The sequence below is a fragment of the Copadichromis virginalis genome, linkage group LG14 (genome assembly GCF_057382275.1).
Source record: "Copadichromis virginalis isolate Kocher_CV1m ecotype Utaka linkage group LG14, C_Virginalis_male_GT1.1, whole genome shotgun sequence".
NCBI classification, from domain to species: Eukaryota; Metazoa; Chordata; class Actinopteri; order Cichliformes; family Cichlidae; genus Copadichromis; species Copadichromis virginalis.
In genome coordinates, this window is record NC_140631.1 from 36282102 (window position 1) to 36354190 (window position 72089).

Below are 72089 nucleotides of genomic sequence, written 5' to 3' on the forward strand. Positions count from 1 at the left end.
ATTGTTTGGATGTGTTTTATGAGAGAAAAACCTCAAGTCTGACATATGTTGTGTCAAATGGTTTGTAAAGGTTTTCTTTGGACAATAGCCTGTTGTTTTGTTTTTGTTTCTCTTGAGTGCATTGCTGCTTTGCTTTTGAATTATTTTAACCTTTTGTCCAAGATTTCTATTAATAACAGCATAAAGTTGGACTCCCTCTGTGATAACATAGAAGTCTATTTGTCATTGGTATTGTTTTGGAGGCTGTAGTTGATTTTTCTTTTTTTGAAGTTCATCCAGGCAGTGTCAATTACTCAAAGAGCACATACTCTGACACTGTTATTTCTCCTCTTGTCTGCAGAGAAGCCAATGGCGCAGGGTCCCCCAGGTGGTGTTATCGGGATCCTTGGAGGTGTTGTTGCCATTGGACTCATCATTGGCGTAGCTGTTACTGTTGTCATGGTCCATCGGCGGCAGCAGAAGACCCGCACTGAGACAGATAATGACCTGTGAGTATCAAGCCTCTCCCAGAGAATATTGCAGGGGGATGGACAGGTGGTAAGATTAGGTGTGCACTCTTTGTCACTCCACGAGAGAAAAAACACTTCGAAAAGGACGAAACTCTTTTTTAGGGGAGTAAATGTGTTTGGAGACGGAGGAACATGCTGCAGACATGTCACTGTCTCATTCTCATTTACTCTGGGAGCCAGCAGTCTCCTTTCATAAAGGTCACGGTATGAAAATGAATTTAATTGCACTAAAAAAAAGAGAATGTCTATCTTCATTTACCAAAGCAGATAGAATCAATGATTTTTATTAAAGCAGCTATTAAGTGGTTGCTTGATTGTAATGTGGGCTGCAATGAGCCCATTTCCCATTAAAACACTATTGTTTTAATCACGGCTGATTGCAGGAGTATGTACTGCAGAGTCTTCTCAGGAAACATTTGCTTCTGTTGGATGGTCACAATATTGTCGAGAAGTTAAAGGAGATTACTTTGAGATTTTAAAGTATGCAGGAGGTCCAGAGGTCGGGTCAGCCGATTGTAGAATTATGCAAATTCATTTTAATTTAAACAGTAATTAGAGTATGAACGACTTCTTTTCCATCGCTGCTTTTGCAAATAGATATACCTCAAATCAAGCACAATTTAGCAAGGCCTGTGATGCAGATCTAATGGTGAGGTATCCTACAAATGTAAACTTTGTAATGTATTCTTAAATAGATGGTGTAAGACTTCTTCTTGCATCCATTAAGACATTCAAACTGCTGAAGACACATTAAGGGGCCTTGTAACTCTGATGTTATTTACTCTGCAACACCTCCTCCGGCCAACCAGCGCCTATGACAATTTGCAGCGTTGCCAGCTGCTGCCCATACACAAAGGAGAAAACAGAAGTAGCAGAGGGTGCAGCTGAGAGAACAATAAGCAACAGAGCTGTGAAAATCTAAAATAGCTTTTCGCGTTATTTCGAGGTACTAAAAGTCTCTGCCATCTGGTTTGGAGCAATTGTCAGAAATCTGTTTTCAATGAAGAAGGAAACACGCATTCAAGTTACGTCCTGCTAATTCCCTTCATCTAAAACACCTGGCCAGGACAGATAGCTCAGTGGTTGCCAAGGGTTTTCATGATGCTCTTGGCTATTCTGAATATACAAGATTCAAACCACATTCCCATGGGAATGATGCTGCTGTGAGCATGAGCTGGCTATCTCTCTCCCTGGGATTATTACCAAAACAACTGAGGTTGGGGGAGGGTGTGCAGAATCTGGCTCAGGGTGCACATGAGCCTTTAATCAATTCAGATGATGAGATTACAATGCTTATTTTAGAGGTCCCCCTCCAGAATCTTCTAGCTTATTTGATTATTCAAAGCGGTGATGCTAACATCAGACGAGGCGTTCTGCCAGGTTTTTGGTCTCCGCCGGCTGCACATTGTGGTGCTCTGTGGTGGCAGCAGGTCCACCAAGTCTGAGGCCACGCAGACGCAGAAACCACACTGTTTTTAGCTCTCTGCATTGTCTTTCAAGATAAATGAAGCACACAAACTCTTACCGCTCCCATTGCTTTCTGTCTCTTTCTCCCGCCTTGCTAATCTATCTTTCTTTCTCACTCTGATGCCAAAGTAACTGCTCTCTGTTTCCCACTCCACTCCCTCAGCATTGCTGTTGCTGCTGTTGCTGATAGTTGTGTGACACAGGGTCCTGAGAAGCCAGAGTCCCCCACAAGGAAAGTAGAGGCTCCTGACCCCAGTCTATCCCCTGCTGATCCCTGTACTCCTGGATCCTCTATTCTGTTGCCTGCATGTAATGGTGGCCTGCAAGTGACATACTTGAGCACACCATTGTGAGTGCTGAAAGCAGCAAATGATCAATAATCATTCACTAACGAGTCACACTGCACTTGATGCCTAAAATCTGAGCAATTTCTCTGCTTGCTTTGACAGCATACAGCAAATAAATACTTTGGAGTGAAATTTAGGCTTTACATGTCAATCTGATGAATGGCAAAAATAAACTCTTACATCAAATAACGACAATGATGTTTGGAAAAAAGAAAGAATGAAAATAAAGCTTGATGAAAACAGTTCCACGACCAATTAAACCTTATCAGAATTCTTTAGATGGAAAATCCAGCTCCACTTAGAGTTTATCCGATTCAGGGAGCTTGGACAGAACAGAATTACAAGGCGAGATGAGAGTTAACATACATATCAAATTGTTAATCAAACAGAAATCCGCAAGCTTATACAGGCTTTGTTTTACATAAGCTGATGCTGAGTGATAATGTCTTTGACAGACCACACTGTCCAACCTCTCTCCTCCACTTCTTGCTCTTTTCCCTCCTTTTGTTTGCATGACTCTCATCAAATATGCATGACAACAGTTGTGCCAGTGCTGTAAATGTTGTTGTTTCCCACTAGTTTGGCATGTAATGCTTAATGTAGTGAAATGTGATTCAAAGCTTTAATTGTTCATATGAATTTTTGTCATTTTTCTGTGGCTTGTCATCAAATATGTTCAGTGTCTTACTCAGAAACTGTTTACTTGTTCTCATTTAACCGTCTATGTGGATGCAGAAAAGTTGCAAAAGAATGTGTGGGGCATATTTCAATGTAGGGGGATATTCATAGTTGTATATGAGTGTCTAATGTCAGAGTAAAGGGGAAGCATTTAGCCAGACTGTTTAATTCTGCATGTTGATGAGCTGTTAATCAAGCCTGGGCATTTGATAACATGCCTGACTGCACTGCCTGTCACGCCTCTGTTTGCCCTAACAAAGCAGCACATGATGTGACTCAAAATTGGTCAATCCTAATAAATCACTGGCCCTTTAGAGGCTGCACTGGCAAATAGTCAACTGATTATCAAAATAGATGGGCATTGTCAAAGGCGATGTTCTCAGAATAATATGTTCATCGTCTTTTGCCCGGGTGTGATGTATGACCTCCAAAATGCAGAAGAGCACTGCCAATTGTGGCCAAACCCCCCCCCCCAATCTTTTGAGTGTTCCTGACATACAGCTGGTGTTGACACAGTTGTAAATACTTGCTTGCATAAATCACTTTGTTGCCAATTTTCCAGTCATATTTACAAAAGTATCTGAAAAGTATTGCATGCAGAATGTAAAACGGATGTTTAACCATGAGCCGAGAGCCCATGTCACGACACAACCATGATTAATTTGAACTGAGCACAGGTTTCAAACTTGTTCTGAGACTGAAATGTAGCATAACTGGAGGACATTTGGACAAACAAGGAGTACGCAGTACTACTAAGTCAATGAAGTTAGATTTCATTTTGAGATGTAACGTTAGCAGAAGTGATTTGTGGAGACGTGATTTGTTTTTGTGTACCCTTTGGTCTATAAACTGGTCACCAGTGCTTTTCACTTTTGCTGTGTGGAGACCTTTTAAATGTGATAAATGGTAATTTCTTAATGGACACCTTCTTGCTTTAAGCTGTAACCAAAGTAGAACTGTCTTGTCTTTCTGAGTCGCTCAACATGGACTGTGTTGTACTCGGTGTGATTTCAAATTATTTGCTATTGTTATTTATGCATAAAATGGTGCTTGGTTTCTCTGCACAGAAAGTTATACATGCAGTACAAATGTTTATAACAATCACCTTATATCTATGTTTTTGCATAGTAGTGTATGTACACTAGTAGCATTGCCTGAGGTGTTGAAAAAGGTTTGGAAAGTGACTGTTTGTGTACAACTGTAAAGTTAAGTGTTCTAAAGAGCAAAATTTTCCCCCAGCAACAGAAGTAGTTTTTGATAAACTTGTCAAAGAACAAAAACACCATTTTGCTTCATTCTTGTTTTTTCCTTTCTTCTCTTGTGAGAGGAGAAAAAAAAGCTGAGCTTTGCAGAGTAATTGTTGTCCGCCTTTTGAAAAGATCGGAGCTAGACAAAGCATGAAAGTAATTGCCTCCTAAAGATCAAATCACATTTATCCCGTCTTGCAATTAAAAGTATCATTAGCATTTAAATTGCCAAATAAGATTGTGATCAACAGAAATCAATGAGAGCACCGAGGATCGGCTCAAACACTCCACGTTTTTTCCACGAGCAGGGCTGCAGGCATACGGTGGCTCTCTAATCCAAACGCTTGTGGGAATGCGACACTTCACTTTCTCTCACATGAAGTGGACGGAAAGAGGGTTTTCTGTCACCTTCGAGAACATCTTAATTCTGAGTGTGAGCTTGAAGACTTCCTCAATGGTGCGAAAATTTCAGATAGGAAAGTCACTTTTTTGTGAGTGCATTGTAAAAGTCATTTTCTTTGCTGTAAATCTTCCCTCACAGACTACTCTTCTCAGTTTAAGGATTAGTTATGTTTTCTCCTTGCTATCCCCTTTAAATCTCCCCCTAAGCTGCCCTGAGCTTTTTGTAGCCAACAGAGCGAGGAGGAGCAAGGTCTTCAAGGTGGATGTCTGAGTAGGAAACACTGCAAACTTGAATGTAGCTTATGGTTCCCTGCCCAGTGCTTTCTGCTCCCCACGGGCTTGTGTTGCTTGTCAGCTTTCATTAGTGTCTGCGTTTTCACAGATCCAACGCCCCCATGCTGCCTGCATCACATTCAGCACTAAGGAAGTACGAGATGCACATGTGGTGGTCAAGCTGTGCGGGACTGCAATGTAGCTTATTAATGACTGATTGAGATTGCATCATCTGCATTCCTGAAGAGCGCACAGATCTGTAGCAGTGAATATTTCGCTCATTTTTACATGTTGACGTACAAATATTAGCAGAAAACATCTCCAATATTCAGTCTTTTTCAGGGGGTTGATATATTATGCATTACACCTTTACAAATTCCAAAATTGCAGTTTGAACAAAAAGCTTCTCCTTCCAGGAATTTTAAACCGAGAGCATGTGCACATATTAAAACATATTTTTTAGTTTAAAACTAACCCAACTTACTTGCCGTGAGAATAATAATGGATTTTCTGTGTGAATAAATGTGAGCTTGATATCAATATTTCAGGTATGTTCATTCTGCTTCTACTTCCCAATAATGTGGTTTAGATGGCCACGCATAACAGCTGGCTAATTTAAAATCTGTCTGATCCTCTGACCACTTCTTTTGGCACAACACAGAGTGTTGCTGTGGAAGATCTGAGCAATTACTTGGAGTTCCAAATTATTTTTGCTAAAGGAAATTATGGACCTCAACTAAGACATTCAAACCCAAACTAGAATAAACAGTAATCTGCAAGATAATGATTGCTTATTTTCCTTGATTTTTGATTGTGGTGCTAATGGACACTGGTTTGACTCACAGTAAAACACAGAGATGGTGGATAGAGTTGTTTTTGGATATTTTTCAAAAGTGGCTGCTACATCATAACATGCAACCATTAAATCTTAAAAATACATTTTACTTTTGACCTTTTCTTGTTTTGTTTTGTTTTTACTTCCTCTCCTACAAGTATACTTCATTAATAATATACTATACATGTCAAGTTCTTTATATTATTAATATCAAATATGGAATTGATATGCCGACTGAATGACCGGCAACACACATGCTGTATATCTATCTTGGTATATCTATCTTGCGTGAGCTGTAGCTGTGCTATACGTTTTCCCTCTCTGCACACACAGCACTTCATGAAACGCTTGTGCTACTTTTTGGTCTGTTTTCCCACCCTTGTGTCAAACAGTAGTGACAGTCTATGCACTGATGTTCTCCTGAGACTGCTTCTTGTGTGTAATGTGATTACAAAAGTAGCTGGATGACAGGGAGAAAGTTGTTGCCGTGGGGTGGTAGTCATGAGACGAGGGAATTTCTTCATGTTTGGTCAGATTTAATAAACTCACTCCGCATAAGGGGCCCCAGCACACTACCTATTTGAACAAGCTCCTTTGCAATAAAATGCAATCATTGGAGGTCCTATGGGATCAAACGTAAGTTCAAACGAATTCAGCAAATCATACATAAAAAAAAATCAGATTTCATCTTACTTGAATAAACCTGTCGAATCCCGATGGTGCATAACTGATTTATCTCAAACTACAGTAAAATCAAAATCCAGTCAGGCATAATGTTGTAATGCTGCATGTCCTTTTATAAAATTCCAGTTAGGTCATTGCATGATGTTCATTAGTGTTATGTTTCAGCAAACTAAAAAAACACCGTTATCTGTTGTCTCACATACACGAGACAGACAGAAGCAAAAAATGACACTTAGTATCACACATTTCATGGATACAAATGATCTTGTCTTGTCTTAAGTTCTCACCTGTATCAGAATCCAGTCAGTCATAAGCAGTGAATTATAATACTTTATAATGAGCACACTGCTGTACCTGTGAAAACCGCATTCCCACAAGACTCATAATTATCTGTCTCAGGAAAAAATGGATGTTTCTCCTCTCAAAGCTCTGCAGCGGAAGGCGTTATTGTTGAAGAGCTAGTGTGCTGCACGCTGCTTCTCTGTACATTTGCTGTGCCTCTGTGCTGCAGGCAGGCTGAGGAGGGTGCCACATGAATCTGGCAGTGGTACGGCAGCCCTGTCTGGAGACAAGGTGATACGGACTGGAAATAATGAGCGTGAAAGAAAGAGTTAAGAGGTGCACTCATGCACAAATTTTCTGCACATTAAAACGGCAGCATGGCCTTGCGGAAAGGTCATGTTATTCAATAAGGACGTGAACCAGTGCGAATGGGAGGCGGGAGGAGCTGGAGATAATGCATGTAGGTACACAGCTCAGTGTCTGTGCTCCACTTCATTATCTTTGATCACTCCTGATATCATGTCAGAATACGACAGATGACATCTGACTGCCAGCGTGTTTGAGGCAAGGGGTTTTCTTTATAACGATTCCGTAGCAACAACCCTTCTGCTTCCTTGTCTGAAATAATTATACAGATACACATCAAACTATTTCAACAGAATGCTTTCAGTTACCGCTGTCTTTCCTGATCACATTTTATTTCAGTAATTTTCTATAATAACTCAGAATGACTCTGTACAGAGTGGCTTTTACCTCCATCGAAATTTGATTGTTGGTGATTTACAGAAAACGGTTGCTTACTCCATTGTTAATAGCGGCGTATAAACTAGCACAGGTGTTCAGTTTTTGAGGCTTTGTTTTTACCCAGGTGTGCCAACAGAGGGGTGGGGTGAGTGCCTTGGGATTAGAGGATGTTAGTACCAGGGATCCTGAAAAAGGTGGAGAGCTGAAGCCGCCTGCCGAGCTCTCCGTGTCACAGCTCAGGACTATATGTCAAACAAACAGTCGCTGCACAGTAGGCAGGGTGTTTGTCCGCGTGGCACTCTGGATGAGGCTCAAACCACCCTTGACTCACACATGCCCTTCTCCCTGCCCCCTATACCCCCTCCATTCCTATCTCCTCACTTCAGTCCAATTACAGCCTACTCTCATTAGCACAGTGTCTCTCCAGCGAGAGCCTTTGAAAGGGCAGGGATGGCTGCTGCTGCAACAAAGCCACCAACACGAGATCTATCAAAATCCAAGGAAAGAGTGAAAAAGGCAAGTGCAGGCAGGACTTCTCATTATAGAGTGGTGTAGAAGGTGAGGGACGTAAAGAGTGGTGATCCCTTACTGTGCTGAGTGTCATGTTATCTTTTTACTCTCTTAACAGGACTGACCTCCCACCTGCGCACAAACCAGCCCCTCCTCCACCCAAAAAGAAGAACAGTGACATGAAGGGACACTTGACATCTGATGACATCCAGGTAAGCTCCTCCCCCTACTTCTTTTCCTTGCTTATTCTCCTGATCCAACACAAGGTATGACAACTTTGGCAGTATCTGTCTCTTTCATATGAAATCCAAGCCCAAATATATTTTTAACAAAAGAGTGATGTGATGTTTTTTACCTCCATATATCTTTAAGAGCAGCGAACCAGCTTAGGTCTCTTTTTGTTTTTGGAAAGTTATTTTCATTTATTGGATTTTCAGGTGAATTTTTAAATCGCAAAAATGTCAGTTTAGTGCCGTGAGCCTTTTGTGTGTGTGTGTGTGTGTGTGTGTGTGTGTGTGTAGGTGTGTGTGTGTGTGTGTGTTCCTCGTCTTACACAGCTGTCCAAAGCAACTGTCACAAAGACGGTGAATAAAGTTAGCTGAATATAGAAATGTCACATTCTCCAAGTGAAGCCAATGACATGTAACATAATTATCCATGTGTGTAATTAATTTCCCTCTTAATAAATAAAGTAATTGTCAGTGGGCAATTTTTGACATATAAATAAACGACCATATCCCTGCTTGCACTGCAGCAGAGATATGAAAAAGAACTTTGTTGCTTATAAAAGTATTGTCAGAGATTTTTATCTGTACTTTGAATATGCTGTGCAGAGAGTCTTTGACATTGTCCATTTTATTATTTAATCACTGCACACAGTACAAGTGCAGTATGTTAAATGAAGCTGTTTATAGCTTAGTAAATGAGTGCTGAAGATTTCAAAGTGTGACTCGAGTTTGATAAACAGCTTAATTTCTCACAGACTTTTAACCTCAAGACATGTTTTCATCATTTTAACAAGCAGTGTTTTTTATGTTAATCAGTGACAAACTTACTTGTCACTGATGGGAATCTAGTGATTCTCATCAGTGATAATTTGTTCATCCCAACTTTGAAGACTGCTGCTGAATCCATGGAAGTTGTACTGTCTGAATGTACGATAACAAACATGCAGAGCCTGGAGTGGTTGCACGGGAACCGCTTTTTACAGTGCTCCCTCCCGCTGAAGTTACTTCCTGGCAACATTAAAGAAATTTGCAATTTTCTCAAGTCCCCAAATTTTACTGTCTCTAATTCTAAGCAGATTTGAGTATACTCCATTCAGACCTCATTTATATTGTCAGTACTGGAATGTGCTGTCATCTGGAAAAGATTAAAATAATAATTGATGGTGAAATAGTGCCAATAGCATCTTTAAAAGCAAGAAAAAAATCACAGCAGTCAATCACTGGTTGTGTTAATGGCAAAAAAATTGAATACAAGTCACATGCTCTTATATTAATATATCGGGTGTATTATATGCAGCCAGTATAAAGTAAGATGGCCACTCATGTGCTCTTCCACGTTATGAAAGTGCAGTTAAACCTCAAACTTCCTTTGGTGAAAAAGTATTCTGAACATGCCCTTGGAATTTGAAACCTCGTTTTCCATGGTCACACTGATTCTGCATAGCCTCCCTATTCATGTTTGGCTCCTGGTCTGTGTGGCCACTAGAACATTTTTTTCTAATTTCTTGTCGAGCTTCCATGAGAACACAATCCTTATATTGCATTAGGCTGTTTAAATAGCACAGAACCAGTACTATGTAATTGTATTCCTGGATGTTCTGCCTCAACCAGCCCGATAGCTTTCCAATCTGCTTATTGCAAACGTTACTGTAGCACAAGCTGTAGTTTAGGAAAACAAAAGTTACTCTCATAAGATTGAATGTGCAGCACTATTTACATGTGAAGTGTCATCAGGAGTGTGCAGAGGTTGCAGTGACTTTTACTGTTGTCAAGGACTACAGTATGTGAGAAACTGAGGAGCTAAAGAAGTAAAAAAAAATGGCGCTATTAGGCTCTGAATAATTAAAGATTCACGTAACTGTCAAGTTGGTCACCACCTATCAGCACCGCTGAGAATTTAAATCAAACTTTGATACTTGTCATAAGCCCAAGGTCAAACTGCTAGGCATCTGGGCAGAGAAAGTCATGGAGAGAGGGGAAATAATGCGCTCTTCTTCCTGCACAACTACTGCAGAAGATTACTTGAGCAAGGCATCGTAACCCTGACTGGTGATTAGTATAAAAATGAGGCTTTAATGGTCACATTACAGGATTTAATGTGTTTGGTTTTATGGCTGCCATTGCTTTAAAAGAAGGTGCACGTTCAGCAAACTTACATCTGGATAGATAAAAGTAACAAAAAACCCCCCAAAACAAAACAAGAAAACATCACGGCAGGTTTATTACACAGTGAGTAGAGAATGCATAGATAAGCAATCCTTCCCCCCCACCCCAACTCCCCAATAAAAAGTTAAAATGCCCAAGCAGATCCTGGTGTATAGATAGCTTCTTTATAAACATGCTTTTATGAACTACATTTTTTAAAATGTCCATAAATACAAACAAGTTGTTAAGAAATAATCTTATCTACAACTTTTAATCATATCGTATACCAGAAAAAAAAGTCTCTTGGTGGTGCCGTCATCAGTTCAGCTGGACAAGTTCGTGCCCCAAAGCCTGTCAATCATCATGATTAGCTGTTTCTTTAAATTATACTGATCAGCATCTGCAGAGCCACCAGGCAATTTGTAATGACATAGTTCTAATTATTGTTCGCTGCTATTTTTTGCTCCGGGTTTAGCTTTTCAAGGGTTTCCTTTTGAGAATGAACTCGATGAAAAGCTACGAAATGGACTATTTGAACGAGAAATGAGATCAGGGATAATTTTTCACCTTCAAATGTAGTGAAAAGATTTTGTGGGTTATGCAGCATATCTGAATGTTACAACTGGTCTTAAACAGCTTGGTATTCGGGCAGAGGTTGCTTGGCCACTTCATTGGGCGACAGAGCCAAAGTATCAGTGTGTGCTTCTTATAATTAAATGTTGTGTATTGCTGTGAATTAGACTTTGACAGCCAAACTCACTATCAGGGAGTTCAGCGTCTTTATAGCTTGAACAAACGTTCCCCCCCCCCCAAGTAATTGCATATGAAGTCTGGCACTCAGCTCACTGTTTGACCACTCAACCATTAAATGCTTCACCTTTTGATGTAACGTGAGTAGAAAAGTTCACATCACCCAGATACATATTGTCATTCAAAAGCTTTTTGAAAAGTGGATGAAAAAAGTGGATGAAAAAAACAGATTAAACAGAATTTGCAGGTATGAAGAGGGAAAACCATTGTTCAGCAACCATTATGAGTCTCACATTTTCATTGATGACCTCATTGTTCCGAGTGACTTTAATTTCTTTCATTAACTCTTATTTCTTTTCATTGCAAAATGTGCAGGTCTGACAAACGTTCTATGAAGGTTTCGCCTTCATTTGTCATTAAAATATTAATTAATTCCTTTATGCCAGTAAGCTTCTCTATAGACTGTTTTGAGTACCCCACCTAAGAAACACTTTCAAGGTACTTTGATGTCAGAAGCATCAAATTTTGCTTTTGTGATTATGACAGGTTTTGACAGATCAATTAGAAGTACTCTGTGGGAAAAGTCTAAGACAGACAACCTGGTGAAAAGGAAAACTATAGGAGTGGCCCCCTTTCCTCACACAAACCCACCCTTCAAAACACTGTGCCTATTATGCCACAGAAAACTTGTGAAACAGCCAAATCTTGATTTTTAAAGTGAGAATCTTAACCCTCACCCCTTGTAGATTTACAGTCATCATCATACAGTCATTACCCAATCTGAATATTTATCAGCGCCTAAGCGAATTATGTACGGAAATTATAGTGCAACTCAAGTTGTTTTGGAATTTACATATACATTGAGAGAAACCTGCAATTAATATGAACCTCAAGAAGCTTCTTCACTGACAAGATTTCCATATAACTAAGTCTTTCAGGCATCACATGAAGATACAGAACCAACCGAGACAGTATAGCTCTTCAGAAGAAATAGGTCAAGTTTTCTAGGATGATTATACAACCTACCTGTTAACCTACCTTGCCAAGTGTGCATGTGGAAGACCACTGGAGGTGTTTAATGTCTCATTCTCACTACCCTTTTTAATTAAACAAAACCATAAATAATGTGACACCACCTGTTGTTTATTAAGACTTTTATGTTGCATGTAATAGGTTCTAGATTACAATTGAGTTGGCCTGAATTGACTTGACATTATTGGTTTTCGATCTTTTCCTCTGGTTCACATTGAGTTCATTGATGTTTTCCCCCTGAGCAACCATGATTTACTCTGTACGGTCATGCTAGTGCCCTTTTCTGATTTCTGAGGCAAAATGTTGTTGAATTTCCAGCACTGAAAGGAACTGTTGTCCAGCGACAAAGCCACCTGCTTTGGTGTGATCAGCTGGTCATAGACGTGCTAGACAGATTTCTTAGAGTGATTTGACAAGCTGAAGCTACAGTGTAAAATCATGCAAACCAACATACTGATCGGATCGTTGTCTGTCTACAGAAAGATTTTGGTGTTAACCAAAAAGATATTCATCTACAATCTCAATGTAACTGTAATTCCCCAGAAATTATGATGGATTACAATGTAATTTATTTTATAATATAGTATCATACTCCATTAAAGGTAATTAGTCAGAAACTGACATATGTTGAATGGTCACCACAGAACATCATGCTCTGCAAGTCCACTGATTAAGGATGTAGGTTAATTTTGAATTTAATTCACAAGGTTTCTGAATCTAGCTAAACCCCCTCTTTATTTATGCAACACTTTGAAACATGTTTTTGTCTTTTTGAACCATATTGCTCTTTTATTTGCATAAATAAAATAACATCTGACTTAATAGAGACTTAAAGAGCTTGCACCCAAAGCAAAAAATAAATAAAGAAAACATGTGAAATGAAAATTTAGCATTTGTACCTAAACCATAATCCTTCAAACACAGTGAAAATGTTTACGTTCTACCTTTTAAAATATCTATACAAAGGGATTTAAAAAAACATTTAAGAATCAAAACAGATCACCACTATAACTTAAAAATAAAACACAGTTTAAACCTTTTTGAAAACAAAAGTAGAAAATGTAAAAGCAGAATTTGTGTTATGTTGTGCTGGACTACATACATTTTCCTAGATGTACCTAATGAAATGTCTGTACCATATTAAAATGGTTTCAGTGAGCCTTGTCTACATAGGCAAACTATTCTTTTCAAATAGTTTATTTATGTCAGGTTCATGTAAGAAATGAAATCCCTCTGTAATATAGTGGCTATGAATCTCAGCTAGCTCTTGCAGCTTTACAGTTACTTTAGCATTTCAGCTCAGATGTTTCAAAAGTTTGCATCATATATTTATGTGATCTGGAAGTGATTCATTTGACAAAATTACTTTGATGCACATAATAACTTTAGGTTCAACTGAGCTGCTGAAGTTCAAACTGCTGTCAAGCTGTATTCTCTGTCGGATGCGAGATTAACGTTGCCGATTTCTGTTCATTACCACAGACACACAAAAAAAATGTGAGCAACAACTGTCAACATAATGTTTTGCTGCTGATGTGTTTTAATCAATGCGGATGCAATAAGAGGTAGCAGTTCACACTCATAGACTAATTGCAAAGTTAACCTTGGTGAGGACTAGAGCTGGCTGATCTATCCCGGTTTCGAGCTCATTATAAGTCACGCTGAGCTCTTGGTGTTTCCCGTAGGTGGTTCATCTCGACAAGGAGGAAGAAATGCAGAAGCTTCCTCTTCAGCCTCCTTATTACGACATGGCACCCTCTGAGTCGACCCCCTTCACCGATAAGCCGGTGAGTACTGATGCCATGAGCGGAGTCACGTGAGCTTCACTATGGAGGGGTCATCCACAGCTGCTGCCTTTGGTCAGTAGTAACTGCTGCTGAAAGGGTGAATATTTGGTGAGGTTCTGCTTGGTGGTATTGTAGAACTGATTTACAATGAACGGTGCTTCTGTACAGTCACTGAGGAGCTTTCATTTTTGCTTGTCTGGTGTTATGAGTAGATGCTGACCAGCAAATCCACTGGGCGGTTTGACTAAGCTTCTTATCTCATCATCAAAATCAGCACCTCTCATCTTCTATGTAAACCTGGCCAGCCGCCATCCTCTCTCTTTCTCTCTCTGTGGACGATTTCATGTTCTGACCCCGACGGCCTGCCCTCTGCCTCACCTCCCCTACTCTTCCTCTAATCCATCGTAATTACTTGTGGGTTTGCCAGGCAACCGTCTGCAGATACGTTACAGTGTGGTGCTCCACAGTACATCATCACCCCTGAGTCTTAACTGTTGACTATGAAATGTTTGACTTGTTGTATCAGATGCCTCTGCTAACTGTGGGGAAACCTCCCTCAGTGGCACAGATGCTTGAGAGCACTGAGGGCTTTATTTGCTTTGGCAGCATTTCTTTCTGAGATGAATTTAAAAAACAACAACAACCAGGATTTTAGACAATTTGTGTGGATGTGCAAGCTTCTGCATGTTGTGTGTGCTGGCTGAAAACAAAATCATTTTCAGTGTGTCTCTTGGTAATGTGACAATTTGTAACCACACAATTGCTAAGTTTCTTTCTTTCTTCAGTCTCAGTTTTACTTATTTGGTAAGCAGTGTCGTGCAAAATGCAACTTGCTCAAATGCGTAACAACACGTGGGTATCAACTGGATCTTAATGAGATCCACTTTTAGCTCCTTAGATTTATGCCAGTATTCCTTCACAAATCCAGAACCATTTGGAAAGTTATTTAAAATTTTGATAATTAAAGGTTAAGCTGATATGTTGACTTAAGTCAGGTTGTATGTGTTACCCTTGTGCATGATGGAACTTCACAATTCAAATTAAAAGCCACATCAGTGTGACACAACTGCTGACATGCTATTCTCTATTGTTTCTATGCTACCCATTTTCTGGCTACTTGAAATCATGACAAGATATCAGTGTACAGGGCCTGCGTCCTTACAGCCTACAGACATGTTTTAAGTAGTGCTGCCAGCGTTAATCTCGTTAAAATGGCATTAACGCTATAACCGCATTAACATGCCAAATCTCTGTTAGTGAGTTAGCGCGTATCGCCCTGTGCGTGGGGCCGCATGGCTTCAACGCATTAGCGTGGTTAGCTCGTTAACGTGTTAGCGCCGTGCAGCCCCATGCACGGGGCGATCTGCACTAACTCGCTAATGGAGATTTGCCGTGTTAATGCGGTTATGGCGTTAACGTCATTTCAACAAGATTAACGCTGACAGCACTAGTTTTAAGATAAAAGTTCCTGTGTTGAATATTTATTAATTTATTGATGTCTGACATTTTGTTAAAAAAATTATTCAGAACTTTTGAAATTGCATCTTATACATTCTCACTTATTGAGGACAGCAATTCTAAAAGCCTATTTACAAAGTTTAACTATTAAATGCAAGACTTGTTTTTATACAAAAACTCTATTCATAACGTAGAGTGACTGTAGCTTTCCAGACTTATTTACTTATTTAAGTTGGGCACTAGTCTTGCAATTCCTATTGCGGGTACTTTTCAGACTTTTAACCTAGAGAAACAACCTTGCAGCAAATAAATCAGAAAACTTCACTGCATTGTCAAACTCTGAATATACATCATCTAAGCAGTGAAGGTCAAAGTAACTCAAAGGCATTTTTAAATGGAAGGAGGCTTTAAATCTATAGTGTTCAACTGTTTCAGAGGATTAATTAACCTTTTTTAACAATTTAAATGTGGTCTGCATTTGCTTTCAGTAAGAACCAATGAACTTAGAGCTGGGTGTCACTGACAAGGTCAGTAATTCAGAAATTAATCGAGCACGCCAGTAAAAATCTGGAATCCTTGAAGTATGGTTTTAGAGTAAACTAGATATTAAATATACATTTTTTCTTTCTCTAAAGTGGATATCTTTTGAAGGACTTAAATCATCGTAATTTAATTTAGAGTGTTAAAGTAAAGAGCCTGTTCTATTCACATTTACAGGTCCGTAGTTTTGTTTCAGGTACTTATCAGAATAGGTCTACCTGTTTCAGTATTCATAAAACAGAATATATCAGTTTCATAAAACTTCTGCATAGCTGTCACCTGGCATTAAAACCAGCGTTTCAGATCCAGAATAAGAAAACTCCTTTAGAAGTCACACTGTTTCACATTCCACAAAATGACATATCACAACTATATAATTTGTATGTGTTTAAAAAAAAAAGCTAGCAGAGTTACAGGTCTCACTATAGCACAAGAGACTGCATTAAAACACAATGTGTTAGATATATTTTCTGGTTTGGGTCCACTTGTCCTGTTAGAGGAAAGGGTCACTGTAAATCAATATAAAGTTGTTCTATGTGATCACCTCTAACCTCCTATGAAACATCTTCCAGAAAGACAATGCCTCAATAAACTGGCTCTAGTAGTTTACTGAATAGTTTTTTCGAAGGATCAAGTCATATGACGAATTTAGCTTTCAGTCACCAGATCTCATCACAAACAAACACGTCTTTAGATGTCACTTTTTCAAAGCATCGGCAAACATCCGCAGCTCTACAGCCTATTGTTCTGAGGACATAAACACACACACACACAGACACACATATACAGTATACATATCTACACAATTTAGAGGTAGCAGAAGTGACTCTAGCAGGTAAAATAAAAGTGGTGGACTGTGAGACAGCTGAAATAATGTTTAGATTGTCTCTCTAACCAAGTGTTTCCCAACCACTGGGCAAAAAATGATCAGGTGTGCCATGGAAGATTATCTGGTTCCACCTAATTAGTACTCTAAGTCAGCGGTCCCCAACCTTTTTTGCGCGACGGACAGATTTACATCCGACAATGTTTTCACAACGTTTTATTTTGTTGTATTTATTTTATTTTGTTATGTTTATCTACCAAATACATACAATAAATATAAATAATAAATATATATACAATAAACAAATACAACCCTGAAAACCATAAATTTCACACCCGAGTCTCTTGCGGCCCGGTACCAAACGACTCCGGTCCGTGGCCTGGGGGTTAGGGACCGCTGCTCTAAGCAATCGGCGTGAGTCACAGGTGCATTCTCTTCCACTAGAGGGCAGTACAACTGCTCTAATTAAATAGGTTGCCAACTGCCAGTAAAAGAGAAGAAGACTGAGAAGAAATTACATAATAGTCAAGCTGTGAGACCACGCATTGCATAATAGCAATAGTTAAATATTTGAAAAGAAAAAGTAATCAATCTAACCTGGGTCCTGGAGGAAATTCTGACCCAGATAAAGGCCCTAGCATGAGTAGTGCTCAGAAGAAAGCAAAAAATGGTATATTGGGGACAAGCTGAGCCAATTCTGCTATACCTGGTGCGTTGGGGAAAATGATCAATATGCTTTTTGTGAAATTTTTGTTTGATGGTGTGCCGTGTGACTTTTCTAATGTGATATATGTGCCGTGGCTCCAAGGTTGGGAAACACTGCTCTAACCATTAGGGTAAAAATGCTTTGTTACGTTCTAAGCCCAAATAACTCATGCATAATAGTACAAATAAAAAATAAAATAAAAACCGCACTGATGTTATATTGATGCCACCAACTTCAATATATTAGCCTGTCAGCTAACCTTGTTAAAACTGCTTTGCATTTTTGGTGCACTTTATAAATGACTCTTTCTCACCGAACTTGAGGGATAACTCAATTACTATCATTCTTTTCTCTGGGCGAATTGATTTTGATTTTCTGTGTAGTTATTCAAGGATATTAAACTATCATCTTCAATTCTATGCTCAAAGGGACTGGATGTTTAATTCAGATAATCCTTGGACACCAAGGGTAGATCTTCCTAAGATTTATTTCTTATCTCTGATAACATTCCACTTAAATTGAAGTTTAGGGCTGCTCTTAAGCTGAATAGGGTATCACTGAGGTTTTCAAAACACTATTTGTGAAAGACATGCATTGACTGCTGAGCGTCGAGTGTTACTAATGATGATTCTCTAGGGGCAAAACACTATCTGCCAATTTTGAATGCAATGTGGCTGTAATTTTCCCCCTGATTGCACTCCGGTCATGACAAATACTCTCGATATTTAAATATCCAGTGAGTGCAGAGTGTGAGCGGCGGGGAAATATGCAATAGTTGAGAGATTGCAAAGTAGATTTAAATTATTTACAGGAGATTCTGTAAAAGCTTCCGTCATTTCTACGTAATCTTTTCTCAGATGGAATTAAAGTACATTGATGCAACACGTATCATTTCATTCCATTTCTCGTTCACAAGTCTTTACCATGCAGCTTTAGATGTGGTGCATTTGTGCTTTGCATTTACTTAACCACTCTTAATTTTACTCCACTGATTTCATTACAGCAAGCATTTTGTTTGTGGGTTGTACAATCAGTTCAGAGACACTTTGAACCCTGTTGTTCTGTTTTTAAAAAACTTACATTTTATCTCATCATCATTGCCTATCTGAGCTCTGTTTAGATTGTTTATTTTATTAAAATAAGGAAAATCAAATAAATCCATTTTCACTTTTCCTACATAAGATACATTTTTAAAGGGGGCACAAAGCTGTCATTGTCATTTATTGATCACCCCATTAAGGTCATTTGCTCAATCATCCACTTGGCCAATTCCTCATCGAGTCAGTCATTGGATTTGTTTTTTGTGCTCAGTGGTCGAATTCTAGTTGAATGAAGGTCTTTGTCTATGTTTACATGCACACTGAAATATCAGCACAATGGAAGCCACACAAGCATCTCCATTAACTCGCTTCTGGGCTTTGCAAGTATCTCCATGTGCCACAGGGTAACCGTGGTTGCCAATGTAAACAGTTAATTCAGACTGTGATCAGGACACATTTATTAGTTTCATTGTAGTCTGAAGGATTACATGGACATATGTTCAGTATAATCCAGGCATTAGAGCTGCGCGTGCCCGCGGTGGGTTTGGCTTGTTTTGTGTTTGTTTCCGTTGGAATCCAGTTTTCATGACTATCAAATGTACATCATTTCCTGGATATACATAGATGAGCTATGTCTGTGAAGGTTCTCAGTCATCCAGGTCATTGTAGTCAAAGGAGCTTGCAAAGAAAAGCGTCTGGACTTCTTTAAGTTGCTTGAAGACGTTTCACCTCTCATCCGAGAAGCTTCTTCAGTTCTAAGGTCAAAAGTGAGCCACCTCCACAGGACAAGACTCAGCAATCCATCTGCATCTTAAGGATAAAGGTCACTCTTTCGAGGATGCCAATGTTCACATTTTGGACAGAGAGGACAGATGGTTTGAAAGAGGAGTGAAAGAAGCCATCTATGTCCACTGTGAGCGACCATCTTTGAACAGAGGCGGGGGTTTACGACACCAACTCTCTGCCATCTATAATCCAGTTTTGAGATCCCTTCCCAGACGCCTTAACGCCCACTCACATCCTGGACCATCTGACCTCAGGAATTCGCATGATAAGGTGGGGCCAGGTTTTACAATGAACACACCCGAAACTCTGGCTGATTGGGACCCACGCCCAGTTTCCCACCTTGGCTCAGGCGATTAGAGGATCATCAGGGGATCCTTTTGTCCCTCTGTGGGGGGTTACTCCCACTAGGTTTATATCTGGGACTCTCCACCATTTGACCTTAGAACTGAAGAAGCTTCTCGGATGAGAGGTGAAACGTCTTCAAGCAACTTAAAGAAGTCCAGACGCTTTTCTTTGCAAGCTCCTTTGACATAGATGAGCTATGCACACATAATCTTAAGAAAAAAAATAGCAGCTGGACCAAAATATGATCCTGTTGCGCATGCCAACACTTTATGGATAAATATGGAAAAATAATAGAATAATGGTATGTGCATAGTAAACAAAGATTCAATTCTTTTCCATCTCTAATTTTTGATTTAATATATAATAATTTCCCCACTGTTGTGAGTTTCTGTTCAACGACTCCATTGCTGGCTCGTCATAATAATTTTCACCTTTCACGTTTTCTTTTCCTCCCCATGCGCACACATTTTTCTTTGTCTTCCACTCTAACACTGCTGCTCACACACTCAAAATGTCCCCACGACCATTCAACCTTCAGCCATCCATTTTCTCATCTGTCTGCCTTTCACTTGCTCTCTCCCACTTTCTCTTTCTCTCGTCAGCTTTCTATCTTTTTCACACTCTCATTTTTTTGGCTGCCTCACTCCTCACACACTTTCGCCTCTCTTGTCTCCAGAACTCTGGCCACAAGGACTGTGATGTCCAGTATGCGGAGCTGGATACTGCAGCTTTGGCCTCCTCTCCAAGCCCACGAAGCTCTGCTCACACTGGCCCTGGGGATCTTGTCGAGTATGCAACCATCCAGCCTAGCTCACACTAACGCATGCCATTATAGGCCTTTCCCCTCAGACTTTGGCCTCAAGGTATACAGACCAATGCACTCCATCCCTTCATTCATACCCTTTTCACATGCACTGACCTTCCTTTATATGATCCACATGGTTCCCTTGTCTACCTTCCTCTTCAGCCTTGGTCATCTTTTGATATCCCCTATGTTGCTCTTCAGAAAGTTTGATTGAATCAGAGTGATTTTTAGGGTGTCATTTAACACAACAGCACTCGAGCAGAGACGTGTGGTGCAGAAATTGAAAAGCACATTGTAGTGAGAGAATATAAGATCAGCCACACAAGTGCTCTATAATTTTCACAAAATGTCATGCAAAATATGGCTCGCTGGCAAAGACAAAGCAATTTTTAACTCCTTTTCTTCATGTTTTCTTGATGCTCCTTTTAGTCTCTTTATGCATGAAGTCTGATTCCAGAGAAATCTGTAGAGCATTCCTGTCCATAATGTGCGAGATTTAGCAGCATGACTATTTTGCATGAAAAACGTTTGGGATTTTGAACATCTCTGGTCTTATAAAAACAAAATGAAATAGTTCTTTAGTCTGTTTTTATGTCACTTTTTTGACTTAATGGCAAAATAATGTAAAATATTGAAGATATCATATGTAAAATCCTTTTTTGAGCAGTTGCGCACACGCCAAAGGTGGTTGTCAAGTGATTATGACACACTTGACAGCCCTGATTGGTAGCAGAGGAAACATGCTCTCATCTACAAGACTCTGCTCTGATGTCTGATCTGTACCCAAATCAAGACAGCTGGGAGAAATCCTTCCATCACATGCAAACAGTCATCTACACCACTTGAAATACTCCTTATACGCATACAGGAAAGTGGAACAGGGGCACAAATCGCCGTGCTGCTAAAGTGGTTAGACTGGTTTCTGTGTGTTTCTGCAAGTTGTTGTTCAGCCAAGCCAGGAGGCTTCAAGGTTAAAGGCATGAAGAGAAGTAGTGCAAAATGTGTGTTCATAAAACACTGTTGCAGGATTTACTTGTTTTTTGTTTTTTTTTCCAAATTTTAGCTAAATGAGCTAAATGTAGATAAAAAATGCATTACTGCACACAAAAGCTTTGAGAAATCACATCTTAAAATGAATGTTTTGCATTAGTTAACAAAGCTGGAATGAGAATCTTTATGTGATAACAGAAGCACCATTATTACTACTTGTTGCCCTAAACTGCAATTTCAGATTTACTATTGAAGTAATTTGCAGGTGTGACATCTCTAGAGAGCAAAATATTTAAAGCTACATTAGGTATTCACTCACTGGCAGCCCCAGATGGTATCAGGAGATACTGTTTGAATTTTGAGCAGCTAAGTAGCCAGAAATCACAGGACGTGATGTCCGTAAATAACAAACATTTTTCTCAACCCAGACGCTCTGTGATGTCTTACACTAAAACAAATAAAAGACGACAATAAACAGAGGAGTCTAGCTTGTTGCCAGGAGACAAGAAGCTGGGCTCATCTACTTAGTTCTAATTATTTGCCCCTTGATGACCCAATGTGACAACAAGGGTAAATTAAAATGTGTGCCATCAATAAATAGACCCACACATAACAGTTCAGTTAAACTAAAAGTTCTGTTGTGGAAGAGTTTGTCTGTCAGTTTTTCAGCACAATAATAAAACAACACAGAGAAAATGTGCTTCAGTTTGACAATTCAGATGGAACACATTCATTTTTTGAATGTAGAGTAAACTAGCCTGTCCCTGCAAATGCAGAGCAAACTTTGCATTGCATAGACTGGGAGAGTGACAATAATTTTACTATAAAATGTTTTTATGAATTTATTTAAATTTCCTAATTTATTCCATATGTCATCATACATGTACAATGACAATAAAATGCTACTCTGTTCTATTCTTTCCTAAATTATCCAATGGACTGTGCCATATTCTTAAGCCATACTGCTTTTTGGGGGTTTTTTGCTAGTAAAACAAGAAAAGGAACAATTATAACAAACTTGAAAGTCAGTATTTGCTATCACCACCTTCATCCTTCGACACAGCCTGAATGAACTTATACAAGTTTTCTTATCATTTTTAAGTAGTCTTCAGGTATAGTTCTCCAGGGTTTATGAAGGGACTTCCAATGTACTCTTCATTGGATGCTGACCATTTTTGGCTCCATTCTCTGTCAAGATGATCCCAGATGGATTAAAAGATGTTGAGGTCTGGGCACTGTGTTTCACTCTGTGCCCAGACCTCTGTGTTTCTCTCCAGGCATCATTTTATTTCACTAGTACTCCATGCTAAAAAATAAACCCATTACCATTTATACTCTTTCCAGATGGCTTTGCATGGTAAGTAAAAAATCTGATGGAGCCCATAATTCCATCAATTTCTCCAACACCACTGACTGAAATTCAGCCCAAACCCTGACAGAGCTTCCACTGTATTTTAAAGAGTTACTATAAGTACTGTCCATCGGCTATAGATAGTTTTGAAGGCCCGACACTTATTCTTTTGTGCCCCACTTGTCCAGTTTCCTCGCACTTTATAAGGACACACTGTACATCAGGCGAAGACATGCCAAATTTCCAGCTAGTAATGCTTTAGCCATCATCTTGTTGGTGCAAAAATTGTGTTTCTGTTTTTGTGCATACTTTTTATCTTTGTGCATGTTTTATTCAACTGATGAAATGGACAAAAATGTTTTTGCAGAATGATTATGATGAGTTACTTATTTATAGTTAAGTAAGTTGTTTGTAATGCATGTGACACAAAATGGGTTCATCCCTTGAGTGAGGTGCCATTTTTATACTGAAATATTTTAATAGGTCAGTTCTAGGTGGCAAAACAAAAAAAAAAACAAAAAAACAAGGACTGCACTGAAAACGAGAGAAAAAGCAACTAATGCCTATCCTTCAAAGCAAGGCATAAAGAAATGATGATGGCACTTTTGCACAGTGTTGTATTTGTATGTATTATTAGTTTTTTCTAACTTACACTGTTTGGACAAAGTCTGAAGAAAGTACTATAGTGATATTTCTATATTTCTACACAGGGAGCATAAAACTTGTTCAAATTTGTTCTGAGTGAGTGCAGAGATGGCCAGAGATGTAACAAAAAAGACTGGACTTGCATTACACATTTTATATTAGCAAAAGAGAGAGAGAGACGACAAAGGATTACTTCAGGCAAGCAGTCATGCAATGCAGCCCAGCCCAGCAGAGATTGGAGAGTGACAACAATAAACTACCAACAAAGTCGGGGCCTACAAGTGAATGTCAGGTGGGGGCAAGGCTAATCAAAAGCTACATAACAAGCAGCCAGTAGAGTATTAGTAGCAACTGTTTGTAAATTACCAGACAATTAGTCTAGCAGAAGCATCAGTAGCACTGACAGTTTAAGTACACATTATTATTGCAAGGGTGCACTAAATGTACTGAGAAATGGTCTCATGTATTTTGTGTAGTGCAGTAAGATTTTAAGCCTAAGAACCTATTTGCATAAGAGAAAAGAAACATAGTCTATTTAGTGTAGATGCCGGTAAATATTTAAATGTGGATTAAAACCAGTTGAAATTTGAAAAAAGATAGCATTATTTTTTTTTGTTACCAAATAGACAGTATATCAATAAAATGTGCTACTGCACCATCCTGAGATTAAGGCTAAATAAATTACAGATTTCAATATTCTTGCATACAGTACCCCGGCTTTGATGTGGAGCCAAGTCTTTACTAACACCCAAGACTTATCTTTGGTATTAAACCTTTGGCAGCTGCATGCTGGAAGAATTCGTCCAAAAAATATCCACAGTTAAATACAATTATTTCTGGTTTTGGGTTCTCAAAATCTCTATCACACTCACATCCTGTAAGTGGAAAAATGTAAAGAGTGTATTAGTTTTATGGTAGAAAGAAAGAAAGAAAGAAAGAAAGAAAGAAAGAAAGAAAGAAAGAAAGAAAGAAAGTCTTGTGTCAAAGTATCATAACTTTTAAAAATATTGTGAATATTGTGGCCAGTGGTATCCCTCTGCCTCCTAGTAGATGTAGTTTTCAGTAGATATAGTATCAAAATCTTAGATAACATCTTACTTGAATCATAGCATTCACAAGAGTTTTAGAAAACCTGACCTCTGACCTTTTCCACTGTGCAAAGTGACTACCGAGTGATGTCTTTTGTAAGTCATTTTGGACATACATTTTGGTCCACTGAGGGGGTTGTTTTGTATTTCCAGGTGTCTTTATTTTTTCTACATCTGTTGAACGTCTAGTGTTGAGGTCCGTAGGACCTCCGTGTACTGGCTACTAATAGTCCAAATGTGTTTGTTGTGGACATGTTTTCAGTGCCAGACTTTGACTCATTTTAGACCTTGTTTTAATGCTGCTTATATCAGAATCAGAATCAGAATACTTTATTGATCCCTGGGGGAAATTATTTTTTGTTACAGTGCTCCATTTTAAACCAACATTAAGACAAGACAGACAATACGCTAACTAAGAATAGTACAATATATACATATATATACATACATACATACATAAGTCACTTATAAATAAATAGTTGGAAAAGAAACATGTGTAGCTGTAGCAGCAAACAGTGTGTTAAGTGGATGCGTTGTACAGGGAGATGGCCACAGGCAGGAATGATTTCCTGTGTTGTTCAGTGGTGCTTTTCGGTAATCTCAGTCTCTCACTGAACGAGCTCCTGTGACTGACCAACATGTCATGGAGTGGGTGGGAGGTGTTATCCAACATTGGATACAAAGACTACATATAGTCTTTGTAGGCCCATGTTTTATGTACTGAAACAGTTATGTGTGAAGGAATGCAGAGTGATCAGCAGACGTCTCCAAGATGGCGCGGGCTCTTGACACTAAAAAAAGTGAGCTTCTGCATGGAGCATGTCCCGAGTTTCTCAAAGGCAGTTTGCAAAATGTGTGTATCGACAAAGACTGTCGAGCAGATAATCCAGTTCATACACACTTGCACAATCTTCTCATACTTTTCATCACAACCTCTCTCAGTCTTGCTACTGATCACAACCACATTTACTTCCTCTTAGAAAGGTCTTCACAAGAAAACAGGATACTTGTAAAAATGAACCAAATATAATGCAAATGCTCTTTTAAACTTGTTAAACATATCATATTCCTTTTAAAAGGAAGCCTAACATTTTTCTAAATATTTTAAACATTTTTATTTTATATTTTAACATTGATTTCAATGTTTTTAATATTTCAACACATAAATGACATTTTTAAACTGGTTACAAACAAATAATTTGAATAATTGAAATAAAAGAAACCAGTAGAAGAAAAACAGCAAAATGTAAAATAACCCCCCAAAAATACCCACATGTACTTTTTTATATATAACCCATATTCAAATGTATTATGTTGATAAGAACAATATTGATATTAATCATTAATCATGTAAATTTCTTGCACCTGTCATAGACATCCAGATGATTTCCAGAAAAATGAATAAGTCCAAAGTTCAAGTGTTGAGCATCACACTGACATTAAAGTTGTTTCATGGTTGGACATCTTGTGGACCTAGTTTGGACATCGTATAGATGTGCCAAATTGGTCATGGACCGACGGACCCAATGTAGACATGATCCGCACATCTGACGTTCACTGTTTAGTGGGTTAGGTCGAGGTCACTGAGACTCTGACTCACCCTTGATTTTTAGTGGAGACACTGAGGGTATCATTTTGAAAACCCTGGGTGTCTTTCTTCTCGAGTTATTGCGTTCACAAGATTTTCATAAATCTTAGACCCTTACCGCCCGCCTGCCCAAAGGGGTGATGACTGAAACCGCTGTTTGGTATTTAATGGTTATGAAATATAGACACAAACGCAAAAGGATTACCATTTGTAGTGTTAGAAGTGTGTAATCATAATAATAACATTTTTACAAAACTAGAAGTCAACGCATTTTTCCAGCACTGGGCAAAAACAGTAGATTACAGTATCTGAAAACTGGTATCTGAGCGAAACAGATTATTGGATCTGTTCAACATTCACGTTCCACAGTTCTGAGACAAAGCAGAAAAATTAATGTTTATTGATTTACTTCTTCTGTTAGTTTATATAACACGTTCAGTCAGCAGCTCTATAACGGATGGCCCGCTGTTCCAACATTAACTTCTCTGGGGAAATGCCTGTTGACATTCCCTGTTTGTAATAAGCCTTGTCTTGGCTGGCTCCAGTCACGGGGTTACACCATTCAATAAAATCTGTGTTTGCTGAGCCAGAGACTCAACCACTAGTTTATATCCAGGGTGACAACATTATCATTTCATTTTCTGCCTGTGCAGTTCACCTTTGGCCTATGATTTAGAAGTAATCAGTGAAATAAATCAGCGAACTGTTAATCACAGCCTGATTGTATTTTTCTAGCATCCGCTGGCTTTGACAGAGCTATTACATTATCAGATATGAAAACTTATTTGTGCCATCATTCTCCAAGGTTATGTTATCTACTCTTTATATACCGGTGCTTAAAATGACTTCAAGGTGAATCAGATTTCATTTAGATTAGCGTTCATTTTTTAAGTATGCACAGGTGATGGTTCTTTTTGTGCGCTTTCGCTTTACATTTAAACAAAGTTAGAAGTCTGACTTTCCTATGAGTATAACCCAATTATAGTGTAAAATAATTTAAATAGCTTTTGAAGTTTTACATTTCAAATGCTTGTTTCCACTATTATCCAAATCCTCCAAAACACTTCTTGCAATAGTTTTGAAATAATTGTGAAACTGGTAACACAATTAGCTTTGTTTTTTATTGTTTTCAAACTGTTTGTTTGAACAGAACCATACTGTCAAAGCTATTGATGCTCCTTTTTAAAAATATCCACTTAATTTGACCTTTTCTGTTTCCTGATGTAGTTTATGTTTATTATGTTTAAATACAATAGGGCATCTTATGTGCTTGTTGTTGTCTTCTTGTTCTTCTTTCTGGCCTTAGCTGTCTGGATAGTGATGCTAGACAAAACCAGCGCTGGTAGGCAGGCTGTGGTTGTCTTTCTTTTACACTGCCAACAGTGCATGTTTTTTTCCTCAAGGGGAATAAAATGATACTGGAAGTTTAAGTGAACTCTACAAAACCATAAATATCAGCTGTATTACTGTGTTGAATTACAGACTTTTGACAAATGTTTTATTTTGGAGTGAACGTGGCCTGAAGCACAGATGCTGAGCAACATGGGAATAAATCAAACCACAAGGGTCAATAAATCCAATTACTCTTCAATTAAATGCTGGAACGAGTAAGATGTGTAATTTGTGAAACGATGGATCAGTGGTGACTGATGGTGTAATGTGCAGCGCTCTCCGAAACAAAGCATGTCGACTTTTAATGTGAAACAGCTCCAAGAAATGTCTTTATTTTTTCTTTATAAAAAGGAAAACATACACATTCTACTTCAAGCTTACTTTAAGGTTGTAATGTTCAGTGTAACAATTTTATGTTAATTATTTTATGTTAATTATTTTAATTCACCCAGCCAGTGCAATGCAAGGTACATTTATTAACTACAAACTGTAATAAAAATGTCAAATTAAGGTGGTTTAAAGTAGCGAAGATAAAATTAATCATGGTAGCCTGAAATAAGGGACAATGGTACAATCTCAGTTCATGATCAAGTCTAGTGAAGGGAAAGCTACATTTAACTGCAGATGTACTATCTGTTTCATCAAATGTTCAATCTGCTTCTGCTCACATGACAGGAAGAAAGAAGAGCATAGGTATGTTGAAGGTTTTCAGTTGGCTTCTGTCATCTAGCTTAGATGCAGTTTCAGGGTTTGGGAACAACCTTGTCTCATTTATAGACTTTCTGTGTCTATGAGTGACCCTTATCCCCGCCTTAATAACGTATACAGACTACTACACACTGTCGTTCTGACCTATAGCACCAGAACTAGGCTTAAGCAACAAATGCACTACAGTTAAATTACCAAAAAGATAGAATTGAAATAAACACACTGTGTTTCAACTCACTGTTAACTTGTTCTATATTAATGCTGAGATATATACGTTACACTTACAACTATTACCTATAAGCTGTACATCTAAATTTTGAGCTGTACACTCAAAAGTTTCTGGTCAATGTATTTAAGATATATTAAAAAAAAGAAACTGTAACCAGTGACGTTATTTAAATGTTGAGTTCCTCCAATATTATTTTATTATTAATTGTTTAACCATTACTGAAAAACACAGATATGGAAACTATCGAGAAGTATAGCAATTAAAAATAAAGAATAATCTAAGCTAATGTTAAGTGTGAGCTTATTAAATATCTTGTTATTAAACGTTTAATTGTAATGTTCAGGATCCCATTTTTCAGACAGGACTTAGTCAACTTTATTTTTTCACTTCTTGTGGGCAGTAAATACCTCGAGTAATGGCCATTCCTTATTTAAACACACTTTGATTGGGGAAATAACTCTGATAAGTAGGCTGATAAAAATGTCTTGTACTCCTTTAAATCTTAATTCCAAAAAAGTATTTTCCATAAATGACCTTTGCATTTAATTTCCCTTCAAAAATCATTACACAGCTTCAGATAGGCAATTTTCCTAAATCATGAAAACTCCTGGGCTCACTGCCCAGCAGTTTAATGGAACTCTGGAATTTGTTAGCAACAGAAAAGATGCTTTCAAACTGGCCTCTATTCAGAGTCACCATTAAGTGGAAAAAATAGCATAAATTTAACAAAAAAAAAGTGTGTGTCTATGTGTGTCTGTTTTTTTGTTGTCACCATTTTGATTTAATCTTGAGTCACTGTTTAACGTTCAGTTTTGTGTTCCTGTCTTGATTTCCTTGTATTCCACAATAAGTCTGATCATTTGTAATATTTGAAATCTCTGGTTAGGTCTGTTGTGTGATTTTCATTGTTTTGTTTTGTGCTTTAAGTTCTTCATCCTAGCTTCCCTTGTGTTTCTATCATTTTAGTGTGTTTTCATGTCTCTGTGTTTAGTTGAATCCTCTTGTCCATTAATGTTGTACTTTAATAGTCAGTTTTCTCTTTTGTCTTGCTTTGAGTTTCCCTGATTACCTTATGCGTATAAAAAGTTCTCTAAAAATGTTCTCTTTGCTACCTTTAATAAACGTTCGATTTTTGTTTGCTGGTATCCTTCATTTGAGTTATTTAATCTACAAATTGCAGTGATATTTTAAAGTTCTAAATACAAGCATCAAAGCCTTGCTCTTCCAATGTTAAACAGTCTTTTTTTATAATTGAAAATCAATTCTAGAATGTCTGGGACAGAAAGAAAAAATGTCTGGTTAATCATAGCAAGAGTACTTTTCTATGATTTTTCTATGATTTTTCTTTTGCACATTTGGAACTTTCCAAAGACATACAGGAGTTTAATGATGATTCTAAATTGGCTGAAGGTGTGGACATAAGAGTGAATGGCTGTCTCTTTGTGTTAGCCCTGAGATAGACTGGTGACCTGTGCAGTGCATACGTCTTATGACAGGTGCAGACCAAGCATGAAGCATGAATTTGTGGATGGATAATGCAGCTCAAACAAAAACAGGGAAAACAGACTGCCTGCATAGAGTTTTTCTTCTTCTTCTTCTTTTTTTTAAATATATGGAGGTGCAAAAGCAACTTTACAGGGTGTTTGCTGTGACACACAATTTTTAACTGACACATATTTAAATAAATAAATAGCTAAATCAAGACAATTAATACAATAATAAAATACATACCACAATGTTTTTCACCCATCATCCATCCTTCCATCCATTCTCATCCACTTATGTTTCCATTTTAAATTTGTTACATTTTGGTTTCATTTACTTAATCTTTTTGTTGGTCATTGTTTAAATGTACAGAATAACCAGATTAGTAGTTTCCAGTTGTTATCTGCATGCTAACTTAATATTCTTTGTAAGAATCAAATTACTGGATGGTATATAACTCTTGTCTGAGCTCTTTTCTGAGCCCACTGCCCCCCTGTACTTCTCAAGCTTCTCGTGTTCCATCTTCCTGATGTCGCTGTAGTGATCACAAATGACAACAACATCAGTAAAAAGGAACAGCTAGAGAAGTACAAAGGGCTCAGAGAAGAGCTTGAGAAGATGTGGAAGGTGAAGGTAACACTGGTCCCAGTGGTAATCGGAGCACTAGGTACGGTGACTCCCAAGCTGGACGAGTGGCTCCAGCAGATCCCAGGAACAACATCGGAGATCTCTGTCCAGAGGAGCGCAGTCCCAGGAACAGCTAAGATACTGCAGGACCCTCAAGCTCCCAGGCCTCTGGTAGAAGACACGAGCTTGAAGGATAGACCGCCCGCAGGGGCAAGAGGGGAATTTTTTTGTTTTTTTAAATCAAATAATCTCTGATTTATTCAGCCTACAAATTTAGAATTCAGGGTTTTTACTCGTGCAAGAGTGTATTTGAATTAGGCAGGGTGTATTTCTCTTCAAAGGGACAATACCTAACATTGAATCAGACTTTTTCTACAGACGTCTGCTAAAGTTTCAAATCTAAATCCCAAATGTCTTGAGACAAGCCTTTAAGATGGAAAAGCTGCTCCTCAGACTGCTGCTTTTAATTTTTCTTGATATCACCAAGGTCTTTTCTGCACACAAAAGAAATTAATAACGTGACAAAGTAGAAAGTTTTCTTAACATCTTCAGTGGTCCTTGATACTGACCTGAAACAAATAAGCTTTTCAGACGCTTCTGCCAATGTCTGCCGCATGTGTGTCAAGAGGGGTTTACTTGCATGTCTTATGCTGTGAAAAATCCAGTTCACCTTCACACAAGCTTAGTTCTCACACTGTCACCATTAACAGCTTCCCCTTGCTTTACTATTACAGCATCTTTTGTCTCTCAAAATATCATACATGTAGCAATACAGAGGTTTACGTTATGCTATTTGAAAAATCTTTTTTTTGTGTGTCATTGTGCTGGTTGCCTGCTTATTAACAGTTCCTCGATGTGTACCTCATGTTTTATCCATTTTACTATATTTATTTGTTCTGCTGGGCTAGCTTTTCATGTAATGGAGTTATCAATTTTATACTTTGTTTTGATGAATGCAATGATTTGTAGGCAGGTTTAAGTCTCCTTCTGGTTTTGTTGCTCCACCACAATATTTACAGAGTTGGGATCATCGTTTTCGTAGATGTAGAGATGCTTGACGATTATTCGTAAGTTGCATTTTCACTATCATTCTTATCATTTTGTTTTGTTTTTGCATGTCTTCTATTCACCAACTCATTTCATTTTTATTATAATCGCCTCACTTCAAAGCACATCCAAGATCTTTTAAAAACACTATTTAATTTAGAGCTGCTTAAGGTTTTCAGTGATTTCAATTAACGTTCTTTAAAAAGCTAGAAATTTAATTTCTCAGAGTCCCCCAAAACAGCTCAGTGCTGAGGGCACTATATTCATGACTGGTAATGTTATACTGCCACTAAGGTAATTTTGTTTCTGTGGTGTACTGTGGTGAGTTCATGGCTTCATCTGCTTGTGCTATTTTAAAAAAACCCTAATCTGTTGAATTGGACAGGGAGCATTCTGGGAAGGAGTGTCAACAAATGTAACAGCGGAAAACAATTATGATGTTTGAAACTTGACTTCCCACCTACCAAATCACATGTTGGCACACAATTTAATTTAGTAAAGGTAATGCTGATGGTAATGCAGAATATTCAGTGAGGTAAATCTAACCTGTCAATGTCACCCACAAGTAGGTGTATAATTGCCTTTTCTGTCGGGAAATCGCATTTATGCAGATATTAAAGTGTGAAGTACATACACAACATATTTATTCACTATCAATGATGTTTATAATGAGGATGAACCTAAAAAAAGTGCTAATTAAATTATTATTTAATACAAAATAAATACCAAAGTTGCATCTTTTCTGCCAGCTGAATTTGTTGATTCTAACTCATCGACTCCCAAGTTGGAGCCAAATTCCCAGTTCAAGGATAACAAAGTGACTGACATGCTGAGAAGGCAGACTTGCTGCTCTATCAGAGATCTTAGTGCCATTATAAGCTTTATAAGTAGCACTTAGAGCATTTCATTGTAAAAAGCAGATGAACAATCAGACCCTTCTGACAACATCATGTAACATCAGAATAATGGCTGTTTTTGTTTCATAAAAACTGACAAAAGCAGGATAGACTACAACACCAAAACACTTCATGCTGTTCTGTGTAGACATTTATTTATAAAGAAACACTTTATAAGATGATAACAGCATAAATAATTTGTCTTGGTCTGTGAAATCAGTGGCTCACTGATTATTAACATAAATATAATTTTGTAAGTTAGAGTCAATGAGGTTTGAACCATGTTATGGAGAGTTTTTAAACTATAGACAGACTATTTTTAGATTTTGACAATGCATAATTAAATCTTGTGAAGGTGGTGAAATTAAAAGAAAAAAGTTAAAATGTTGAGGAAAAAAATCAAGAATAAAATTTTGAATTTAAAATGTGATAACTCTTATCTTTTCCTGTATGTGACCCTAATATTTTGCAATTGAAAGATATTTTATTTCTGTATTTTTCTATAATAAAGGATCAGCAGCTTTGTGATTCATGAATATAGGGCCCTCGGTGCAAAGAGTTGTGTTGTGCATATGTGACATGGCAGAAGTGTGACATGCCCAAATCATTTAAAGACATAAAATGCTTGAGTACTTCAAAAGACGCTGCTCTGCTGTGTATGGTTCTGTATTACTGTGAAGTCGCTCAGTCAACTCTCATCAAAAACTTTGTGACCCTGCAGTATTTTCTTCTTTTTTCCGTCTCCACACAGGACTCTGGGAGGCATCCAGAAGAGCCTTTGAACCCAGCTGAATATATGAGCTACCAACGTGTCTGCAACATGGAACAATTCCCCGAGTCTCAGCCTGCTCACCCTCCTGTTACTTTCCTGCCTCAGCACCCTTACACTCAGCACCCCTCCAACGAGCCCATGTACTCCAACACGAGCTTCCCCACCCACGGCCCTCGAGCTCCATTCACTTTCCCAAAGGAGCAATCTGTGTGACATGCCACGTAACTATTATCTCAGCGAGAGGCAACATGATAGTGCCACAAATGCTTCGTGAAAAACAAAGCTCTGCTGAACAGATGTGCATCTATCCCCACCTCGCTTCTGTTTCCTCTATAGGCTTAAAACACTTGTGGGCTTCCCCCTGCCATATGAAAGTGTCCCTCAATCCCCTGTGTATTGTGTGCTGCTTGCTCCACTGAAGCTATAGGGCCCCAGTTATCTCGTGATGTTAGCATCCTCGCCACCAGCTACTCTCTTCCACCACTCAATCCTTTACCCTTCACATGTGCCCACTCATCCTGTTTGCTTTTTATTGCCTCCTCACCTTTGAATATTTTGGGTTTTGCCAACTGTCTGTACAGAATATGCCACTCAAAATGTTTTCTCTATTTTTTTTTTTTTTTTACATCTCCCACAGTGGTAGTGACCTTTTATAGCAACGTGGTTCTTTTGTTTGTATTCTGTCTGTCAATCATATGCTTGCTTCTTTGAAAGTCATATACTATAATGTATGTGTGATCAGGTGTTTACTGGTGGACTAAAAAAAATATAAGAAATGCCAATTAATTTGTAAAACTAATTATCAATCTGTAATGACATGGACTACCCCTTTAATGACGGTTAATGACTGGGTTGTTATGTGAAGAGGTGAATTGGCAGTCTTTCAGCTGGATCCTTCATTACGTTTCATAATTGCTTTGCTGTTATGAAGTTTGACTGGCTATTTTGGACTGTTAGAAGAGAATGTTATCCTCATTAGCTAAGAAGAAAAACAAAGGGCTTGAGATCCAACAGTACCTACTTTCTGCTCACTGTCCATGTCTCATTATCCTTCCCTTCAGGCTACTGTTATTTTCATTGTCATCTACCAGTAGTTGCCAAAGACATAGTTTTTCTTGGATTTTTTTGTCCATTTGCTTTCACGCTAGCAATTACATTAAAATTATCTGAAGGGAAATAAAAACATACTTGATTGGCAACTTGCTACGCTTTCCCAGTTTACATTATCCGTTTACCATATGCTGTATTAATCATATCTTTATACGAAAACGTGTTCAGAGGTTGGTTTGAGGTTCATTACTTCATGGGTCCATTCTCAGATAGCAGATGCATTTGGGCCTAATCTGGATGACTTTTTGTCACCTAAGGCTCTACCAAGTATTGTGTAGGACAGATATGGCCGGGCTTAGTATGGGTTATAGTAAATATCTTGCTCAAATGTCAAGGCAAACCCGACCCCTGGATCACATAAAGTAAACTTGAGGTAGATTTGAGGCAGGCAGGGTCATTCCTGAATCAGTGAAGTCAGTCAAGGTCAAATATGGTCCATAGAAATCTGCAAATGTGGGCCACAGTTGGACCAAATATTCCTTGTTCTCTAGGTTGTGTTCGTTCAGAGTTATCAACTAACTGGTGCGGGTAAAAGGTGAAGACAATCACATACAAGGGTTGTCCTGGAAAAAACAAATCATGGATAAAGTGAAAAGGCTTTTTCAAGGACAGCCCAGCCACTTAACATATTTAAATATTTTTTAAATATGATTTGTACTAATATAACCTAAATAAGTTTAAATCAATCTAAGGAACCGAAGATAAAAGCTTGCTACTGTATTTTTTTAGACAATACTCAGTTATATATGATAACACTCCACATATTTTCATAGTCCATTTTACACTGTTACTTTCAGACCATACATAAGCTAACATGCTTGACGAGCCAATTTCAGGATACCGCCTCCTACACGCAAGCCCTCTAGACACAGAAAATTAGCATAAACTGAAAGTTCACATTTTTTGCCATGTCAGATGTATGTTTGGAAAAAAAATAAAGAAAAGAAAATACTTGTGTTTGTGCTCGATGTGAAAAAAAAACCTTGAGGTGTTGAAGGTAATTTAGTGTTTACTCTTAATGGTGATGGTAAATGGAATAGAGTAAAACTTGTGAGACTTTCTCCTGTGCTCACCTTGTTGTCTTGCAATGGCTTGATATGTGTGCTAGCATTTAGTTTAAGCAGTGGTATCTGGTTTGAACCACTGAAGGAGTTTGTTATCGCTGTACCTGCTGTGAGAAAAGACACTTACACACATCTTTGTCTTTTTGTGACACATTTAATCTTCAAGAGATCCTTCCTTTTTTATTATTATTATTATGATTATTATTAGTATTATTATTATTGATAAGTACTACTACATACTATATAATATGCTAGAATTTGGGCTTTACATCCATAAAAAATATATACATTTTTACTCTGTTCCTTTTTGATGTCCTGACAATGATTGCCATGTTTTGATTTGTGTTTTGTAAGACTGTAACATTTTGTTTTATTACTATTGTTTTTGTTTGTTTTTTTACAATTTACAATATTCATATACAGTAAAGGAAGCCTACATCACATTTCTTTTGACATTCATTGCACATTTGTGGAATAGTAAAACCCAAATAAATATTATGATTATAAGCTCTTTTGACTGAAATAATGAAAGAAAGTTCAACAGTTTAACCTGTTTTTCTTCTATTTGTTTTTAGAGATTTGAGTTATGTCGATGTAAATATTAACAATGTATCTGATGTGTGTAAAAAAAAAATCATGCAATTTAACATTAAAGTTCACAAACTAAACATTATTGCTGTTTTTATTTTTGTTGTAACTATTGCCAGTACAACACGTTTTTTTAGTGTTTTACTGTCACATATACAACTTGGGGATGGGGGGAGGCTGCAGCTTACTGTTCTGAGGCAGGAGGCAGGGAACATGCTGGGCAGGTTACTGGTTTATAGCAGAGACAATATCCACACCACTTTCGATATAATCACCATTTAACCTAACATGCATCTTGCTGGACTGACTGGGTCCATACAGGCATAGAAAATCCACAGGCTCCTCAAAGAAAGTCCCTAACCAATCAGGAAGTTTCCTCACCTTGGTGGAGAGAAAGAAAAAAAAGAAAGAAAGAATGAAAGTGAGGCAGTAAGGATTAAAAAACTGTTTGAAACAAAGGACACATTTCTGAATAGACTTTGCCTTGTGTCCACTCTTAATCATGTCTCTAATTTCTCCTTAGCACACCATCAGAGTCCATTTGGACTTCACAGGACCCGGTGTCAATGGACTTAAGTATCCAACCTAATCTCAAGTGTATGTGAGGTTCCAGTGGCTGTACTCTCACACAGTCACCTGGTTTCTAGCATATAATTTGTACCAGGTACTCTGGTGCTGTTTGTTTTTCAGATCATGATGTGCAGGAGTCTTGTTTTGTTTGTTTTTTAGCAACAGTATTCTGGCATGGTGTCTGAGTCGTCTCTGAGCTGCACTGGTTTCCAGACCTTATGATAATGTGTGATTGTAGTGATCTAATAGTACAGGATAGGGATCCTCTCCTGCAACTTGCAACAAGAGTCTTTTAGCTACCTTTATGGAAGATTCTGTCTTATCATTGCTCCATGGGAGCAATTGTTTTTCCCACAGTCTGCTGAATCTCTGGAATTCTTGAGATGTACATTGAGATCCATTATCTGAGCTTTCAGTTTCTTTATCATGGTAGTAGACTTTGTGTCTGGTTAACTGTCTATTGCTTATTACCAAAATATTGGTAATAACTACGCTGATAAAGTAGTCTCTGTTGTCAAATGAAAACAAATCCAATCCCATCTTTGTCCATGGACTGCTTGGCATTTTACATGGAAGGAGGGTTTCTATTGGTTGTGTGAAGCCTACCACTCTGAAGATATCACACTTGGCTGTATATGTCTTTATCTGGTCATTCATGCCATGTCAGTAGATGCATTCTCTAGCAACTTTCCACACCAAGATGTGAGGATGGTAAACGATAAATGAACTTTCTCCTGACATTATCAGGCTTCACATCTGGATACTATTGCGTTTTGCAAATACAGTATGGCCTCATTTCACTTGCTTTTTTTACTTTATCATTTAGCCATCCCTGCTGTATCCTTTGAATGAGAATCTGTATTATCTGCTGTCCTGTACTAAATGAGAGAGCATATTAATGGTGGACATTCAGGAAGATATGCTCTGCTTAGAGTGTTGGCGAGTAACATATTATTTCCTGATACGTACACCACATCCAAATCATAGTTTTGAGTGCATAACATAGTTTTTCCTGAATTTATTTAGGAGCACTCAGTGGCTTTTTCACTATGGCCTCTAATGACTTACAGGCACTTTAAACGATAACTTTGCAGCTGGATGTTTACTGGTGGAACTTTTCCATTCTGAACACCACAGCCAAGGATTCTTTTTCCATTTGAACATGGCGTCACTCTGTGTCTTTGAGTGTTCTGCTTGCAGAAACAATAGGCTCAACCTCCTGAAATGTTCCACCCAAACCTGTGTCTGAGTCATCAAACTGCACTGTCAGTTATTTCTGTAGGTTATAATGTTTCAGGACTGGAGAAAATTGCATTTGCAATCACCTCTGTCAGTTTGAGGAATGCTTTTTAAGATCAGGCTTAAAACTTACATTTTTGACAAAGGATATAGTTACAGCTGGTGACTCTGACATCATATGATTGTTGGGGTTTTCTCTGTTTTCTCTGTATCATTGCCAGGTCTTTACTTTACAATATCAAGCCCCTTGAGGTAACTGTTGTTGTGATTTGGTGCTATATAAATAAAATTGAACTGAACCGAAATCCTCATGCTGTGATGAAAACTTCCACTCACAGTTTCTGTGTGTTAATTGCTTCAGTGCCTCATGGTGACCAGAGAGGTGTGGGCAAAACTTTGTTAGGTAATCCGCCATACCCAGCAGCCTCTGGACCCCTTCTACATCTGTTGGTTTTGGCATCTGTCATGCACTTTTTCAATGCCTGGTTTTAGTCCATCTGCCTTCAGGAGGTGTCCTATATATGTAACCTCCTTTTGTCTCAGTTTAAACTTGTCTGCATTCAGTTTGATGTTCTTTTGCCTATATCAGTTTAGACAGTCTCAGTTTTCCACCATCATCACATTCGGCTTCCTCTTGCATTTCTCCTTGTCTTGTGATCAACACCTCAGCTGTAATAATGTACAACCCAAGCAGTCATCTAGAGCTTGTGTCAGTTTTCTCTGAAAGATTTCAGGAGCAGACATATAACTATTGGTATTCTCAGCTATCTGTAGCAGCCACATGGAGAATGGTGTAAGGTAGCTAGACTCATCCTCTTACTTGATATGCCAGAACCCACTTTTGACGTCACATACCAAGGGCGTAGATTTGGTTTTGGCATTGGTGGGGACGGATGATTCAACCACCGAACTCTGCCCTGTTTCTTTTTCTTTTCCTTTTTGTTTTTGCTTCTTAATAAAAAGAGGAGAAATATACTTGCCTACATATGCTATTCTATGTGCTTTTAAACCATTTAAAATCACAATTCATAGTTTTATATGGGAATTATATAATGTTAAATTACTATTAAAAAAATGACTGACTAAGTATTTTAGGCTTTAGTTTACTTAGGCATAATCCATATAAATCAGGTATCATACAAAAATAAAAATAGCTTCAAATACAGTCATGACAATAAAAGAATATGACTTTAAGGACTTAACATCATTACTTCAGTTATAGTACACCAACATCTGTTATACTTTGGCACTAAGAGAACACTGAATGACCTGGTGGTTTTTGTCCATAAAACTACTCATCTAAGATTACCACAAAGTAAAAGATCTCTCAGCAAAATTATGCAACAGTTTAGGCACACAATTGCCCAATCAAATCAGTGAGCTGAGATTTTCTGTTCTAAACATGAACTACTGTTACAGCAACAGACATGGACTACTGGTGTCCCACACAACAACTCAATGTCCACTATGTGAAGGAGCCAAACACATGCCTGCTCCTCTCGTTAACTGAGATAAACTGCTGGCATATTTGTTTTACATCTATACTGTCCAGTCTCTCTTGGTGGACATGGCATACAGCAGCATTGTTTAATCTCATTTGAGTCATTGTTAACCTTAGTCATCTTTTTAGTCTTCTGAGAGCACTGAAGCTTCTTTCAGCCTCAGTACATGCGTTTTATCCTCAGATTACAATTATTATTATTATGTGCTTGATGTGCCTCACCTTTGGCCCTGGCTCTTCCCCTCTGACTGCACTAGGACATATTGCCACCTGATAAAATAACACATTGATTCAGCCATATAAAAAGTGAGACATGTCAATTCAGATTCTTTGTCAAATATACACTAATGAAACAATTTACATCAGCAGCCTAACAACTGTCATGATAATAAATACTAGTTAATCTATAGCACCAAAACATCAGTCAGTCACCTGTGACCTCGCCTCTTCACCTCTGAGCTACAACATGGCAGAGCTGCCTCTGTCACCTGATAAATAACAGTGAGACATTACAAATACATGCAGTCACACATGTGCTTCAAATACAGTCATGAACCATCAAGTCATCATCCAATTTCACCTGTGATCTTGCATCACCATTGCTCTCTGAGCTTTGTGTTGGTTCTTCTGTCACCTGACAAATAGGACATACATGACAATAAGAATAAAATGTATAGCTGCTTCAGTGTTTCTGTCAATTTGTGCAGATCTTGACTCTCAGTAATGTTTGTAGCGTGAGCGCATTTTTAAAACAATTTGTGCAAACTGCACTACAAGTTGGATATTTGCAAAATCATGACTACCTCATGACATTTTGTCTCAAAAATTAACCTATGAATATGTCATTACCATTAGGATGAAATTATTGTGTCACCAACATTTTAACGTTAGACATATAATTTTAACAGCCTCTGTAAACTAATATCCTGGCTTGCTCAAAGCTGCCGTTTTCTCTGACAGTTTCAATCAAAATTAGAAATGCTACTCTGGGAGACTGAGATAACTAATAATGCTGCATGTTGTGCAGTTAGTTTCCAAAACACGTTATTCGTGGTTACATACAATTTTAGACTGATGTGGGCCAAAGCCTAGCATATCCTGTAACGTTATTATGACGGACACATTTTATGAGTTAATTTGGCTTTAAGTGACTTGCAGGTTTCTTTGAAAAATACTTATATGCAGGTTCTTCCTTTTTGCTGCCATCCTCCTCTCCTCCTTGCAGCGCAGGCTTGCTGCTGCTAAAACGAAACAGAGCTCCCTGAAATGCACAGCCAATCACATTGGCCATATTTGTCACATGAGGTAGGACTCCAGTAGAGGACGTAATTTAACTCTTTCTGCACCGCTGGGTCAACGAGACGTTGACAGATCGGTTTTTTTTTCTTCTTTCTATCGGGTTTGATTTTCTTTACTCGAATAGATCAAATTATTGGTGGGGACAATTCAATAATCGCTGAATATTGGTGGGGACATGTCCCTTCCGTCCATGCCAAATCTACACCCTTGTCACACACTGTAAAGACATTGGCTTTGTAAAGATCTTGAAGCTGGGAATATATCCTTCAATGGTTGGTAATGAGAAGCGTCTGCACTTTAAAGCCTTGTTTAGGGGTCTTGGACCAATGCATACCCTTGATCAGCTGTTCTGTTTTTTCACCATAACTATTCCACTGATCCAGTCTATGCAGCATTAGCTGAAGTGGCGATCCCTCTGCACAGGACGCCCTACAGTTTCTCCTTCAGCAGCTCCATCATTGGAACATTCAACAGCTTTGCAGGTTTCTCGTATTGTCTCCCTCAAGACATCCATCACCAGTAAGCACATCAGCATACTTTGCTATTCTTTATCCCATTAACCACGGTCAATCTGTGGGCCTTTCTGGTGTAACCATGCTATCTGTTTTATCAGAATGTTTTGCATTGTACCTTTAAAAGTTTAACAACATCAGAGTCATTTGCCAATTATTGGGGAAAATAACCCTTTCATTGTCCACCTGAAATTTCAGTTGAGATATTTTGTTTCTTCTTGGAGTTCTTAAAGAAAAATCTGTTTTATTATTATCAGTACAATTTTGGTATATTCAAGCTTTGTGTCAGGTTTGAGCAAGCTAATTGGAATAATGCAACAAGTACTGTAGCACCACAGACTATTTGGAAGTTCACAACATTCATGCCTCGGAGTATTCCTCCTAAAAGTGCTATTTGCTTGTTTAGTGTTGACTGAATTCACATTATTTGTCACTGCTTCAGTAACACAGAATAGCTATCACTCTCACATTCAGGTTTGAGTGCAGGTTTCTTTTCTTTGTGTTCTGGGCATGCTTTATGATTGTCTCTGCAACACTTTGTTCTTATCATATGCTGGGCATTTGAATTTGCTTTTCTCAAATGGTTTCCTACAGTATCGACACTACACTGTGTTGCTGGTTTGTCTCTGGCTTGCTGTGCCTTGCCACCCGTCCTGAGATTTTCTTTGCAGGGTTGCAAAGCTGATTTCAGGAGATTTGGTTTTGTGGGCAATAACATTCTGGTATGGTGGACTTTCAGTCCCTCAATACTGATGCTTACTCTTCTCCTCTGGTGAAGTCAGTTACGCTATATCCTATCTCATATTCACAACACAGTCAATAACTACTGTCACCATTTTTGATTCTTACCCACGCTGAGCAACCACTTTGTTAAACTTGTCAGACACATGTCTTTAACACATTGCTTATCCTGCGTACTCAACCAGTGCAACCACAAGGCATGACAATAGAGGTAGACAGATACACTTAAACATATACATAAATAATAATCTCTGTTGTCACAAATATTTACCTCAATGCCAGTATGCTTATGCTATAAGCTAACTAAATTAACTGTTGTTCAGTGTTCTTATAATATAAATGTTCAGTATGTCAGCTTTCTAATCAATTACAAAAATGACAAAGACTTCATACAAAAAACTATAGAGATAATTAGTAAGAAAATCACACACTGAAAACAACTCTCAAAGTCAGTTTTTAAATTGTTAAATTTAGACATTGTGTGGTTTATTTAAAAAAAAAAAAAGTGTGCTGATTGACTTCCTGCACACTCTTGATAAGACTGGTTGCATTTATTTGACCTGATGATTATATACTGTTGTATAATAATGTGTGTGATACTTTTTTCTTGTCAGATTTACAGACATTTTTCAAGGCCAGCTTTCTATCTAAGTTTTGAGGAGGCCAACGAGCCAGTCAATCCTTTAATCAGGGTTAGAGTTACCACATAAGATGACTTAGACCACAGAGAGTTAAACTTTATGTCATTCATTTATTTTTCTGATTTTTCTTTTATCACTTCAATTTCACTCTGAGGAGAATAGCAAAATATAAAATGTAATTTACACCCAGATAATGACATGTCCATAATAGTATTGGTGTAATCAAAGGGTTTCCTGAATGGGCCTAAAAAGCAATAATCTTACTTTATTGAAATTTGGATTCTATCCTCTTCAAGGTTGCCTGCTTGGGCAGTAATACAATACTGCCAGTGTTCATGCTATGTTTGGATCAGGACCTGGAAGTCACATTGTAACTCCTGTGCAAGTGTGCATTTCCAATTTCACCACTGACTTCTGTGGACTTATACATAGACTTCCAAGCGGTAAGTTACAGAGCTGAAAATGAAGTCATCGTTGAAGTGCCAAAGACTGCAGATGTCTAGCCACTGCTTGAGGCTGGCTCCAACAGGGGGTCAATCCCCTTAGACTCCTATATTAAGGTGAAGCTCTTCAGTGTGTGTGTACTGCAGGACCCGTACGCTACACTATAATTGTCAGATTTTCGAAACTTCCTAGAACCACCAGGAGGGGTTGTTTTGACCCCCTACTGCAACAACCAAAGTTATTGCCTAATGGCAAAGATGTAATTTCTTGTACAATTGTTAATTATCATCTAATTCTTCCAACTGTAAGTAGGATTTTGTAAAATGAGTATTTAAAATTAAGTTAAAGCTCTTTTATTAGTTTTTTTTCAGATGATTGAGATGATTTATTATTTTATTTCAGACTTTGAAGTTGAAATACATATTAGTATTCGTAAATGGATGGTGCAAAAAACAACTCAATAGGTAACATCTAAAAAAATGTAGCTATTTTAGAAAAAATCATGGGGTACATTTTAAAAATTATTTTTTACAATAACATGTTGTATCCATGTGGTGTTTGACTGAAAGTGTTGAAGAACAAGATGAGTTCCTGGTGTTCTGAGCAACGAAGGGACTGTAGCTTAACTGAGCAGAGAGTCCATAGTGTGGAGAACTAATCCGAGAAAATAAAGAGTGAAATCCAGAGCACACCAGGCAAACGAGTTTCAGGGCTGAGCAGGAGAGCAGCGCAGAGTGGACATGGGCTGGGCTGCTGCAGGTTTGGTGATAGTAGGCAGATGTTCACAAGATGATAAACTTTGTTCTAATTTTATAGTGGTTATTTAAATATGTTTGTGATGCTTTTGTCCCCAGGGCTCTGATAAGAATGTGTGTGTGTGTGTTTGCTGTGAGATCAATTTTAAAATATAGGAAATCAGCTGTTGAATCTGTTTCACAGTGAACACTTTGCCCTTATACCATCTTTATCTTAGCACTACCAATCCTCTAAGTTATAAAAATTCTTCTTTAATAATTACATTTTTTTCAGAAGTTTAGCTGTCATGTTATTTGTTATGCTATACCAAATGTGTGTTTTCCCTATACAATATATGAAGAGATTATTTAAATCATTGATAAAAATTAATAAAATCCCTAAAAATTAATCTAGAATACTTGTTTTGTCAAATCTTATTTAAAATGAGAAAAAATAGATGAAATTTTTAAATTTCTTTACATGACGATTTATTTGCCATCACTGCTGCTGTTGCCATCACAACAACCCTTCTACAGCCCATTCACATGGTACCATGTGGTGGCTAGCTTCAAAAAGCTACAGAGCTATGGTTAGCAATAAAAACATTAGCAAAGTGAAGCTCAGGGATGAACACTAACTTTTGTTCCCCTCAAAAAAAATTCATGTGAGGGTCCCTGATGAACAGACAAATGCAATTGCATGACAGGAAAAATAATAATATACTGCTGCATGGTTTGGATTACTCACTATGAAAAAATCCTGATCCTTAGCTTCATGCACCCATTTAAATCTTAGCTAGCCTCAGAGGTATACTTTCCTGACCCATTCAAATAGTTGGTGTCTCACTGTGAGGCAATTAGCTGTGGTCACATAAGGTTTTAAAAACTGAACTTTAAAATATACTGCAGATGGAAAGTGGTCATAAAAACCCAGAGAGGCCAACAGTAATCACTGACTGTTTTTAGGGACTTTTCAAATTAAATAGAACAAGATACAAGATGTGTTGCTTTAACTTACTTTAACAGATATGATTTTTAAAATGTAAAGGGGTCAATCTTCCACTAGTATATGTTTGCAGCTTGCTAATCAAGCTACCTGGCATTAGCTTTGAACATGGTGTTGACCACAAAACTAATACAGAGGCTTCAAAATAAAAAGCCCCAAATCAATAGGTGGCATTAATCTTTTATGGTGTCTTTGTATTAAACTGACCGAATGCCCACGCTGAGGATCATTAGTGTTGACAAGAGTTTAGTGTATCCAGTTTATGAGTTTCTGAGTCTAAAGAAGCACATCAAGAGTACAACCACAGGGATGTTCATCCATTTCTTCGCCATTAATGGGTTTGTGCAGTGTGAATGTTTCCCCAAAACAGACTATGAAAATTCTCTTGCAGTGCCATGAGGCATCTGAATGAAAAGATTTGGGTCAAATAAAATAAGGACAGGAACTCAACAACTCAACAACACAGATGAGCATTTAACAAGAAAGTAACAAAAAAAGAAACCAAGTTAATGAACTGATGACCAGCAGCTTAGTATAATGAGCAGTGAGATAAGTATAAGAGTTTTCTTAACATAACTCTTAGCCATAAACACTGTATAGTTAGACACCTAAAGGAAAATTGTTGTTTATTCTTTAATCTTTAAACAGAAGTTCAAAATTCTGAAACCATGTGAGTTTAGAGGCTGCCAATCAACAACCACGAGGCAGACATGAAAGCCTCTACAAGTTTCAAATTGTAACGAACTCAATAAAAATTCAAACTAGAATAGAAAGAATCAAGTTTAGCATCTGATGCCATAATGATTCAAAAAAGAACTTAGTTAAGGAACACCGGTAAACGGGAACCAGTGACCTTGTTTTGCTTTGTCTTTCCCTTTTGAGATTGCAGATAAGAACTACAGAAATTAGTTTAGTGCTTAGGGCAATCATTTGTAATATTAATGGAAAGGATACACAGCAGACACACAGATTTAAAGCATAATAGTAACTCTTCTTGCGTCAGTTAAAACGCTTTTTGGACAGAAAATCAAACTGCCTTTAGGAAGCCTCCAGTTAGAGTAAAGGTTAGATCTCAGTCCATTTTGTATTAGTTATCAAAAACACTAAAAAACAAAAGTAAGAGTAAAATCATAAATATTTATAAGCTGTCACCATTGGAATAATTGTCACGGCTGCACAGCAGTCGTGTGGTGAATTGAGAAAAGGATCCAAGATGCAGGCACTGACTGGGGTGCGAGTGAAAATTTATTTGCAGAGGTGATAAAGTGACAAAACAGGAAGAGCAGAGCGGGGAGTAAACAAACCTAAACTGGGAAAACTAAAGAACAAAACTTAAACCAGACACTCACGGGAGGAAGAGCGAAATGCACAAAGAGAGATGGCAGAGAGACGCAGAATGAATACCAGGTAACAGAATAATGCAGACTGACATGGAGTTAAACAGACGACGCGACAGAGAGCACAGGAAAACACAGGGCTTAAATACACGGGGAGTAATCAGGGAATGGGCCACAGGAGGGAGACACAGCTGGGAGCAATAAGGCTAACGAGACAGGGGAGAGGTAAAACTGAACACACTGACATGAGACATGAACTTTCAGAATAAAACAGGAAACTAACAGACACAGAGAACCAGACCGGACACTGAACTTGACAGGCAGACTCATGAGCAGACACAATAACACCATGGACAGACAGAGGGAACACAGAGAAGTGGAAGCAGGCAGGCAAAGAACAGAAACCTAACAAATGGCAAAATCACAACAGAATACACACTCTGAATGAACAAAAGCATAAGGAACACAAAACACTGAGTCCTCAGACTCAGGACCATGACAGTACCCCCCCCCCTCAAGGGCTGGCACCAGACAGCCCAACAGAAACACAAAAACGGACCAAAGCCAAAAAAAACCCCCACGAACCAAAAAACAGAAAACGACCCGACCAGGGCGGGCGGTGGGGGTCCAGGACGGAGGGACATAGTCCGAAAAGGCCCAGACGGACAAGGTCAGGGGGCCGACCCGGAGGCCAAAACAGTTCAGTTCCGGGGGCCGACCGCGTGAAAGGCAGCAGCAGTGGGGCAGGTCCGGAGGCCGGCCACGCAGTAGGCAGTGGTGTGGAAACAGTTCTGGGGGCCGACCGTGCAGGCGGCAACAGCGGCGTGGAAACAGCTCTGGGGGCCGACCGTGCGGACGGCAACAGCGGTGTGGAAACAAGTCCGGAGGCCGGCCACGTGGAAGGTAGTGGCGGCGTTCAGGAGGGCGTTCAGGAGGGCGTCCACAGTGGCGGAGATGCCCAATAAGCGGCCTGGCAGATGACCGACGATGTGGAGGTGGTAGTAGGGGACCTGAAGGCTGCGTGGCCCCTGCAGCCCCAGGCGAAGCGGAGGCTGGACCAGACGAGGCGGAGGCGGAGGCTGGACCAGACGAAGCTGATGAGGATGCGGAGGCTGGACCAGGCGAGGCTGAAGCAGAAGCGGTGGCTGGACCAGACGAAGCAGCTGATGAGGATGAAGCGGTGGCTGGACCAGACGAAGCAGCTGATGAGGATGAAGCGGTGGCTGGACCAGACGAAGCAGCTGATGAGGATGAAGCGGTGGCTGGACCAGACGAAGCAGCTGATGAGGATGAAGCGGTGGCTGGACCAGACGAAGCAGCTGATGAGGATGAAGCGGTGGCTGGACCAGATGCTGGACCAGATGATGCTGGACCAGATGCTGGACCAGATGATGCTGGACCAGATGATGCTGAAGCAGATGCTGGACCAGGCGATGCTGAAGCAGATGCTGGACCAGGCGATGCTGAAGCAGATGCTGGACCAGGCGATGCTGATGAGGAAGCAGATGCTGGACCAGGCGATGCTGATGAGGAAGCGGAAGCTGGACCAGGCGAGGGTGATGAGACTGCAGCTGGTGATGAGACTGCAGCTGGTGATGAGACTGCAGCTGGTGATGAGACTGCAGCTGAGGGCTGGACGGGCTCCTCGGGCCCCCCAGCTGACGAGGCAGAAGGCTGGACGGGCTCCTCGGGCCCCCCAGCTGACGAGGCAGATGGCTGGACGGGCTCCTCGGGCCCCCCAGCTGACGAGGCAGATGGCTGGACGGGCTCCTCGGGCCCCCCAGCAAAAACAGTCTCAGAACCAGTGGGCACTAAAGCCCCTGGCACACACAGGACAGAACCAGCAGGTGCGGAGACCTCTGGCAGAGACAGAAAAGAACCAGCAGGCACACGGGCCTCTGGCAGGGACGCAACAGAACCAGCAGGCGCACGGGCCTCTGGCAGGGACGCAACAGAACCAGCAGGCGCACGGGCCTCTGGCAGGGACGCAACAGAACCAGCAGGCGCACGGGCCTCTGGCAAACACATGGCAGACTGCAGCTGCACAGAGCATTGGGTCTGCTCAGGCAGCGACGGCCGGGTGTGGTCCTCAGCTGGCTTCTTAACCGCCAGGGGTCCTGAGTCTGCTGGGGACTGAGACCCAGCCTCTGGGGAGGCCCTGGGGCGAGTAACAGTCTCTAAATTAGCCAGTTTCTGAGAAACTAGAGTGGTTTTAATGCATTTGTCTCTCCGCTCAAAATGGGTGCTAGGAACGAGATTCAAAATGGGTGGCACAGACACAGCCTCCAGTATGGAGGGAACGGGTGATCGGGCTAATGGCATAGATGCAGGCTGGGCTAATGAACTGGCTAAAGGCTGATGTACTGGTTGGAGTGAGACTGGAGTTGGTGGTGGAGTGGATGAAACACAGTCAGCTACTGTTATGGATGTTTTGAAAATGCCAACTTGTGAGAGGTCAGTTACCACGAAGGTAGGTAAACGCCGTGTACTGTCTTTACCCTCCCCATGAACGGCCCCAGAAAACACAGTCCCAGAAGCACCAGCGTCCTTAAAACTCACCACAGCTGGTCGCACAGGAGTCCCTGAATCCGGCTGTGGGGTGAAGCGTCGGTGGCGCGAATGTTTCCTCCCCACCGCTGACGGCTCCGACAGGCAGGGAAAAACCTCTGGGGGGTCGGGCCGTGAAACCTCCGGTGGGTGAATCTGAGACGGATGCTTTGTGGCGGTCGTAGTCCATTGTTGCTGGGCACAATTGGCTACTTCCCGAGCTTGCACCGCTTCCTGGGCTTTATGCAGCTCAGCGATTAAGTCTGTAAATCCCCGGACCTGGTGGAGATAGGGATTTCCGGCCAGGATTGCCTCAACGGCATTTATCCCCACAACTTTCGCTCGTGCATTGGAGGTGTGGGTTACCCAGTCCACCAGGCGTAGGGCACGTGTGAGGTCGCTCTCCCCGGCCAAGACCGCTGGATCCATCTTGTGGTCGCGTCGTACTGTCACGGCTGCACAGCAGTCGTGTGGTGAATTGAGAAAAGGATCCAAGATGCAGGCACTGACTGGGGTGCGAGTGAAAATTTATTTGCAGAGGTGATAAAGTGACAAAACAGGAAGAGCAGAGCGGGGAGTAAACAAACCTAAACTGGGAAAACTAAAGAACAAAACTTAAACCAGACACTCACGGGAGGAGGAGCGAAATGCACAAAGAGAGATGGCAGAGAGACGCAGAATGAATACCAGGTAACAGAATAATGCAGACTGACATGGAGTTAAACAGACGACACAACAGAGAGCACAGGAAAACACAGGGCTTAAATACACGGGGAGTAATCAGGGAATGGGCCACAGGAGGGAGACACAGCTGGGAGCAATAAGGCTAACGAGACAGGGGAGAGGTAAAACTGAACACACTGACATGAGACATGAACTTTCAGAATAAAACAGGAAACTAACAGACACAGAGAACCAGACCGGACACTGAACTTGACAGGCAGACTCATGAGCAGACACAATAACACCATGGACAGACAGAGGGAACACAGAGAAGTGGAAGCAGGCAGGCAAAGAACAGAAACCTAACAAATGGCAAAATCACAACAGAATACACACTCTGAATGAACAAAAGCATAAGGAACACAAAACACTGAGTCCTCAGACTCAGGACCATGACAATAATGTTTACAACGAGTCTACTGACAAGTGCACTGAATGGTTTTGAGATTTGACAGGTAATTTATCAAAAACCAAAAAGTCCAGTAAATCATTCTTAAAACATTAAAAACAGTTTTACAGTGTGGCAACAATATGATTAATCTTTGGTTATATTAATGCAGAAAAAACACTATCATTAAGTTTACTGAATAACAATTGCTGGGTTGTGGAACAAAGAGTGGACTCCCAAGTTAAAGTCAAATGTTTTTGTCCACCCAGCTTCCTCCATAAGCAGCCTTTGTCAAGCAGTATCATTGTGTGCTCCCTTCAGAATTCCTTTAACTGCTAACCTTTAACTGTGTCCTTTTTTTTTTCTTATTTTGTTGTTGAAAAAAAATTATGATTTATTGGGTGGAGGGAAGGTTTTATAAATAAATGTATTAATAATGCTATTTGAATATAGCTAAAAAAAAGATATATAATTAAATACCTACATTATGTAGTGTTAACTTTAATAAACATAGACAAATATTGCCACTCGTCATGTCAGCACAGTGATAAAATGAAAATTATATGTGTCGATTATTAACAGGCATGCAAAGATGACATAACCTTTCTGAGAAGAATTATAATTTGATAAAATAACACCATCATCTCTCTGCTGCCTTCTGCATTAACAATACAGTTTACATTGCTGGTGTACACATTTTCTATGTGGGCAGTAAGAGCCACAAAATGCAGCAGAACATCATACTTGTAAGAAAAAAGCTAATTTCCTCATTACTGAAGGACAGGTTAACTCGAGTGCTTTCTTCTAAGACATGCAAGAATCGCTTGAGAACTCATCCAGAAAAGCCCACTTGATTGGATTGGGTGAAGTCTCCTGGAACAAATCCTCTGTGTCACTTTTATGTAAGACATTGCTCCTCTCTTCTTTTCTGTACCCTAATTTGCTTTGTCTTTCTCATATCTGTGCCACAGACATCTCAGTAACACATACTTTAATGATACAAGTTAAACTATAGTATTACATGTTTTGCAGGTATTGTAGATCTCACAGTTTCTAACTTCACATTTCACAGTGATTACAGGTGCAGATGGCTGGTTTGAAACTCTAGCTTTAGAAATGACTGTGGAGCCTAAGAAGTGTCTGCAAGCCTATGGGTTTGTCCAAAATAAAGGAAAGGAGGCATTATTTGTCACCATCCTCTCATCCCTGATTTAACAATATTGTTTGTCAGTGCCTGTCAAAATAAATATGACAGCTATTGCTATCATTTATTTCAAATGTCTATAATGCTAATCATTTGAGTGTTCTTTCTTGATACCAAGGACATCAGAAAACACGCTGATCGTTATCTTCTTCTGTCATTCGTAGCATTCTTCTTGCCAGTGCCTGCAGTGTAGCTTTGGCACTCACCACTCATTTGGAGAACTGGGAGCGTTATGCTATTAGTGGTTATGCAGCTTCAAGGTACAGCGCTTGAGCAGACGGCTATGTTGCCTAAATCTGGTGAACTGATATTTCTAACTCCACATCCACAAATTTACAATATGACACTCGATTAACGCTGGAGAAAATGGTGAGCATGCTCGTGGTTTCACTCTTCAGCTCGTGTTCCTTCTTTGGACTAAGATACTGCAGAAACACTAAACTGTTGGTTTTGGCTGGGCTGCTTAACAAACAGATCCCATCCTTGTTTTTTTGCTGTTCGTGTGGTTTTGTTGACTTTGTCAAGAAGTAACCTTGTAGTTTTGTAGCCTAGTGTAAACAGGTGGGATGTGAATTGGCACTTCCAAAGCCATGGTTCTCAGTCAGAAAAGGATGGAGTACCTACCCCAGGTCTGGCACGAGTTACTGCCCTGGGCGTAAGCATTTTAGTATCTCAGGGTCTTGTTCACAAGTTAGAGGAGAGCAGAGTAGGAGATCAACAGACAGACTGGATCAGCGTTGGCAGTGATGTGAACTCTGTATCAGTCTGAAGAAAGAGCTGAGGATGAAAGTGAAACTGTTAATTTACTACTCAATCTACATTCCTATCCTCATCTATAGTCATGAGCTCTGGGTAGTGACTGAAAGAATAAGATCTTCCTTCAAAGGGTGCTTTAGAGATAGGATGAGCAGCTATCAGAGTAAAACTGATGCTCCTTTACAGTGAAAGGAGACAGTTGTGGTGGTTTGGACATTTGAACATTTTGGAAATGTTCAAAAGCTGGAAAAAGTGGCCAGAGAGAGAAGACTGGGCATCTTTGCTTAGACCACTGCTTCTACAACCCTGATATGTATACGTGACAGAAAATGGACGGATGGAAATTTATACACAAACCTGCCTCAAACATATTAGGACTTCAACCTCTATGACACAATGCATGCTCTGAAAGAGTGGATACTGCTTGTTCTATTGGCAGTTGTAATATTGAACAAGTTTCTGATATTTTTTCCACATTTCGTAGCTTGTAAAATGGATAAGATTGCTAACAAGCTCCCTGGTTACCACATGAGGTGGCATAGCAACAGGCAATACTAAGCTTGTGCATGCTGTATGGGAATTATCAGCACAACTGCAATATATCTGTGACCAATTATCCTGCCGGGCTATCAGTGTGTGTGTGTGTGTGTGTGTGTGTGTGTGTGTGTGTGTGTGTGTGTGTGTGTGTGTGTGTGTGTGTGTGTGTGTGTGTGTGTGTGTGTGTAATATATATATATATATATATATATGCTTTAAAGACATCTCTGTCACACTGAAAGTTAAAGGCAGATTTGACCATCAGCATATTAAAACAGAACCTGAAGTAATTTCTCATTTTCTGTTATGTATCGCAAAAACCGAAAAAACCCACGTCAATTGGGACAAGTGTTTTGTAAATGGATAAACAATTCCATCTCATTACACTCTGCAATAAGTTGGACCAGGAAATTTTCTTTGAACATTTGACCTTTCACACAAGCATATAAAACACATCTGTTTTGCTGTGTACATGCACATATGTGTCTTTAGAGTTCTACTTTTACCCAAATTTAGCAGTCAGAATCAATGCACCTGATGTGGATGCAGGGAAAAGGAACAGATGGTAGAAGCAGCCGCTCAGATGAGCATTACACTCATTTTTTCTCATCAGCTTTCTGCCATATTTTAATATTATGTTAAGCTCATTGGGATGCATAGAAAGGAAAAGAGAAATAGAGATAAAACTGAGTGATTCACTGACTTGAACAAATGGAAACAAATTCCATGTGACACTCCTCAGCAGAGGGAGATGAGCTCTTTCCTTACAGTGGCCACAGCCAATAAGTATTATTCCTCCCACTATGTCTCATACTCAGTCCCTGTAGTATAGACTTTCACCCCCCTTTTCCTAATCATATATTGTTGGTAGGCTGTCTCTAGCTGAAATTTATTGATTCTGTGACTCAAGTTTTGCAAACTGATTCATATTATTTGGAAATGGTTCTCTTGTTTGGCAATTTGTGTGATATGACAAGCCAAATAATGAATAAGAGATAAAAATTTTTGGCCTGGAGGGTGGACGCACAGAAGCAGAACAGTTAAATATCCCGTCTCTTTCACATCAGTGCAGCAGGAACTCATCAAGAAATCCAAGCTCCTCCTGAGGATCAAAAAAAAGAAAACCCTTTTTCTGCCCTCTCCAATAAGGCACAATGAGCCAGAATGCTTAAAGAGCTTAAAAAAGTCAGATTCACCTCATTACATCCACAGAGCATAATGGATTCAATTTTCTCAACTATCACACCGGTCACTGATGATTACCAATACCAGTGTGTCAGTCTTGGATTTTTGTTCTCTCTGAAACTAATACAGATGGTACATATAATATCATGTAGTCCAATTTTTGTCTGCTTTCTTGAATTACTTTGTAGGATTAATTTTTAAGCTTGGATTAAGCTTTCAGACAAGAAAAAAACAAAACTTTTGCATCATTATCAGTATCGATAATATATCAATACATTTTTTAAATTTTATGGTGGTTAATGAAGTATCATGACATATCATATGGGGGGAGCAGTGGGTCATAAAATTACTGCATCAACAACAAGCTACTTCTTAATAGAACTGCTTCATGCCTGAGTGATTTGCTAGTTATTAGGAATTTATTTTTCTCTTAATTAGTTAATTGCATGCTTGTTAAAGCACCAGACAGCTTTTTATGGCAAATAACAAATGTTTATTGCATGAATTTTCTGAAGTAATTGGGTGATTAATGTTGTTATGCCAGGCTTGTTCAGCACAAAACAAAAGAGGTACAATCAGATAGCTACAATTTTAACTAGGTCAAAATTTAGTTTTGGCAAATGAAAGACAATCTAGGTATTAAAAGTAAGAAAATAAGAACAAAAAAGAACAGTTGGTAAAACAAATTAACATCTCCTTAAACAATTAAGAACTTCAACACAATCAAACAAAATCTATAAGGTGCCAGTCTTTTTGATCCCTGACATGACATAGCAAAGCATTTTATTAAATAGAAATATAGGTGCTTGTATCACCCTCTTATGTTATTTTGGTCTTATCTCATTGGCTCTCACTATTACATGTGTAAAAGATTCACAAAACATACGCAACAGCCTGTTTTTGTTCTCAGTACATGCACTTGTTAGTGAATCATAATGATTTTGAATAAATAGGTATTCTCACTATCTGCAAAATACACCTGAAGCCCAGTTCTTTGTATGAGAAACATGCTCAAATTGAGTAGGATTAGGAGGAAAGAGGTACAATGATTATAAAAGAAAGTCAGGTAGTAAAAGAAAAAACAATTATGTTCTTGTTTTTGATACGATCTTGGCAAATTACTCACAATTTTACTGTTTCTATTTTATTATAATTTTACTGTGCTTTCACTAGCAAAAGGATAAATTTGGGTGTCAAAAATGGTGAAACCAAATGTTCTTTTTGCCCAAAGAATGTGCTATCCCACAGTCTGGCAGTGTGACGCAGCCAGGCTAACATCTGATGCCGTCTAGAAAATCACCCTGATCAAGAGATGATCTGATCTCTGATCTAAATTTTCCTTCCTAAATCAGCTTTGTGTGGGTCCAAGATTAACAGTAAGAACAGTATATATACATCAAGTGCAAGAAATATGTATCCAACACACATCAGTAGGCTGAACTTTATAGCAAAAAATAATGTAAATTTTTTTTATAAATGTGCTCCAGAGGTTAATACCAAATTTCAATCATACATGTAACTCAGATCACTGGGAATTGTGATAAACGTATGTATTAGTATTAGTCAGTTAGTATTAGTTTACTTTTTTGTTTGTTTGTTCAAAGCTGGATTGATTTAGAAAATCCAAAATGTAGTAGGTCCAACAGACCCCAAAATAATGGCTTAAAACAGGCAAACAGGCAAACAAAAAAACATAACCACCACACAAGTGTTGAGCACAGATTTGCCTGGACACACTGTTTGTAATTGACACCTAGTGTGGTGCCAGATGGATGGCTGAATGGATGAAGGTTTGCACGCATCTTGCTATTGCTGCAATTCTGATCATCAAGTCCGCTGCACACTGTTGCCCACCACCACACACAGTTTAAAGTCATATCTTTTAACCAGGAAACCATAGCAACACACTGCACGCCATTTTCAAATTGAATGTACCCCAGCAGGTGCACCTCAGTGAGTAGGAGGAGCGAACAAAAAGGAAAGAGGGAACTTTAAGGTAGGTCATACAACCAGTACTAATATAAAGCCCTAGGCCTTCATGCTGTGAACACTCAGATAGCAGCAATACTGAAGCAAAGAGTGACATTTTTCATATAGATCCACAGGATTTTCAACAGTATTCAGGATTTAGTACGGTGTTATATTCTGATAGTCTCGAAATCTAAAGTCCTGAAACTGGCAGGTAATGGAGCCGTTATGTTTATGTCTTATTAAAATTGTTTGGAATTTGTCATTATCAGTATCACTGCAGACTTGTCAAATCTCAGATAAGTGTTGTGTCATGATTAGGCTGTGTGCAGGCAGGATGAGGACCCAAATGCAAGCTCACAGAGGCAGGAATGAACTCAAAACACAGTTTTATTGCTGACCGAAGTTAAGGTGATATAAAATAATATGAAACTAAACTAGGAAGTCATAAAGGAACTGACTAACGAGGAAACACACAGAGGGGGCACACAGTCATGATGGAGATCACAACACTGACACAGAGAAACACAGGGCTTAAATACACTGGGAAATAACGAGGGGAATGAGACACAGAAGGGGAGCACAACTGGGAGAAATCGGACATAACGAGACCCAAGGGAAGCGAAACTCAATACCTTCACTTAGGACACAGACCTTCAAAGTAAAACAGGAAATGTAACATAGACGCAGACTTGACTAGGCAAGACAGAGCAACTAAGAAACACAGAGAACAACAACAGGGAGACACAGAGGGTGGCTAACTAAATACTCAGAAACCTAAAGAGAATACAAGAAAGCCAAACTAAGACACTAGACTAAATGTCACGGTCCCCGTGTCTCTCTGGTTGGCCCACGCTGGCTACAGGTTTTGTTGTTGTTAGTTTTAGTTTTTTGTCTCTCCTCCTCCTCTCTGCCTGGGTGGAGCTCATTACGGGCTCTCACTCTTGGCCCACGCACCCCTGTGGATGGTGTCCACCTGCGGCTGATCTGGCTGATTTCCCCAGCTGCTATTTAAGGCAGTGGCACAGAGCAGCTCACCGCTGGAATGTCGAACCACCTGAGTTCGTGCTCGCGGCATATTCAAAGAAGAATCGCTTACATGTGTTTTATGTTGTGGAACTAACCTTTGACCTTCTGTCTGTAGATTCTGGACCGAATCACCGGACCTGTCCAAGTGGGGCAGTGTGTGGAGTGTTGGAGCGAGTGCGGCTGAAGAGGAGTGTGTGTGTGCGGAGGAGCGGTGGCGGTGACTGAGTGGAAGAGGAAGCGTGTGTGTGGATTCCCCCCCCCTTCTCTCCCTGGAGCCCTGGACCCCCTCCCAACTCACTGTACATATATTTTGCACTAAGGTGATCCCTATTGTAAATAAATCCCCTTTTGTTTCCTTGAAAGAACTGTCTGCGCGTGGGTCCGTTCAGTAGCCATGACACTGAAGAATAAACTGGGGCAACAAAGAGAACTAAGATCATAATACAAAAACTCAGAGACACAAGAAACTCAAAACACTGGGTCACCGACCCAGGACCGTGACATGTTGAGGTTCTGAGTTACTGTTTGTTCCCAAAGCTCCTTGCTCCAAAAAAGTCTTGTAGTGGTCTATGAGAAATTTCTTTACAGGGAAGTCTTCAAAATTGTTTCTGAATTTCTCTGAGCTGTGCTTAATTTTTTCTTTATCTCATATTTAATTTTTTTTCAGTATGATGGTTGAGGACCACTAAGATGTAAACATATGCAAACCTTAATTTGCAAACAATTAAAATATTTTTTTTTATCAAAAACATATATGGAACAAAAAAAACAAAAACACTTTTTTTTAAAAACCCGACTAACTTTTGATTTGATTAAGCAGCACATTTCAGGAAAGCTTGGGACATTGAAAACATAAAAGTGGAGTGTTAAAAAGTCTTGTCAAACATTTCACAGCTAATTCGTTTTAATACATTTTATGATTAGTTATAAAAAGAGCCTCTCAGAGGGGCTAAGCCTTAGCTTTAGAGTAAAGATGAAAAAAGGGCTCACTATTGTGTGAGATTGTAAACATTGGGAAGATCTAGAGAACATGACATGATTGATAGATTTGCCATGCCCCGCATGGGCCAAGACCAAAAAGATTCAGATTCAATAGACTCTTTTACATAACAATCTGCAAAGGCCGTCAGTGCATGGGATCAGGAAAACGTGTGGAAACCATTCACAAAGAATTATTATTATTATTAATATCATTATTATTTGATCATTTATCCATTTATTTGCTAAATGATACATACTAGTTTTAGAGTAATAGATTATGTTTTTCTCAGACTAGACCTTGCTTATTTCACTAAGACAATATCAAGCCACATTCTGCACATATTACAACATAAGGCACTGTAGAAGAAAATGTGCTAAACTGGCCTGCCTCCAGTCCAGATCTGTCACCCGATGAAAACATTTGGGATATTGTAAAAAGAAAATATGACAAAGGAAGCCTCGGACTGTTAAGTATCTGCAACCCTCTAACAAGTATGAGAAAAACAGAGAGAGAGAGAAAAAAAACATTTGGCTTTCAAAAATACAGCATTTGGTCTCTTCAGTTCTCAAGCTTTGTTGAAAGAAGAGGTGATGTAATATAGTAAACATATATTACACTAAGAAATCTTAGTTTCAACCTTTTGATGTTTTGTTTTCGGGCTTAGTGGCATTTTAACTATTTAAATGTTTGTATTTTTATGAAGTTCATTGTATGTTTGTTAATGTTAAGCATTCAAGGAAAATAATTAGCTGTGGCCTGTTGGTTATTGTTCTGGTTACATTTAGAGAACTCAGATAATAAACTAACTGTATTTGCCCTCATGCTTTATCTCAAACTAACGTCCTTAAGATGGTCAATCAAGGTCCCAGCTGCCAACATGAGGGTCACAGAAATGACACTCACATAAATTTCTGATCATACCCATCGCCACTCGGATTTTCTGTGACAGGAGCGGGGAGGAAGATTGCTTTAACAGAAAAGCCAGAGAAACTAATTTATATGAGATCAAAAGCATGAAAGAGCACTTCTGTGGCGAGATGATAAGCCTTCAAGGCCACTGCCAGAGCCCCAGGACAGTGCTCTGGTCTGAGCCGTGTGGACACCTACTCCGACCACCTGTGTCCATCATTGTCCAAGAGACAAGCCACGGGGATGCTCTAACAGGAATGCCAGAGCAGCTGATAAATGGAGAGCAGCGGTGAGGAGGCAGATAAACAAAACACACTGAGAGATAAGAGGGTGGGGAGGGTGCCGCATGCTATCGTGTAAAAAGTAATTTTTGTGCATTACACTTCAAAAGCTTGTGTGTCTATGTGCTTGTGATGCATGTGTGTGCGCCTGTGCATGTGTATGTGTATGTGTGTGTGTGTGTGTGTAAGTAGGCAAGAAAGAGTGTTTATTCATGATCATCCTTGGGTCACAAGAGTAAGTTGTCTCCTATATTATCTTTGTTATCAAGGCTGAACCTTGACTTCTCTTAAGTTGTTCTCACAGTTGAGCTTTATGTAGAAACACATGTATAAATCATTTGTGGTCATTAAAATGATTTTATATTGCTGGCTCCCTGGTACCAACTCTAATGTCCATTTGTCCTCATATGAAATTAGCACAGGTAAATATCCCCAGAAGAAGCCATGGGACCGGTCCACTGCACACCCTACCCAGTTGCATTGATGTACTGTAAAGAGAACTTTGAAGAATATCCAAACCCAACTCAACTGAAAGTTTAACCTAATATTTCTGTGTATTTCTAGTCAGTTCAATCAGGAGTATCTCAAAGCATAATGTAAATGTGATTTTAGACTAGGATCAGTAACATAGCTGGAGTTAGATCATTAAGTGTGCCTATGTAATGGCACACTTATTACTATTTGACAGATTTATTACGGCCCGTAGCTTTGAGATGACCCCCACGTATGTTACACCGTTTTGTGCGGCTCGATCAGGAATGGTGTGCTATGACTCTTGGTAGGGATTCGTCACACGGTTTTCCCAAAATTCCCAAAAAAGATCCCATTTTTCCCCATTCATTTCGATGGGGAAGGGTCAGAAAAAAGGCGCCAACCCAGGCCACTTTGAAGGCCTACTGCTCGGCCATACTTTGTCGAAGAAACGTCGTTTAAACTTTAAACGGGTCAAAAGATTTTGGACGTTTATTGACCAAACCCATGCTCAGATATGTTTTACAGTTGTTTCACAAGAGCAGTTTAAGTTTTAGGAAAATTGGGATTTTTCACAGAATGTTCGCCCCACTGTCAATTGCCATTAAACCAGAGTGTGGAGAATAATTAAAAAAATTTGTCTTTCTCTTCCTGTCCCACCCAAACAGTTTGCCCTACATCTATAATTTATACATCAAAACGTAGCTAGCGTTGTCTTCTTTCATCCAGTGTCTTCCTCATTGAGATCAGAGTTACAGTTTTCTCACAAATGCCATCAAAGCACAGCCTCCTCCCTCTCTGTCCCCCATAGACGACCATTCTAAAGCTGCTCTCAATTTTCAGCTCAAACTTAACATCGAATGGTGTCTTTACACTGTCACTACGTCAGTATAATACACTCTGCAGACATGAAAATTTAGTATATTGTAGTCTGGAAGTTCCTACCACTCACGGTGAAAGAATTTTTGCGATCGGACCTGCAGTTTTCTCTTGGGAAGCATTTGTTTGAGAGCTTAATTCCTGTTTGCCCTTCTCTGTGTCTGACCCCAACTGCAGTGTGTGTGTGTGTGTGTCCCATTCCCTCCTGCCACTCACAGGAGTAACTATAGCAACCAGCCCTAACAGCTGAGTACTGAGGACTCTCTGCTTAACTTAACTCAACAGTTTTTTGCTCAAACCACATACATCCTGATCCGACAGTAGCATAGGCACACTTAAAATTTTTTCAGTAACTTTCGCTTTCTAGTCTTTATTTTTGTTTGTTTATTTGAAGTCATATTAAACATGTTTTATTATAAGTTTGTGTATCTGTATAGACATTTTTTTCTTTACATAGTCTTTTTCCACAGTCGCTGATTTGTTCAGTTTATGTTAGTAAAATGCCATGCTGAATCACGAAAAGGCAACTTGTGTTTTTGAAGAAATATTTATCATTCTCCACGGTGGCATTTACCCAGATGTAGTGAATGACTGGCAGTTTTTAAAGTACCTTAGCAGATTATGGCAGTGTCTGCAGGGAGTCCACATAAAGACACAAAATGTCAAAATAGTGGAAAATCCAGTGATTTATTATTTTCTTTGGCTTGTCCTTTTTGCTACATCTACTGCTGGTATTTGGTCCTGAAAAGACACAGAGAGCAAGGGCATAGGAAAAAAAAAATCAAACACCATTCAAAGATCAGATGAGACTCTCTCCCTGTCGGTTCTTGTGTCGCTCATCTTTTTTGCCTCACTATATGAATCCCAATCTCAGCCACCTTGTGTAAACTCTGCAGGTGCCAGAGCTCCTGCAGACAATCTCATAGAAAGCTTTCATCAAAATTAAGCTCTGATGGTTCCATTAAAGGCTGACAAGAAAAAAAAAAACATTCACCCAAATTGTCAGAAGTACTAAAACTAGACAATCTTGCAATGTGACACCAGCTGCCAGAATTCTAGACCACACCCATCTTTGAACTGGGTCTTCAGTTTAATGTTAATATTAAAAAGACTTTGGATCGGGGTGCAAAGACTGGCCTATACTCAGTACTCCCAAACTGTTCCTACTGTCATACTCTTCTTACTCAGGCCTCATTTTGATTTCAGCAACCCACCTGTAAGATGCACAATGGTGATGCTACCACAAACACTACCACACTGATTTATAAACAACTGGTAAGAACACAAACAGTCAGATACAAGCACTGGAATGAAAATAAGTGAAAAAGCAACTCATGTCCAAAGAAAAACTTGGAAAGACCTCCACGCTTCAACGTTGGAGAAGTATTGCACAAAAGGCTCATTGGAAGCAAATATAAAGAAATTAGGTGTGGCTCCAGACTTTTATGCAGTACTGTAAATTGTGCAGAAAGAGCACCCGTAACTAATCAGTTTCATACTTGGTGTCTTTTTGCATTTGTCTTATCTAATTTGGCAGCAAACTCTAAATCGTAATCAACATATTTAGGTCAGTTGATTTCATTACAAGCATTTAATACACTGAAACCTAATTTAGTATTCATAATGCATGCTTTTTATAAGAATGTATGTAAGCAGAATGAGATTAAATAGAGGTGAAAGAAAGAAGCACATTTATAAATGTGTCTGTCACCAGTCAATTGAGTGAGCTTAAATTTCTTACCTGAGAACTTAATAGAACTACTGATAAATATTAAAGCCACACCGAACATGACCTGTATGTAAACCTGTCGTAATTGTCAAATGTCTGTGAATAGTTATTTTAAAACTCTAAGCGCTGCTATCGGAGTAGCACTATATTTCAATTAACTTATCAGAGTCAGTGACGACGTACTCATAAAAGGGAGGACTATATGATTAAAATGAATAAAAGTACTATTATCCAACTGTAGATAATTACTATTACTGAAACCCTGTCACAGAACAATTCCCTCTGCACTTTATTTAGTTATGTAATGCTATTTAATTTAATTTAATGGTCACCTGACTTTGGATTGTCACTTTTATTCAACAGCTCCTAAAATGCACATTTTACCCATTAAATGTGGTATTGCCCTGAGGTGAGGATTGCAATGCATGAGCAGAGTGAGCGAGCGAGTAACCTGATGTGTGAAAGCACGCTTAATCTCCGACTCTTGATAGAGTCCAGGTGGGATGACAAATGCTCATCTCTCTAAACTGCACAAGTGAAGCTCAACAGTAGAAAAATTGTCTTCTCGAGGGGGGAAATGTTTGCTTTTTGCTTGAGAGTAAATGAGAAGATTAATAGCACTTTCAAGTTAGTTCCTCAAACATATAGTTTCAGCCAGCGAGGAATTACTTTAATTTGGTGTTAAGATGCAAAACATGGAGAAACTGTAAGCTTCAAACAAACTTTGATATGTCCATCAAATAGCTTTAGAAAAGTTTTGGGATGGAATTTGTTACTTTTGACAAAGCCAGGTTACTATTTCTGTCTGTTTTATTTATTTTTTACACAGTAAATGCTCCTATAATCATTAGTCAAAGGGAGTTTACAGTGGGGGGGTGGAAGTTGGGGGCATGGTGTAGCATCACCCTCCTGGAAGTATCATCATCATTTCTGATCCTCTCTCCATGCCACCCCATATAGAAAAGATATCTTATAAAGTCTGTATCTGTCTTGTGTGAAACTTGTATGAAAAGCATACAAGAGTGAAAACAGATATAAGATCCCTTGAAAAATTATATAAATAAAACTTGTATGTTTTGGATACTTACTAAAACAATATATGCAAGTAATGAGAAAGTGGCCACTTTCATGAGTAAATCATATAAGCCTTATATGATTCACTATATGAAGTAGGCCACATCTTATGCAAGTCTTTTATAAGTTTTTTCTATTTCTTTTCCATATGGGACCCTTTAAAAAAATCCTGAAAACATCCTAGTTAAGTTCTTAAACATGTTTAATTTAAGAATTTGATGGATATTGAATGCATATCTCTAAATTACCTAAACCAATATGCTGAATATTGTGAAGCAACAATATGGAAGAACAAATTCATATGTGAAATTTTAACCTTAATGGGTTTAGCATTTTTTTTAGAATTGCATGCACAAATATTTTAGTATTTATTTTTGTCATACAAGATCAGAAGTGTGTGGTTTAATTTTTCAGACTCCTTAAAATAATAATGCACCACACAGCAGCTGAAGTTCTCTCAGGAAACATTTCCCTTGCGGCCCTTCTGCAGAGAAGAAAACATACCACTTTAAATGCTGTGCTATTTAAGCAGGCATGAGTGAGGAGAGGTGCAAAGGGCAACACAGCACACAAAGGTAGTTAGACAATATGTCCAGGTCAATAGGAGGTGGTGGTACTAGGTAGAATCAGGTCACACTGTAGTTCTACTGTGTTAAAAGCCCTGGGAAAAATGAAACTTAAAAGGTAATTGACAAACTGAATGAGGCTAAACAATATAATCTGATCCAAAGGAGTAGAAAGGCACTGTTAGTATTAAGCTACACTGCTTAACTTTAACTCTCACATAACAAATTAAAAGTGTTTAACTGTGAGATTCATGATAGGCTACAGGGGATATTTTACTTAAGTAAATGTAAGACCTTTAATTAGTGTGATACTAGTACTTTTTTAAGGAGCTGCTTACCTTACCACTGGCTCCAGAGTCTGCCATTATTATATTGTACTGGCTACAGACATAATGAACTTGCTTCAAGGTAACTACACTACTATAGACTGGATTATTTTGTCCGTGTATGTTTTGTGACAATAGAAAGTGATTTTCTTTAATCAGGTTTTTAACTTAATATTGATATACACACATAACACTTGTATTATTGTAGGATCTACCTTACAATAAAAAGGGCCTTGAGGCGACTGTTGTTGTGAGATGGCACTGAAACTGAATTGAATTGAATTTGGAAAACATATTTTTTAAATATATTTTGTCTACACTATGTCTCTTTCTCTATATATCTAGCTATCCATAGGGAATGTGTTCAAGGCTCACAGCTGCAAATAGACTACTGTGAGAAAATCAGTTTTTTAGTGCCAGTAATAATATACTGATACAACATAAGGTGCTGGCTAATTTCAGTACAAGCTGACACTCTGTGGCAGCTGTAGCTATCAGCTTGTTCATGAGAGCTATCGCAGACAATAAAAAGAGAGACTCGCTCGCTGCACATTGCCAGTGACAAACTGCATCTTATTTAAGAACATAGTCATCCTTTTGCTTTTTTGAGTTTTTAAAGACTGGGAAGACTGCCCTTTTTGATTTTGCTTTTTAAATAATGGCTAAAATGTAAGAACATCTGTGATGTTCTCTTTATCTGGGAGAACTTGTGCTAAAGCTTTGTAATGTATTTGACTTCTGGTGTCACAGGGCAATTAGCTGTTTTACAGCAATTAATTAATCAGAGGCTGAGTGATAGGGTTGCAAAATGGGAAGGGCTAATTTGGGATATCAGCAAAAGTAGGAGTCTAATGGACTCATTTTTACTGTAGACAATGTTGAACGACATGTCTATTCTCTAACTTTGTGTTTCTCAATCATATAAGAGTCTATTTAAAATAAAGAAGAAAGATTTTTTTTCAACTAGTCCACTGACTGTGTTCACTCCTGCCTTATGCCACTGTCACAGTAGGGACAACAGTGGTTGGAGACCAAAATGTTTTGTTATAATTCTAAGATCTCCTCTCAGCATTTGGCCTGTCTCACTCTGTTTGACTTGAGTAATGGGTCCACATCAGAGACATTTTAATCTTACATATCAAACAAAGCATTTTCAGAAATGATTCAGTGGCTGCTAAAGCCTGAAGTGTCTCCTGAGGCTGTCTTTTGTTATACAGTATGTATAAAGGCTAACACTGGAACACATCATTTAAAAACAATAGTAAGTGCTGTTGTTACATAGATGTGTTTTGTTTTTGTTTTTTTCCCAAAAAAAAGGGCACATTTTTATTTTCCTTGTTAGATCATTTCAGTTCAGCCTACTCAGTATTGTTCTCCTATTGTGCAAAATGCAACACATTGCAAAAGACCAAACTATATCTACCTTGCTTTAGCTTCCCTTTGTTACTAGGTTTATGAAGATTTGACTTTTTCAAACACATAGAAAACCTTTTTAAAAACATAAAATAATTTTTTATAGATCTCTTTTTAACCATTCATTTTTATATTGTTCTAGTAAGCAAGCAATGCTGTAGTTAAATAAGGGACATACAAAAGAAAATTTCAAAACAGGCTTGTTAATTTTGCTTGACTTATAATTTCCTTCATTGCCAGCCTTCAAACATCAAACCGATTTGAGCCTAAAGAGTAGCACATGAATGGCAATCCTGTTCGTTTATTAATCACCACGGGATGCATACAAAGAGATGACGTATACCATATATATAAAAGTGGGATGGTGTTTTTGTTTTTGCCAAAACACCGGAACCACTGCAGGTCTCCTAAGTTGCGGTACTTCGGCATCTAGCTAGCCCTACTGAAGAGGAGCGAACAAGTCATTTCAGATGCAACGTTTCTATCAGCTCAACAAACATCAGCAAACATGCAAATTGTTTGTGTGCAACACAGTATGTTACTAGATTCAGGAGTAACAAAGGATCCAGAAAGAGAGCTAACTTCACTCAGAGATTGAGAATGAAAAGAAAGCCAGGACATGACAGGAGGAAGAGAGGTTAGATTCAGGCAAGGACTGCTCATGTTTATGGTTCCCCCCGTGTTTTTAAATCAGATAATAGGCCTGTACACGTGACATTTTGTTGTTGTTGTTTTTAATTGTGAAAAGTGCTGCAAAACAAACTGAGGTAGACTAGATGTGTTATTTAAAGGTTGCATGAAAATAGAGATAAATGCAGGATAAGCAGGTTAGTTTGCTGTAATGTGATGGGTTTAAAGTAAAGAACAGTATGTGACTGGTGCACAGTGGCTGTGGTCTCATGGTCAGAGTTAGGTTACTTTAAGTGTAGCAGATATTCATTTGAATTTAAGCTGATGATGCTAAGATCCACTGACTGTGATTTCACCTTCATACCAACTTTGTACCATTTAGAAAAAAGACAGCATGAACCGTGAACTGTCAGTGTAGAGGATGGAAATCAGCCAGGACAACTCGTGAAACATCTGCTGGCATCTTGTTGAATGCTGTCCACAAAAAGCAGCAGGTCCGCTGATCACAGCCTGTACACTAAGGAAATCTACTGGAGCTCTCAATAGAAGTTATTGCTATGAGCTATGATTCTTTTCCCAACACTGAGCCAATACAACCAGTTTAGAGTTCCCCCACCTGCTGAATCCCACTTTAACCCCTGACTACAGAAGAAGGCCACACCACGTGTCACTTCTATCAGTTAAAAATAGAAAACCCAGGGTGGAGAGGACTCAATGTCAGGACTCAGAGAGGTCAAGTTTAGTGCATTTATTTACAGTGAAGCACTGATACATACAGGTTGCGATGGGGGAAACGGGGGGGTCAAGGTTTTTTACTGTAACAACCACAAACATGTTTATTAAATCATATTTCATAACTTTAAATGCAAATATATGTATATATAATGCCTCTCTATCTCTCTCCGTCACTCCTAAAAATTCCCCCTCTTTCTAAACAACCAAATGTCATGTTGCCATAGGAAGCAGATTAATCAAGATAATAAACAGAGCCAATTAAGCCAGTGCCAGCCCCTTACTAACTTATGCCTATGCTGACAGTTACTGTAACTTCAGAGTGATGGGCAACAAGATTCTAGGAGCTAGCTCATGTGTCAAGTAAGCAGCAGCATCACTGCTGTAGTGAAGCTGCAATGATGCAATATTCAGTGAAAGAGTTTCATTGCACAGAAACAGCAGTGTCTTAGAGGAACGCAGATATAACTGCATAAAAAAATTAAATCTGCCTTATATGCACATTTATATGGAACATAGGTCAGATGCATACTGTATTTGTGGTTTAGTAGTACTAACTATGTTTCATTTTATTACAAACTAAATTTCCTTTTTGTGTATATATATATATATATATATATATATATATATGCATATATTTAAGCAATTGTAGTTATCTGATTATTTCTCCAATTTTCCAGTTTTCCTTTTTTATTTATTTATTTTTTGCTTTTCACATGAACTGAAAGCTGTGACAACCCAGTTAACTACTGTCAGTTAACTCTTCTCCTCTACTGTTACCTTTCTCATTATTCCTGACTTGTGCCTCTGACAGTATCTCCCTCAGGCCACATACAAAATTGCCTTAAGTCTAATCTACAAAGACAAGAATTTCTGTGAGATATTGTGCGTCACCAAAATTATGATAATCAGCATCTTTTCACATTTTCTCTGTCTCATCTGCAGCCATAGAATTGGATTTCACACTCAGGAAGCCACTGCCAACACTTTCAGGTGATAGCTCACAGGAATAATGACACAAAGCAGCATGGCTTTTTTTCAATAAAAGATACTGCCAGCTCAAAAACAGCAAAAAAAAAAAAAAAAGTCAGAATAAAATGTTTCACTAAAATATTGTTTACATGCAGAACTAGATTGTGAATAAGTTGTTCAATCTATATTATATTAAATGACAAACTTGCTCATTTAAAGGACCAGGCAAACACTGGGACATTGAAAAACTAAAGTACATTTTGTGCTTTGAAGAGTTCTTTCTTTTTTCCCCCCCCAGACCTTTAATAAGTGTTATATGGGTAACGAGGGAGCAAGCTTCAAATTGGCAGGCTGTGTGTTTCTCATAAGGTTAAAATGCGGTCCGCATGGACATGCTGTGAGACTCCCAGTAAGATGGTGTGGGCTGACTTCATTTTTCAGCCTTTTTTCACTGACCACTTTAAGTTGGACTACAAGCAGTAGTGGTTTGGAACAGATACATAATGAAATCAATTAATATTCCCAGTCATAGCTGACCCATGTGGAGCTGATATGGACATATTTTGTGCAGAGCCTTTTCATTGGCTGACTGTTGTCCAGTGAGTAGGAAGCGGCTGACACCCCATTTGGTCTCATTACCCCCTCAGACAGACTGGATATGTAGTCAGTGTGTCTTTCAAATTATACATATATTTTAAATACATTAGGGAAATGTCTGTATCTACACATTAGGCATTTAACAGTATTTTTTTCTTGTAGCTACAAGTGTTAACTGAGATGAAGTCCCAACTTCTTAATGATAATTTTGAGCAAAAAAAAGTCTCTGATTTTGAGGCTTCCACTGTAGCCAGTGGATATCCAGACCTGGACCTACTGTTCCATCCATCAGTTCATTATTTATAATTCAAGCTTAAATTTAAAAAGGCTCAGAAAAAGCTGAATCATTGTCAGACTACAGCCAATAGTTTTGACACTGCAGTTTTCACCTGTCGTCTCCACACAGACAGTTTAAATACAGACAGTTTCCAGAAAATCTTTGTTATTGAAATAGATTCATTTTAAAAATACCGGGTCATTCTTTCAATCTGGTGTTTACATGTCATACAGCATGTAGTAGGCCATTAGTGAAGGTATTGTATCATATAAAACTTTTTCTTTGTTTTTTGAACAGCATGCATTACTTTATTCCTGGTAGAAAATAGCTTGCTGCACTACTCTTCACATTACTTTTGTGTTACTCCACATTACCAGGCAAGGAGTATTTTCATATAATTGCCAGTTAACAGCATACTCTTGAACATTAAATATGTCCATACATACATTGCCAAAAGTATTCACTAACCAATCCAGATCACTGAATTTAACTACTCCAATCACTTCCTTGCCACATGTGTATGAAAACAAACACCTGGGCATGCAGACTACTTCTACAATCATTAGCTCAAGAACAGTGCATATAGAGCTACATAGAATGGGTTTCTATGGCCGAGCAGCTCCAGTTCAATTCAATACAGTGGTATAAAGCACCATTGGACTCTTTACCTAGTATGGATGAATCTGGGATTGGTGGTTCCCAAGGGAACAGTACTTGTCTGACTGCATTGTGCCAAGTGTAAAGTTTGGTGGAGGGAGAATTATGGTGTTCCAGTCAAAGGAACCTAGGACAATTTCATGCTCTCAACTTTGTGGAAACAGTTTGAGGATGGCACCTTCCTTTTCCAACATGACCATGCACTAGTGCACAAAGCAAGGTCCTTGAAGCCAGGGATGAGCAAGTTTGGTGTGGAAGAACTTGAATGGCCTGCATAGAGTCCTGACCCCAACCCAATAGAACACCTTTGGGATGAATTAAAACGGAGATTGAGAGCTAGGCCTTTTGTAAGAATTTGTAAGAATGGTCAAAAGTTCCCATAAACACACTCCTCATCCTCGGAAAGCCTTCCCAGAGTAGTTGAAGTTGTAGCTGAAAAGAGTGGGCCGAGTTTGAAGGCAAACAACTGAATACTTTTGGCAATATAGTGTATTTGTTTATTGTATAATGTATTTAGCATAAAAAGCTATCATGTAGATATGTATTATGCAGCTTCATCTATGACTTTTATGCTCTTAAGTAACCCCTAAAAAGATGGTAAAAATGGCCTGTATTTATATAGCGCTTTACTAGTCCCTAAGGACCCCAAAGCGCTTTACATATCCAGTCATCCACCCATTCACGCACACATTCACACACACACACAAAGATGATGAAAATCAGACACAGGGCACATAAGAGAGAGATGCAATGGCATGAAAAGGCTCAGCATCATGTCTGAGGCAGTCAAGGTTCCTGTGACAGCAAGAAAAGCAGCAGTAACTATAACTAACTCGCAGCTATAATATTGTTCCTAATTAAGGTAAAGTAATACATCAAATTACCATATTACTTTGTAATACATATTGGTAGTTGTGGTGACAGTGATAGAAGATTATGAGAAATAGTCTTTAAGTAGCCTGTCTTCTGTGTTAATGCAGTTCATCTATATTAAGTTAAATGTTAATGTGCACACAGTGGCACTGCTGAAATACCGCATGGTTATAATATGCATGCTTGTAGTATCACTATCTTAACTTCATGTTACAGTATACGTTCTGTATTTGGATTTTTCATGTGTTTTGTCATAAACCAAAGTACTGGACAAATTCACATGTCCAATGGTGGCAGAAGATCAAAATCAGAGGATTACCAAAGTTATTACACTTTATTCTCAGGGGAAATTTGGGTTGCCAGGTTTCATGGCAACTCATCTGTCAGCAGTTGTTGAGTCCTTTCACTCAAACCTAGAAATGTCAACCTTGTGGAGGAGATAATGGTAGAGCCCAAGTCACAAAATCATGAAAGTCATTTGGACTCATCACCAGGAATGTCTGTATAAACTTTCATGACAATCCATCCACAGATTGAGACTTTACTTATTTTAATCTTGGCCAAATTATTGAGTTGACTTGCCAGGCAAGAGAACAAAATGCATTGCCTTTCCTTCCTAGCATGGCTAAAAAATATGAAAATGGATTTTATATTAGTTAATATTTTGTCATCAAAGCACAAAAAGCCAAAAAAATTACAATAACAAGATAACAAGCTTTTAGCATTTCAATAGTACATAATAAAAATACTTGAAATATGCCTTCGAAACTGAACAACCTTAGAAACTAGTTATTCTACCTGCTCTCAGTCTCCGTCTATCCTGGTTTTCAAAACAGAAATAACAGCATGTATATTTTTCACATTACTGCATGTGAAAGGACAGACTTCACTTTCCTTCTAAAATGATGAGATGTATAATTTGGCAGAACAAATAACTCTAGAGTCATGGTTACTGGGTATCTGATAAGGAGCCCACTTAGACCCCTGATGTCTTCATTCGTGGCAGTCTCCATTGGCAACAAAAGAGCTGAAACACATCAACAAGTCTCTGACACAGCTGATGCTAGCCTGCAATTAAATACACATTTTAACAAGAGATGAGTAAGCTAGATAAATAGAGCAGAGATCCTCCATTAACTTAAGAGGTTCTTTGTAATTCACTTTCTGGCAGGAGAACAAGATGTGCTCCAGCTCTGAATCTGCTTTTAGCACATAGACTCATCTTCGAGCAGTTGTAAATGGAAAAAGATGGAGGGGAAATCCTGAAAGCCCGAAATTTCAGTACTTGGCAAAGTAATTGTAATTCACTGGTACTGATCAACAGCATGACCCTTGGAGATGTATTATGTCAGTATTGTCCATCACAGTTTTTCTTTTAAATTTTCCAACACAATAAGATGGGATATTTGTTTTCTTTTTATTTTGGAAAGCTGAATTCTGAGCTGACAGATCCCAGTGTTTGCCCAAACCTAAATGCCAATGTGAGCTGCACAAAAAGTCAGGGACACTGAATCATCTCAAATGTTTGACCGGACCAATGCATTTTTAAAGGCCTTTTCAAAAAGCCGGACACACAAATTGTTTTTATTCTCCTTCCTCCTTCTTTCTCAGTGCTATCAGCGATGTTGGACACACTGTTTCATCTTTTCTTTTCTTAAAGAAGATACAGCAGTGTATCAGAATATTCCATCTCCCCAGTTATTGCAGACACATTTCCTCAATAATACTCTTGTCATTTGGATGCTCTCTTATTTTTCCTGTGGTGACTTCTAAGCAAACAACACAATAGCGCAAATGGCTGCTCAGTGCTCCAGGTTAATGTACTTCATTAGAGGTTCAGTTTTGCATGTGTGACTTAATTTAATGGGCCAGAAAGCCTTGGGACAATTTTTCTGACATTTCAAGAATGCCAAGGCTGGCATAGAAGGCTCATGTGCAGCCACAGACAGGAAGAGAGGAGGGTTTTGGGAGAGGCTAGGGCTTCCTCTGCCTATTAATGATGGTATAGAGCCCAAGGAGACAGCACGCAGAGAAACTCAGGGAGCACACAGCTGGAGTACAGGAGTGGTGGTGGTTGGGGGGGGCAAACATCTCAAGGTAAAGTGCTGCCAGGAGGGGGTGGTGGGGCACGTCTCTCCTATAAATGACAGCAGCATTCATTCACACTGAACACCCTTGAGGTTTTCTAGTTTTGTCTAAACTCCACCCCTCCCCCTCAAAAGAATGCACAATATTGAATATGGACATATACATAATGATATATGAAAATATAAATGCCACTATTTGTTATTCTGCACTTTTAGCACAAGAAAAAACTAACAACATTTTATGAGACAGCTTTTTTCCCCATATTTA

The 72089-nt window shown here is 38.9% G+C and overlaps 1 protein-coding gene across 2 annotated transcripts; it reads left to right on the forward strand.

The window, feature by feature from the left end:
• The first annotated feature begins 343 nt into the window (after nt 1–343).
• Nucleotides 344–35809, forward strand: LOC146694477 (uncharacterized). 2 transcript variants are annotated; one of them, XM_085430672.1, is made up of 4 exons: nt 344–488; nt 8097–8190; nt 13818–13919; nt 33223–35809. In XM_085430672.1, the coding sequence occupies exons 1-4, from the start codon at nt 349–351 to the stop codon at nt 33454–33456; spliced, it is 570 nt and encodes a 189-aa protein (XP_085286798.1). In that variant the 5' UTR covers nt 344–348; the 3' UTR covers nt 33457–35809. The 2 variants fall into 2 exon arrangements, with proteins under 2 accessions (XP_085286798.1, XP_085286799.1); XM_085430673.1 differs by lacking the exon at nt 33223–35809 and adding an exon at nt 20297–20580.
• The last annotated feature ends 36280 nt before the right edge of the window (nt 35810–72089 follow it).

Coding starts and splice junctions, on each gene's coding strand:
- LOC146694477 (XM_085430672.1), top strand. CDS start 349: ATGGCGCAGGGTCCCCCAGGTGGTGTTATCGGGATCCTTGGAGGTGTT. Junction 489..8,096: donor ACTGAGACAGATAATGACCT/GTGAGTATCAAG, acceptor CTCTCTTAACAG/GACTGACCTCCCACCTGCGC. Junction 13,920..33,222: donor CCCCCTTCACCGATAAGCCG/GTGAGTACTGAT, acceptor GTCTCCACACAG/GACTCTGGGAGGCATCCAGA.